This window comes from Lepeophtheirus salmonis, chromosome 3 (genome assembly GCF_016086655.4).
Source record: "Lepeophtheirus salmonis chromosome 3, UVic_Lsal_1.4, whole genome shotgun sequence".
Classification (NCBI taxonomy): Eukaryota; Metazoa; Arthropoda; class Copepoda; order Siphonostomatoida; family Caligidae; genus Lepeophtheirus; species Lepeophtheirus salmonis.
In genome coordinates this window covers 49,936,401-50,008,489 of record NC_052133.2, presented here as the reverse complement: position 1 = coordinate 50,008,489, position 72,089 = coordinate 49,936,401, and the positions used below count along the sequence as shown (strand labels likewise).

Genomic DNA, 72,089 nt, shown 5'->3' with positions numbered 1-72,089 from the left:
AGGACGTTTTCCTCCGTAGCAATTTTTTCAAGCTCACTTTGATCTCGAAGATTCTCAAAAAAGGTTTTTTTGTTCAGGTTTTAGCAAATGATGTCGATCATGTTATTTGAATTGAAACAATGAGGATTTTCCCAGATGATTCTCCGAGCGGCTGCCCATTCCTTTTATAGATAGAGAATGTGATTACTTGAAAAGTCATGACTTTTCCTTAGATCAACTACAATCAGCTGTGACAAGAGAGGAATGGAGAAAGGGGTATAAACAAGGATATTTTGGTAGAATTACTCCGAATTCGATCCCCAATTCTACTCTGAGCCCAACGAGGACTTATAATTATAACTCCATTACAAATCCTCCGGTTTACCCGGCTCTGTTTTTTATGAGCACACACCAAAGTTCAAAGAGGTTTTGAATATAATTGAATCTATTTAGGAAAGGATGTTTACTACTCAGGAATTAAATAACAATGACAACTGCTAAGGAAAAGAAAATTCCTTCTTTACACTAGCAATTACAAGTTAATGGGCCAGCTAAAAAACACACCGGATTGACATCATTACCATACATATTAGTTGCAATTTTTTACAATATATCTATGATGTCCAATATAAAAAAATGTTGGTAGAGGACGAAAAAAAAGTTTGCTCCGAAAACAGGACACTTTAAAAAGTTACAAAAGTTTTAACGAATAAAATAACGATATTATGTAGACAGTATTGTACAAAAAACAGTTTGACGCTATTTTCTGCTGTACAAGTTATTTAAAATAACTTTTCAAGCGGAGTATTTATAGATAATTTGTACACAGTCCGCTTTTAAACATGACATGGGAAACGAAACGCAGAAATTGGAAAAAGAAAAAAGTTTATGTGTGTGTTTAGTAGCCTCTATTTATGTGTAGTTCCATTGCCTTGTACATTTGTTATAAATTCATAACCGTGTAATTATGGTGTCAATGAACTAAAATAACACAAAACATGCGAATATTATATTTCCCATCTATTTTTTTCTTTTTGTTTTTTTGCATATCAAAATGGTTTGTTATTAAGCATATATGTAAAGAAGCACAATCATTTGCTGATTGTAAATGACGAGATTATCAAAATTGTCAAAAGAATCAAATATCATTTATTTAGATTGTCTTTAATAGAATTAATTACATGTCGAATTAGTCGTGCAAGAAAAATCGCCCTGGAGAAAATTGCTAATATAAAATTGTCATTGCGGAAAATTTCAAGTCATTTACTAACAAAATCAAAATACATCGCCCCAAAACTTGTTTTGTACAATGACAGAGTCACTAAGCAGCCTAAAAACCACCGCTTCACAATATATTTAGCCCCTCCAAATACATTAAAATGAACCACAAAACTTTGAGTAGATTAAGACTACGTTTGGACCACTATGCAGATTAAAAACCACTGTCGCCACTTTACAAATCATTTAGTCCGCCAAATAGTACATAATAAACTCCGGGCCTATGAGTTGATTAAGGCTACAGCAAATACAAGTTTTGTCAATGGTAATTTTCTCCAGGGTAATTTTCCTAAAACAATAATTATTATCAGTGATTATCGATATTGTATTGTTATATCAATCATATTTTATCAATGTTGTGATATTGAACAAAATGATTGAGTATTTTCTTAATATGTTTTGTAATTACTCATAGGTCAGCAGGTAAACGATCTTGAACAATCATCAAGAAAGGTAGAAATTACGGGTACACTGTATAAGGTTGCCCGTACGTCCTACTTTATCTTTTTATATCGAGATCGGAGACAACGACAGCGGAAAGTGGAAATTCAACTATCTGAACCTTTTACCAGATGCAATCCTGAAATATAAGCACTATATTATTGGCCAATTGAGAGGTTCCGGTGAGGTTTTTAAATATTTTTTTTTCGAGTTTAGTCAATCTCCTATTGTACCAAAAAAGTGTTTATATATTTATGTATTAAGAAGAGATCGTATAGCCTCGGAGAGGCTCTCTCTACGAACCTTTGTACTCCCCTTTCGCAACCTCAATACTATTAAAATAATAAAAAAACTTTATACGGAAGTTATTGCTTTTTTCAAGAAATCATCATAATAACTTATATATAGAAATATAAAGTAGCTAATTAATTAACGAATATAAATGTTAGGCATAATAAAATTTAAAGAGCTTAAAAAAATGACCTGTTTGACCTAGAAAAACTTTCAATAAAATTCAAGGTCAAATCAAATTAAATACTTCCTTAAACCTAATTTAAATCGAAATATTCGGAAAAAACTATTTAACAGATATTTACTAGTGTTGTCTGTCCATATTCGGTCCAAATCCATGTAGACGACATTCAGTCCTTAAAAAGACTGTCATACTGATTTGACCTAGATAAAAAAGTTGATCAATGAAGTTCAAATTCAAAGTCAAGGTCATGCTATAAGTTCATGGTTTTAAGACGAGCTAATATAAAGACAAGTTCGGAATAAAACTATTTCTTTACTAGTGTTGTCTCAGTCTCATTCCACTGAATCGGTATTATTGTCCTGAACCTGACTGTCAGTACTACTGATTAGACGAAGATTTGAGTGACTTTAGACTTCTTGAAATACTCAATTTGTCAAAATTGAATCATAGATTCAATTGAAAGATATTACTATTTGAAATTTGGTATACCGGATGGTCCATTGACATTTGAAAACTTACCAATTTAATAATTAATGAAGGTTGAGTGATTGAAGTCATTTCATATTTCGATATATTAAAGCAGAAACAAATAGTTACAAAAAAAACATACCTAAACTACCTAGCTTAAACATAAGTCAAGATACGACACTTAACGTGATCAAAGAATTTCCTTTCGGGCACTCCTAGTATTTGGGCGTCTCCAGGACATACACCGTTAGTAAGTCCGAAACGTTGGAGAGGAAGAAGAACTTTGTCAAAAGGCCAAAAGGGACGTGGATGAGTTAAAAAACTGTGCAGGCTGTCAGAGAGCTATCAAAAAAGTGGATAGAATCAGCCCTATCAGAGTGTAGAGGCCACTTTTGACACCAGTAAAGAAAGAACCCCATATCCTTAGTTGCAAAACTCTTTGGAATGAGCCTTTTGAACTCTTTCTTTTTGAACTCTTATAGCCCAGATGCCAAGCATGATCATTTGAACTTTAAAATTCAAAGTGTTCAGATTTTAATGGAACACTCGGTAAAGTATTGTCTTCCATGTTTAACTTTTAAAAACGGATCCCAAAAAATGTCTTTTCACTTTTAGGGATTTTTTTTTTTTTTTTTTGCCCGGAAAATCCCAATGTACCAAATATTTGGGCGTATTTTTAATATAAAAACTAATATATAAAATTACCCAAATAGAAACAGCAAATATTTGTGGAATAAAAAGCTTATTGAAATTCATTCCACACACATTTGTTGAATCAGAAAGATCTATATAAAGTTTAAAAAGGCTGTAATTTACCAAATATTAACTATATATTTATTTAGTAGCAATTGATAGCAGAATTACATATTATATTTTTGTAAAAATTGTATTTAATTCAATCTGATAAATTATGGTCATTTCTGTATTTGTTTATAGAGTTGTATAAAATATGAAAAAATAAAAGAAATCTAAATATTTTTCACTACGTATAAGCCTTTGTTACTTCCCTTCAAATCCTAATGCAAGTTTTTGTCGAGGTTTATAGGCGCCCAAATATTAAAGTAGATATTGACGAACATATAATATTATTTCCTTTAAGCTATGATACTATAAACATCAGTGAAGAAATGGATTACTTTCTTACTGTTAAACATATAATCGAGAATACTAAAGAAAGATAATACTATTAATTTTATAGACTCTAGCACTTATTTCCAACTTTTCAATTATAAAAACGATCCCAATTTTAAAATGTCTTATTTATTCGTCAAGTAACTATACACTCGGTCACTATGATGTTTGAGGTCATTTAGAAGACTCAAACATTTTTTGTAAATGTTTTTCAATATCTGAAAACTTGATTTTATTCAAAAATTTCTATATTTCTCAGTATTAATAAATAATTATCAAAAAGGCACTTCTTAAAATCGTCTTATGATAACTATACACTCGATGATGTTTGAGGTCATTTAGAAGACTCATCAACGCTCCATTTATCGTTAATAATTCTCAAGAATAACATCTCAAACTTCACTTCCGCCCAATGCCTTGGTCCTCATTGAATAATTTCTTACGATTATTACAAAAATCTACAACTAAGTGGAAAGAAATCCCAGTTGGCTGCCAAATTTGGATAAATCTAGCAGGAAATCTACTATTTTGACAATACTGGTGGAAGGAACAAACAAACCAGAAACCAAACATGTTCAATACTCAGTGCTCAGACGTTGTGTTGAGTGACTTAGTGAATTCTTACATTTAGTAATGTAAGAATTTATATAACTCTCTAAATAAGCTTTGTGTAAATTTTAGTATTATATAATATTCACATTCGTCTCAAAAACAAATTAACGACTCCTTGGCATTGGTGTCGCGACTCCATTTTGGGTTCAGGGCCACAGGATGGAAACCACTGCTTTAACAAATATATTATTTCTGAATTAATAAATAATTATCAAACAAGGCATGTCTTATACATTATAAGACAACTCCTCTTTTTCATTTATCGTTGGGGGGTTTAGTAATAAGGATGCATTAAAAACATTCTTTGAAACCTTGATAATGGATTTCAAAATTTGATAATAACTCAAATCCCTCAAAAATTGGAAACAGGATTGTAATATTTTGATACACTCAAATGATAATAGTGATATTTCATCCTCTGGGGTTGATAAACACCCACAGGGAAGTGGGTTTAATCTTCTTCTTCTGACAAAATTAATCAGTCTGGATAATAAAGTCACCCACCTGAAGTGAAGAGTGGTCTTCTTCTTCTGACAAAATTAGTGAGGTCATGTTTGAGAATAAAAAATAACTTTTTTGTTACAAGGACTTTTGGGCCTCTGATATCACTAAGAGGCAGCTTTAGATCAAAAAAACATTCTAATCCCTTTTATCTTTCTATATATCTCCAACAGAAACTTCTCCCTCTTTCCTTCTACCTTCATTCTTTGGTTATATTTCCCCGCGTCAATCTGAAACACGGTTATCCTCAGGTAGTTATTAATAAAGCAAAGATTTTCAGGTTGCAGGTTAAATTAGGGCATTTCATTGTAACTACGATATACAAGTTGAATATTCAGTGATTTGATACAATTGGACTGAATCATTTTGTAAAACAAAAAAAAATGTTCCAGTTTGTGGAAAAAAATCTTTAAAAAGTATCATTTATTCAACTTAGGAGCCATGGCTAGAAAAACTAAAATATATGTCTGTACTTGATCCCAGAAATAATAATACAATCGAGCTGTGTTCCATATTAAAAGATAAAAAATGCTAGCTGGGAATGTAAATTGTTGTAGGTCAACTCATACTATCAAACAAGTGAGGAAATACACTGAATAAAGTATAAGTAAACATTATAATATTACTTTTCCTGCATCTGACCTGGGGATCTTCTGTGAAATCCATAAACATAAAGTATATTCCTTTCTCTATGAATGACCTGGGCGCGAACGTACGCACAATGAGTTTAAGAGAAAAATATCTCCCCTAGTGCGTTGTCCATTCAGCTACGTCGATTCCATTTGACATTTAAAGATGTTACTTCGGCCTCCCTTCGAACATAATGCCAAGAAAATTTGTCGAACATATATTGATCTTCTTGACCTGCCGCAATCATGGAAAAAGGTCATAAGGGAGTCCCTCACTTTTGTCAAGGAGCAAAGGAAATTAACAGTTCAGCTCCAAATTTCGACAGACTAAATTAACTTCAACAAGGATTGTGAAAAGATTTTTAACTCAATCATCCATGCGTTTGCAGGATGCCCAGTATTATCTGGTCTTCGATACTTGTTCGATTTGTATATTGATCTCTTTAATTTGAGTGACTACCACATTCTTTGTAGAATGCCCAAAGGATACCCCAGAATGTAGGGCTGTCTGCTTTGCTTTAGTTAGTGGTAAAGCATACATCGTTAGCTACTTCACCTCTGGGTGTCCAATAAGCTTTCACTCTTTGAGGAAAATCTTCATTGCATCTGCAGCAAGAATTGCAGCCTTTTCCTAAAGGATTCTCCGCTACAAAGATAGAGAATGAAACTACGCTGCAGACAGGGTTAGGTTTTCCCACAATGATCATGTAAGTTCTACTCAACCCTTAAATGTTTAATAAGTAGATCTCTGTTATGAGAACAAAAACAGCCGTTTATTTGTCTGTTTTAATTTTATCATTTTCACATTGTATGAACCACTATTTTGTATTAGTAGACTTGAGTATATTTTATATAGTCTGTAAAAAACATATGTTGTTAATATTGAAAGGTTGGGCTTTGATCGAGGGGGTTAATTTTATAAACTATAACGTGTATTTATGATTGATTTTATGGCAATCCCTCTTGATGTATTTTATTGTGAGTTTAATCATTATAAGTTTAATAAGAGGCCATTTTTTTTTTTAAATATTGGATTTATACTTCAAATTTTATTCTTCCCCTCCCAACTGTAAAATGAACTAGTAATGATCGTCCCAGACTTAGATTATAAATAAAACAGAAATAACTAATTAATACCGGAATTAAAAGCGGACCGGGTTTGGTGGATTTGTCTGTTTGTCAACACCTAATACCTCATACAAATAGAGATTACTACCGCTAGTAAAATAATAACAAATATTCCACTTTATTGTACGATAATTTTATTTGATTTTTATTTTCAAAAAAGAACATGGTGTTTAATAACATGATAAAATAAGATATTTCCTTAATATATGTTTGCAATATAAACTCTGTCAAAAACGAACATGGATCATGAGACGTCTGAATTCTGAATGTGAAAATGTACAAGTAAAGAGTATTCTTCATATAAATGTATGTATACAAAATGACTAATAGTAGAGAATGAAGGATCATCAAAAACAACTCAATATTCAGGGGCAGGTGGCAAACCCAATGCTATAAACCAAGTGGGGATAAGACAACAACCTGGTCAATATTTGTCCAAATAGGATGGCCTAAGTAATAACTTTTTTTTCACGCTGGATTGGGACTATGGGGTGTTATTTGTCCAAAAAAAAAAAAAAAAAAAGGATATATGTGGTCAAAATTTGGAATCTTTTTTCAGAATTTGAAATTGATAATATTCATTTTTATAAATAAAAAAAAATACTTTTATAAAAAAGTCGTTTTTAAAATCATGTTTTAAAAAAAGATTTTTTTTTAATTTATCTGGTATAAAATAGATTTGTCTATTAAAATTCAAAGTTTTTTTTCAATACCTAGTAATAGACCTGAGCTAAGACGTAGAGTATACTTCAATATTACTCTATAATTAAATAACTAGCAACCTCCATGAATTCACCATTTTAATTGAATTAACAAGGGGAATTCTGCGACGAACGAAAAAAAAAGTTATAAGTGTTATGATAGTAGGGAAGTGAAAATGAGGGCGTTTGACCCCCACCCCCTTCAAATCAAGGAATTTTTGCTTTTTATTAGAAAATTTAATATTTAATATTTTTTTCCAGGAAAATGTATGTTTTTGTGAACGGCTCTGGATTTTTGATTTTTTTTCCCCCCAAAATGTAATATTTGAAATTTATTTTTTTGTTAATAGCTATGGATTTTTAAAATATTTTTCAAAAAAAAAAGTTTTTTTGTGAATAGCTGTGGTTTTTTCCCTTTTTAGACAAAATTTAATGTTTGAAATTTTTCTAATTTTTTGTGTTTTTCAAAACAAAGAACCACTTCCCCCTTACCCTAAATATTATCCTGCGGACGATGCTGTTTGGGGTATAAAATGGGGCATATATTATGCATGTAAAGTGTACACGTATATACGTGTATAACTATGGAACAGACCATTAGACAACTTTAATATAAATATTAAGAATTCTGCATATTATAATCTCCAAACCTTTTCTTACAAAATAAATAGGTTCTGTGATTTAATAGTCTGTAGGCGTGAAAATACTATGAGAATTCAAATTTTAACGGTACGAAAAGGTCATTTTCTCTACCCCAAAATCCCAAAAACTCTCTCTTCTGAAGGGTGTATACAAACGTTAGACCCAATTATTAATAAGGCATTTTCTCTATCCCAAATAAAAAACATTTTAAATCTCAAAACCTCTGTATTTTGAAGGGGTTATAATTTTTATGGTCTAAAGATGATAATATGCAAAGGTCTTATGAACACAATAGACCCCACTTCACTTCTACAATTTGCTTCTATAAGTTGTAAACTAATGACAGTAAATTATAAAGTGACGTCATGTCTTCTTGTATCATAAAAAGCCCCATCTTGTGTGGAAAAAGGATATTAAGTACAACATGGAATCTACTTAAGCCAACAAATAAGTGATGTCCCACTTTGTTTTATAGCATTAGGCCGCAAACCTTTAGAGTATTTTACAAGCAGTTTTAAAAAGTTTATTTTTGCTTCCGTTTCCGTTATGAGACGAGGATGAGATGTAGTAGTGTGAGGGTGTAAAGTGTCGTCCTCCAATGGGCTTTAACATTATAGTTCGTTCAGGTATGGACCAATAGTCTTTATTCTCGTCGTAAGCCCCTATGGACTTTGTATATTCATAGCAACCAATGCTTTTTTTTGCTCGAGGGTTTCCGTAGAATCAAAATGGGATGCGGAGATGGAAGGTTCTTTTTATTGTTGCTATTATTGTTATTGTTGCTACTCAAATTACTACCGATGGAACGACGAGAGCGAGGATCACTTGAATTGTATTTATTTAGATAATTCTCTGCCAGTCTTAGGAAAACGGTTGTTACATTAAGGTCTTCCTTGACGGAGGTTTTGTAGAGTCGGAGTTTTGTGTCTTTCACAACACGATCCACTTCATCTCTGAAATTAAAAAAATATAAATTACATATTAAGTAAACTAACACACAAACGAGTTTTTGTTCCACTCATAACCTCGCCTACCGCAAGGAAAATAGAACATTTGACATAGAGTTTTGACAGCTACTGTTGTGGCCAATCCAGTCTTAGAACAGATCCTGTCAGTCCTTGGGACCGGCACATATGATTACCGGTCCTTCGGACTGTAAGTAATAGACATCATCAAGGACAGAACTGTATAAATTTTAGGACTGAACTTGACCCATAGACGATCCGGAGATCTGCCATTAGGGACGTCGCAGCCTATTTTAAGTCCGGCAATACATATAGAGGGGGATTAAAAAAGCAAGAGTTTAATCATTCGGTATATGTGTTTGAATGAATGTGTTCAAATTAAAAAAAGAAAAACTCCGTTAAATATAGATCAGTTTTATTTTTGATAAGATCCAAAAAAAAATATTATTATATTTTAAACATTTTTCTATTAACACTGAATTATGAAAGCAACAGACATCAAGAACCAAATGCTCGCAAGCCTCATTTTGTTTTGCAAAATTGTTTTTCTCTCTCTCTCTCTTTTTCATCCCTTTTTTTCACGTTATTTTTTTCTTCTTCTTCTTTTCTTTCTTCCCCTTTCCTCTCTTTATTCCCTTTTAAAAAAGAGACCGACGCCATTTTAAGACCAAAGATAGGAACTTCACTTGAGACCCCTGGCGTCCCTTCCTGTACGTCAATGACTGGACCGGACCAAGACTGCACTGAACGTGACTTTTTTCACGTTTAGGTACTTTTATACAAGTGAAAGTCCATTAACTCTTTCTCTTGTAATACGTGGAATCCCACCCAACAAATTTTTGGGGGTCTTAAATATGCCCAAAATTGTCCATTTTTCTTTTGTTTTTGAAATTGACAATAATAGTATCTCAGCCAAATAAAAAAATGGAGGATTTCTATAACTAAAAAATCTTTCCTCAAATATTTTATTTCTTATTCATCTCTCCAAACTAATTCGATATTGAACCTAGCCCTGTTTGTATAATAACGGCTCAAAAAAGCTCAGATCAGAAAGAGTAACAAGCTTTTTCAATATATAAATACATAGATTCAGCTGCTTTAAATAATAAGAATGAGTCAATAGATGAAAATAAAGAAGATAGTATTTGTTTTCATCCCAAAAAGCGAGTCGTGATAGTAATGTTAAGACTCTGTCCAATACATAAATGTGTGTGTGTTATACAACTAGCATAGTTAGAGCTATAGAAAGTATTATTTTAGACAAGGGAGTGACTTTTTGTAGTTGGAACCAGATAAGTGTTTATTGTTTATTTTTTTGGTAAGCTGTAATCATTATTCTTTCATACTTGATGAAGGACAATCTGAAGTATAAAAGGTGGATATACTCATGAATTACTGAAAATAACACAGATCATTTGTTTGAGAGGAATAAGTGTAAGTCCTTGTTGTAATCAGAGTAGAATTGAGAATCGACAACATTGTAATTCCTACCTTAATCATTGCTAGCTACGGAGGGGTTTTGTGTTTATTCCTTCCTTTCACAGTGGCTCGCAGCTAATCTAATAGAAGTGCATCACAGCTAAGCTGCTCTACTCCCAAATATTATTCAAATTGTCTGGTTACCATGTTCATTTTTCTCCTCTTTTTTCACATACTGAAAATGGTTACCTTACCTTCGGAGAAGGCCTTTATATTTTTATTATGAAATTCTGAAAAGGTAGAGTCAGCTGCTTTAAATTAGAAAAAATAAACGGATGAAAATATGGCATTTTTGTTCATCCCAAAACGTGAGTCATCAATGGAATCTTGAGACTCGATTCGAGACATACATTTTGGTTCGGACCGGTCTTGTAAGGTTTAGCATACACGTCTTATAATTATAAAAGGCTACTAACACATTTTAAAAACTATTATACTAAAGTTGTATTGAAATCGGTTCATGCAGCTCAATTACGTCATACAAATAATGACAAAAAAACAAAAGTTGAGTCTAATCACTCTGACAAAATCAAAATCAGAAATGAACAAACACATATTAACTTTACATATTAATCCTTATGCCTTTTATAAGTTAACACTTTTGTATAATAGTTTTTGGTAAAACCAACAATTCTTGGAAAAATCCCATCCCTCTGTCCCCCTCATCCCCCCCGGTTAATTAGATATCAAATCCACCATGAGTTTTCTCATGCACTATCAGCTGACTAACTTATAATTTCGAAACTATTTTCTATTTCAAGGAGGAGGCAGGATTGAGAGAACAAATTTATTTTTCTTATTAAGAAATCATTTTTCATTGTAAGATTTGATGATATTTTAAATTCAAAAACGTCATAATATCTTTTCACTTCCTGATACTTCTCGCTCCAACATCCTCTAATGTATTTGGTATGTGACATCTTTTATAAATATATAAATATGTTTTTGTTTTTTTTTGTAAATAACCGATTTTCTAAAGACTATTATATGAATGATCTCATCCTTTTTGTTTTTAATACAAAAAAAAAACACAGTATTCTCACCATAAAAATAACCTTTCTTCAACAGTAAGTACTCACTTATCGTTATAATGTGTCAGTATGAAGAGATCTTTGAGTGAGATCCCGGGAAGCACATTTTTGAATTGCGGGATCCCATTAGTAATTTCAAGTATAATTATTTCTTTTATATCTTTTGTGTCTTACTCCATTCTCAATTTCATCATAGGTGATCAATGATCGGAGTAGATTTGTAGACTAAAGGATGAGGCCGGATATCACATCCTCAAAAAGTTGTAGTGCCTTACATAATAAGATGGAATCTCTTCGGGACTCATCTCTCATTCAACAAATCGACTCCGATTCACTCTCCTCTAACCTAAACAATATAATTTCCGTATCACATCACTTAGCAAAGTTATGTTTCCTTTTTACACCCAAAGGAGGCTCCCAGTGCTTGAGTTTTCCCCCCAGATCATGGGGTTTACATATCATCTTGGGTTCTTGTGCTTTATCTTAGAAAATGTATAAATTCTTGAGTTTTTTTGTATATATTAAGCTAATAAAGAATAATTAGTATGTTATTTTATTTACTTATTTGATTCAAGCGTAGTAGATACAGTCTTATACTTAATATTAAATACACGTTTGAAAGTGTTTTTAAAGTTCATCTTTAAACCCATTACGGTGTTTGCTAAAGAACAAATACTGCAATCAGCCAAATTGTCAGAAATCAATTGGAATAATTAATCAAAGCAACCATAAAATTATTAATGAAGTTTATCTTGGAGGAATAACCCGTTCAATGAAATTACTGATAGAACATATAAACATGATTGTTTAATGTTCCTAGTAGATACATGTAATCAAATATGAAAGATATTTAGTTTTGATAGAAATGGGATAATTTATCTGCTAAGTTTACTAGATCCTAGAGTATTCCAAAACATTTCAACAGCATTTATTATTCCATTAATTGATCCTTTCCCTTGACTTGCACCGAAATCTACAAAAATTTCTTGAATAAAGATAAGAAAATAGTATTTATATTAATATTCTTGTAGCCTCGGAGTTTTTTGTTTTTTATAATCTTGGATTTTAAATAGCTACGTCGGGGGATATGTTGACAAGTTCACTAGTAGCCCTGCCCGAAAAGGTAAAAAAGAATAATTTATTGATAGAAATGAACGATAATTCGTTGAAGAATACAAAAACACTCCATTTTGAGAAAAAACATTCTATCTTGCTTTTCTGTAGAACAGCCAACATTTAATTTTATGCATTATGTATAAAAGTTACGAGCGTTTTTCGCTAAATGTCTTTACTGAGCTATACCTTACGATCAATTCATTGTATTAAAAAAAAATTAAAATATGCTGAAGGGTTAAGCGCACACCTAAAAAAAGTTCATTTACAGTTTTGTGTTTGGTGAAGCTAGTTGCGTGTTGAAGCGTTCCAAAATGGAAGTACACAAAGAGAAAACTCCATTCATTCTACAGTATCACTACGACCAAGGTAAAAAGGCGGAGAAGGCGACCCAAAAAAAATGTGCTGTTTATGGACCCAATAAAGTATTGAATGCAACAGCAAAGCGGTGGCTCCAACTATTCCGTTTTAGTAATATGAACGTCGAATATGCCGATAAAATAAAAGGAAATCGTCGAGTTGAACCGGCATGTGAGTCCTTATTCCATTGCCCGGGAACTGAGGATTACACAGAAATCCGTTTGAAACCATCTAAATCGGATAATCCTATTTATGTTCATTTTATTGGCAAAAATAATGCGAAAAAACGCTCAGACTTTTTACTTCATCTATTATTATGAAATATTTAGATGCAAAAATATCTTGTAGATGTCTAACTCCGTGAAATCCTGAGATATCGGGAGAAGAGAAGGGTACTATATCAAAGAAGAAAATCTTATCGAAAGAATCTTTTTTTTTCTTTCAGTACAAATAAGTGTGAGTACATTACTTACATAAGAGGTTAAAAGGGCATAACAATTGTACCTATCTATCTATCTATGGGATATGATGCAAGGAATGTATACCCATAACAACTCAAAACAACCTCAATAGTGTAAATATGATTGTATGTAATATTCTACATCATAGAGTGTTAACTGTATACCATATTTTCTTCATTTGAAATGTTTTTTATGAGTGTATTCAATTGTAAAGGAAGGAACTGTTTAAGAGATATGCCCATGACTGTACTTCAAAATATGGTGAAGTTATATAGTTCACTTCTTTATTCAAGGTTAGCAATTGTATATATTCATGCCTTTATAAGCTACTAGCCGTTATGACCCGGCATTGCCCAGAGTTATTAAGCGTCGGCTAAAGGACAAATTTTGCTTTATTATATAGACGATAACTTTCAAAGAAGTCCTTAATGTTAGTCTCCACTTTTCATGAGCACACTCAACAATAACTACTCAATACTTATATCAATTCATATTTATTCTCAGTTCAAGAATGACAGAATAATATTAAGATTTTATTATAAAAGTTGTTAAGAGAACTTTAGTCTTTAGAGTCCTCACTAACAAAACACAATGCCCAATCCTCATCTAAATCATTGGACTGTCAAGAAAAGATGTTACATTTATGTATTATTTCATTTTATTACCGCACTCTACAAAACCCCTCCCTTATCTATGGCTAAATTTACACAACTGTTTAAATGGCCCCAACTAGTGTTGTGTGAGTACAGTCCAGTCTTAGGACCAGTCCTATCGGTCCTTAGGACCGTCAGTCTTTGGGCCAGATAAGATATATGAAATATGTATTTAGATTATTGTATGTTTCCTTATAATACGAACTTTAATATTTAACCTTAATTATATAATCGATTTTATTATATAAAGGAATAATTAAAAGGAGGAAAAACAACCATATTGACGTCACGAGGGATCGATTTTACCTTCTTTAAGAACCAAAAAGTGGGACTGGACTGCGGTCCTCGGTCCTAAATAAGGACCGATACAGCACTAGTCTCAACAGTTTAAAAGTCAATTATGCGCCTTGAAATATACTAATTTATACATTATGATATACATAGAGATGAGATTTGCGTAAGAGCGCGAGGAGAAGGCGGGAGCGAGACATATGGTATTACTGAATTAAGACCATTGCTAACATACAGCTGCTTATTATATGATTTTGGTTGGAGAAAATGCTATGAAGAAGAGATTCTTTTACATTTAAAATAGCAATTGTGGATTTTTAAATCAATTTACACCAATGATAGCGATAATTCTTCTTTTAGAGGCAGATGTTAACATGCCCACGACTGATGAAATAATGAACAAAAAAGAAGAACGAGCAAACCCTCAACCGTTATTCCTTTCCTAATCGCTATACTTAGTTTTTCTTTACACACTTTCCTTATTTAAGTATGAGTTATTTTGATTTTTAATGGCCTACATGGAGTTATCAAGATTTACAAAGAGTGTTCATTATATTTACAATTACTTAGTCTTTCATTTTGAATTAAATAAAAATGTTTTTAGAATTAATTGCAAAAAATCGGCAAATTTACATGGACCAGGTTAATAAGAACGTAGTAAGTGTTTCTTAGCCAACTTTCAGGCTGATAACTTATCCTGAAGAATCAAACAGTGATACATAAAGGCATTTACCCATATTTTCATTTAACAGTCGAGGCTTCCTCGCTCCAGATTTGAAGTTATCACAGCATATTAAGTATGTAAATTAAGTACATTACTTACGCAGATATCCTTGCCTCGTGTAGAAGATCAATTTTGTTTTGAACGAGAACTGTGGGAATGTATCCACATTCTTCCTCAATCTTTTTCTTCCATTTTTTAACTGAGGAGAGGGATGCTTTATCAGTGGTTGAGAAAACGATGACACAGGCCTGTGCTCCCCGATAGTAGGACTTGGTAATGGCATCAAATTCCTCTTGACCAGCTGTATCCCAAAGCATTAATCTCACATTATCACCGTTTATTCTAAAAAATAAAATGAACTTTAAACATACATATTCAAAGATTTCTCAATCATAGACAAATAAGTACATAACTTGAGTAGTAAAAAATATGATCTACTGATATACTCAAAATTAACTTGTTGCTCCTGAAAGTTTGAAAAATACATATTACACGTCCTTAACTTTGTTGAATTTCTTTTCTTTTTTCAAAAAAAAAAAAAACATAAAAAAAGCCTAAAATCAGTTGGTAATTAGCCAATTCTACCCAACTATGGGATTACTATTTAACTATAATTGATGGAAATTGTTCATTGCTTACCCTCAACATATTCTCATTCAGCCAATCAACTTTTAAGAACACTAATTAGTAGAAAAGAAACAAAAACATTGGCAACTGATAACAAAATACAATGTAAATTTGTATTTTAGCAGGGTCGTCCACAAGGGTCGAAGGGGCTGTAGCCCCCAAATTAAGGAATTTTTGCTTTTTATTAGAAAATTTAATTTTTGATTTATTTTTTTTCAAAAAATTAGTATTTGTCATTTCCTTTAATTTTTCAAATTGTTTTCCAAAAAATTTAATTTTCTGTTAAAACATATGAATTTTTGAAGTTTTTCTCCAAAAAGTATAATATTTGAAATTTTTATTCAAAACATTTTATGATTGAAATTTAATTTTTGAAATTTTTAATGAATAGCTGGGAATTTTAGCAATTTTTATGGAAAAAATTAATTTTTTTATTTTTTCAAACAAATTAAATTTTCTAATTTGCTTTCCTAAGAATTTAATTTTCTGTTAAAACATATGAATTTTTGAAGTTTTTCTCCAAAAAATTTAATATTTGAAATTTTTATTCAAAAAATTTTATGATTGAAATTTAATTTTTGAAATTTTTAATGAATAGCTGGAAATTTTAGCAATTTTTTTTTTTTTTTTTTTTTTTTTTTTTTTTTCAAACAAATTTAATTTTCTAATTTTTTTTCCTAAGAATTTAATTTTTCGATTTTTTTTTCCAAAAAAATTTCATTTATGGACTTTTTTCAATCCAATAACCAAGTCCGCCCCCCAAAAAAAAAAATATATATATATATAATCCTGTGGACCTCCCCTGGTTAGTGAGATAACACTATGGGGAAGAAAACAGCTTAGCTGTCATGACATTTTATTAGATTAGCAGCAAACAGCTCCGAAAAGAATGAAATAAATGAACATAGACAGAAATGAATACGATGATGTTGATTAGAAATGTGAAAATGTGAAAAATATCCTCTTGAGTGTAAATCAAAAAGAAAAGTATATGGTGGCAACTATGATAGACAACAGATCTGCTGAAAATGAAGAGTATAAACCTATTGTCCTCCTTCTTGCTCGCTAATACGTTTGAATTTTTAAAATAGAGAATCATTAATAAAAACAGAATTGTATTGACAATACCTTTGGAAAATAAAATAAAACTTGTGAGATTACAAATAAAAAAATCGAGCCCTCTTTTCAAATCATATTTTTTTACAAATCTATATATAATATTTCATAAATAACGCAACAAGATTTTCACACCTTTATCTTGGGCCCACCTGCTGTGTTTTTAATTATTATCGATCATAACTTTGAATGTAATAATATAGACTTCAGAACTTAATTTGCACTCATCAGTTGTTACGTACTAACTCATTTGGCCTTTGATTCCCATTGTTTTTAGAGATTGTTTTTATTATAATAATAAAAACTACATGATTGTGGGGCATTTAGAACACAATTAATTGATTTGGTACGGATACAAAAGACCTGAGGATATATGTTATATTTTTAAGCGGAGTTGGGTTTCCTTAAAAGTTTTAAAAATTTGCAAAAGTAGGGTTAAATTGTAAACAAAGAACATAATATGTGCATTAGTGTTGGGTTTAGAAATCCTAGACTGGACTTAGACCAGTATCATTTTTGTTTTGTCGAACTAATTGGGAGATTTAAGATGTTAGATCTGAAAATGTATTATAAAAAAATTAAATTCAGCGACGTAATATCGTTTGAAATGAATAAACATGTCATAAAAGTCGGAGTGCCTTTTTCTAATTGGTAATCTGAACAATATTTTTTTTTTATATTTCGAAAGCTCTTGTCATTATTATTTAATTCTTGAGAAGGGAGGATCCAAGTATTAAGTAATAACTAGTGCAAGTGCTCATGAAAGGCAAAGAGTAAGAATGAGTTTTTGCTCGGGAGATACATATATGTAAGTGTGAGGTGTTGTTTTTACCCGACTCGAAGTAATTTAATGAAATGTCATGAGAGCTAAGCTCCTCTCCTCTCAAACCAAAATCTTTTTCAAACAAAGGATTGCCCAGAGCTGTAAAATATATGGTTATACTTACTCTATGTGATAGCATTTAAGTAGAACTTGTGCTTATGATCGGATTGAAAATATACTTGATTTAATTATAAGTGGATCGTAAATCATATATTTGAACTCATATGTCAGATCTGACGTCATAAAAAAAATCCCTACAAGTATACTGGAACTTTTTATGTCGTAATAGCAATAACGATTGCATTCTTTGAGTAACGAAACACTTTGAGTTTGTCTCTATGAGTATACAAATCCAAAATTACAAGGAAATGAAGATGAGGGTTAAGACAACAACTTGTCAATTGTAGGTTTAGAAGTCCACAAAAATATTTTTTTTCATAGGATTTTTTGCCTGACGATAGAGAAAATCAAGAAAAGGAAATAGTCCAAATTTATCATTTTCCTACATTTATACATAAAGGCCAATATTTTATAAACATAATTGAGTCAAATATATACCCTGTATTCAAGTTTATGGGATGATTTAAGATAGGGTATAATTTTATCTATGGCTTAAAACCTTTATTTGATTTAAGAAACGCCGAAATGGCCCCTATTAAATACTTAAAATCAATCAATTTGTTATTTATAATTTGTCAAAGCATATAAATGTAATCCAGACTCAAGTTGATTTTATGTTGACGGGCTAATATGAAGGAACATAAATAGTTATTAAATATCATGTTATGGCTTAAAAAATGTGGAAGTGGACGAAACTATTTGAAATTTTTCATTATTTTTGGTTTTTGAGCCTAAAAATGAAAATATAAAGATTTCCCAAAACATCAATAATTCCAATGTATTTATTTGTCAACTGTTGCCCTTTGGCTGATGAATTAAACTTGAATTAGCTTTTTTGATCTTCTGTTAAAAAAATTTCATCATTGAATAGCTAATAATTGGTGAACATTTTTTTAAGGAAAATTGAAGAAATACAATCAATTAATATTACATCTTGGTTTAGGTTGCATACAAAATTGCTATAAAAAGTTATTGAACTCAAAATATGTAGGTATTTGATTCTTTTTTATATTTATGTAGCCCAAGAAATGATAATCATATCAGGAAATACTTTATGAGTCATTAGTCAGGAATTATCAAAAATGTCTCAAATATTTGCATTCATAAAGAAATTAAGGTAAATCTTGTAAATGAATGTGAGTCTGTTGGTTTGTGTTGACTTCTTTTTTGCATTAAATATCAGGTAAATGACATGATTAATATTTTTACTCATTTATTTCGACTTCATCTCTAATAAGGCTTTGTTTCAATATGTAGAGTTTTTAAAAATATTAGCTACAGGTATGCAAAAACAAAAAATTAACATGGTAACCCTGATTATTAGAAGAATGATTAAGAGGTAACATTGGATCAGTCCTAGGACTGATTTCCTAATCAGTATTTCCTCCCACCCTTATATTAATACGTTCTAGTCACACACTTGCTACTTTTAACTTTATGTATCTTGTCTCTTTGAAAGAGGTTAGGCATTATGATGAACCTTTAGCGACTAAAATAACATAGTTACTAATAAGTAGTACCAAAGTCATGCCAGCTTTTTTAGTTTAACTGTTATGACACTTAACTAGATTAGTTGTAAAAAGCTATGAGAGGGCGAGAAAGGAAATAAACACAGTCCCACTCTCCATATAACAAAGAATTTTCGAATATTATTTCTCAATTCTACTCAGACTCGAACGAGGACTTAGACTTTATATTACTCTCAGTTATCCATTAGGCTGACACTTATTCCATTGCCCAGGAGTTCAAGATTAGCATGAAAGACATTTGGAACATTCTAATCCATTCTATACTAATTTTATTGTCAAAATAAAGCAAAAAAACCTCATCACTTTTTACTTTGCTTAGTAAGTATATGTGACCACAAGAAAACATTGTGCAATTTCGTCATCCGGAAATCTGAAGCGCGGGAATTCTTTGTGTGTAAATTTGTGTACCCCAAAGAAATGACATAAATATATCTAACCACAGAATGATGTGATATAATCCTTATTGTGCGGATGACATTTCATTGTTTTGCAAATGCTACATATGTTTGAGAATGCAAAACACTGGTACATGGAAAAAGAAAGAAAGGAAATTGCATTAGCAATTTCTATTACATATATTCGTATGTTTTTATTTGCATTTTTTTTTTTTTTTTTGGAGCAAAATGAGATATACGTTCTTTCACAATAGCACTAAATATAATGACTTTAATTTTCTCTCCTTTATTGGTTGCATGTTTTCACTCTTTAAACCCCATTTTTAATGTCAGTTTTTGTCATTTATATATGCCGAAGTACACATAAATATATTATTTTCTAATAGTTTCCTTTTCAAGGATTTGTAAAGTCCTTTAAAAATACTCATATTCACTGCACAAGGGGTGTTCACTGCGTATTACCAGTGAAAGAGGCGTTCGCAGGAGATGGCTTTGAGGGGCTGTAAGGAATTTTTGCTTTTTCTCAAAAATTTGATTTTTGATATACATTTTTTGAAATTTTTTTCGAAAAATTTAATTTTTTATGAAGAACTATAGATTTTTTTTTGAAAAATTAAATTTTTGGAAAACAGCTATGGATTTTGGAATTAAAAAAAAAAAATATTTGAGATTTATTTTTCGAAATTTTTTTCCTATTAATTTATTTTTTTGTGAATAACTATAGATAATTGAAATTTTTTTACTACAATTTCATTTTTGTGAATAGCTGGATTTTGCAATTTTTCTCAAAAAATTTATAATTTGAAATTTAATTTTTCAATTTGTTTCCCAAAAAATTTAATTTTTTATAGATAGCAATGGATTTTTGAATTTTTTTCTTAAAACTTTAATTTTTGGACTTAAAAAAATCAAAAAACCAAGCTATATATGAATCCTCAAGACGCCCCTGAGTGAAACTAAAAATATGACTCGTGTGTAAAAAAAAAAAAAACATGAATCAATGGGGGTTCTTCAGACAATTTGAAGAATGTTTGAGGCGGAGAAGCTTAGCTCTCATGACGTTTAATTAGATCAGCTGCAAGCAGCCGTGAGAGTGATTAAATGATCACAAATCCCACTCCATATACAGCAGGAACATATAGACAGGAATTACTCGAATGTAAATCTCGAATTCCACTCCAAGTCCAACAAGAACTTAAACTTATAACTTCCGAGCACGCCTTCATTACTACTCTACGTCTTTCATGACCACAAGTATTGGTTATTGATTTATACTTAAATGTTCCCTTCTTCAGAACTAAAAAAATTATTGAACCTTTTAGAAAATAAAAACCCTGTAAAAGATGCCAAGAAGATTCTTTACCTCCATCAAAATCAGTTTTCTTTTATGTTGAAGAAAAATAAACAAAAATTATTGATTTTTTTTTTTTTTTTAAATAATCTGCATTATATTATACAATAGGTATATAAATTTTGTGGCTTAGCCTATTTAGATGTCCCCACCACACCCTACATATAATAGTTGTAGTAAAAAGAAGTCCAATAGATGGCTTTAGTAATATGTATATCGCGTTTTATAAGATCAATTGTTAAACGCATGATGGTGTCAAAATAAATTTCGCTCTAAAAAAAACTTTTAGACAGTTTTGTGATTATTTGACTCAGTATGATTTAAGCGGTCGTCAAAGATGGACACCAGCAAAGAAAATATACGCTATATTTTACAGGTTTTTTTTTGTTTGTTTTTTTAACAAGGTGGAAACGGATGTCAGACGGCTGAAAATGTGAATAGTGTTTATGGTTCTGATACTGTAGCTGCCAATCACACAATGTTTTGGTTTCGTGGATTCCGTTCTGATAATTTTGATGTCACAGATGCACCAGTCTTTTGAAGGCCAATTGTCGAAAATAGGAATGAAATCATGGAAATCTTCGAGTACAACCGTCAAATAAGCAATGTTTTCATTGCAAATGTGATAAACATTATTGGAAAAAAAACTTTTAAAAATAATGAATACGTCTGACATATTATTTTTTTTTACATCTCCAATTTGTATCATTTGACCTATAACAATAGTGCGTGAAACGAACCCTCTCTACCTAACTACTAAATATATATTTGTATATCCACCAGGAATAGCAATTATATCTTCTTTATAAGGATGATCAAGTAAAATGGGGTTAGACATATTATTTAAAAGGTGTTGGATCTTTAAATGTATATAAGTAGTATGTAGATGATATATGTTCCTACTTAAAGTAGCAAACGAGGCACACAAAATACCTACTCGGGGTTTCATTTTGTTCTCTTTAAAGAATAATTATTACTACTTATCTGAGCATTTAACAAATGAGTATCTTTTTATAGAAAAATTGGGAGTACTGATACTCCTTCAACCAATCAACGTTAAGATAAAGGAGGACATGAATATATCACGCAATCTTTCCTCCAAAAAGAAACAGGGGGAAGGACCAAAATCCGTTGGTAACTTGGATTAAATTGGATTTTTATAAAAAAAATAACTAGTTCAGTTCAGTCGTAGGACCGATCCTTGAGACTGTCAGTACAAGAACTGATTAATAAAAGAAGAAATAGATTTGAGTGACGTCATCAAAGACCGTACTTTATTAGTTGTGAGACTGATATGCAGGACTGAACTATACTGGACCAAAACTTTACTGGAGAGGACTGAAGTTTTCAATCCTAAATAAGGACTTACGCAACACTAAATTATGGGATAATAAACCTGTGTCACAAGTCAAAAGGAACTTAATTTGCAGGTGTTGGGACCACCTATCCGTTTGGACGGGATATAACCTGTATTAACTTGTCTGCCAGTTAAGCTATGAATAACTCCATAGTCCAGAAGAATAAGTTAACTACAGGCTAATTTTACGTCATTTTTCCGCTTATTTGTGGAGGAAAGGTTGCCAAATACATTATTGTAGGTAAATTGTTCACTGCATAGCTACACTAACTCGTGTACAACCAATCAAAGATGAGAATACTAGTTGTAGGTAGTATAAATAGATTTAGTTTATTACAATTTCTAGGCCTCATAACGTCTATTTAATTACATCATCAGTCATTTTTATTACCAACTTCTAATTTATACTATCTTTTCACTTTGATCTATTAAAATTATTTATTTATTACGTATTTACGAGCAATATAATTGTGAGTATTTGTGCCACATACCCCACTTATTAATGACTTATTTTCAAAGTATGGCACCATGAACATATCAACCCTCTATATAAAGAACATTCGATTTATTGCATTATCATATTCACAAGTATCCCTTAAATTCCTCATTTAAAAATATTCTTTCCAACTTGTACAATTTGGGTTACACTAGTTGAAACATGGACACGATATAGTGTAACTATTAACACACTTGATTCAAATACAAATAACTTACACAGAAATGTGCTTTCTCTGAATGCATTCGAGTACTAACTTGTTCGATAATTGAGACTTACAAAATGGCGTACATCTTATAAGTAGATATAGATAATATCTAATGATCCATAAAACATGTCCTGTTGGTATGTAAAAATAAAAGAAACCGAAAATGAACGGGCCAATCCTGACAATTTAAAGAATGTTTAGGAGGAAAGCAGCTTAGACGTTTTAATAGATCAGCTGCAAGCAGCTGTTAAGGGGTGGAAATAAACACAAAACCAGGAATTAATCCCATATCAATCCTCAAGGACTTACAAGTATAACTCCCTAGCAGACCATCATTGTTACTCGCAGACATTCATGAGCCGCGTTCTAGTAATTACTTTTTACTTAGATATGCCCTTCTCAAGAATTAAATAATAATGGTAGCAGCTTTGAAAAATACCTGTTCAGAATGCCAAAAAGACATACTAGAACATATTTTATAGACCTCTGATAATATCCAATTATATTATAGAGTTACTTTATAACATTATTATGATTTCATGTCAACTGTTGTAGGGGAAACTTTAGGAAATAGAAATACATAATTAAACAAAAAATGTGGTGTATAACTGACATGATATCATGTGTAACTTTATATATTATCTATGGCATGAAACTAACTCAATTCTTTATAGAAACTCGGTCTGGATTGGTAGATCCATTCGGTTTTAATCAATCATATTTAAAATTCGGGATGAATTCTTGATGACCTCATGAAATGTGTTTTCAAATTGGGAACAACAAACCAATGATGTCATATACAAATCATATACATATATGGATTGGACGAAAATCACTTCATAGAAGGAGATAGATCCACGATTAAATTTAAATCAACGGTCTGACACCGTGAACGACATCACTTTTATTGTATCACACAACATTACCTTCGAAAAGAAACTGAAAAAACGACCCAAAATCAGTTGGTAGTTAGCCAATTCTTCCCAACTACGGAATTATTATCCAAAAGTTGTTGAGGATTGTTCACCACTTAACAAAGGCTAACTTGTATTGAAGCAATCAAAGTTCAGAATTCTGACATGAAGAAAATAAGCAGAAACATTGGCAACTGACGACAAAAAATTACAGTGTAGATGATTGCGTTAGTAGAATAACGTCATCTGCAGTCTCCATCGAAATAGGTATAAGTTCAAATCGGTCTAGAATTTTTATTTTCATAATTTCGAACCGGGTAAGAACATTATTTTAATCAACAGTAAGTGCATTCGAAAATGACTTCTTCTTTTTTAAAGACATATTAGATGAAGAAACAATTATGTGTGTAAATAGTTTTTGAAATTGAAGGAAAACCATAGCAAATTACCTCACATCCATCACAGAAAGGATATGGATTCTTATTTAATTCTAATGATGGATTAATAATTATTAAGCGATATTATGATGGGAGTGATTGCCTTGCATTACTTTCAATACAGGTTACTTACGGCATATGTATCTAACTAACTCAAAGAAAGTTAAAATAAACATTAAATGCAAAAATAGGTTAGTGTATTTTGCATAAAAATTAGTTGCAGTTGATTGGATTTGATGTATCAAAACTTGATCCGAGAACGAGTATTATTTATGTACGGTCTTTATTTATTATAGTGTTCTATCGAACTGTATTTATTGAGTCTAGTTCAGTGTAGTCTTAGGACTGTTTCTTAAGACTTCAGTCTTTAGGGCTTTCAGTATTTGAACTGATTAAACAAAAAATAAATACAGATGAGTGGGTCATCATGGACCAAACTTTAAAAGTTTTTAGGACTGAAATGGACCGGACCAAGACTCAACTAGAAGGGGTTGCAGTCTTAAGTCCTAAATAAGGACAGATACAGCACTAGTGAGTGGTACCGGAGTACTGATGCATTAAAACGGACTAACTAAGAACGGACACAACACTATTTTTTTCTATACCGAATGGGACATGAACTTTGTTTACTTATTAGAACTTTGACTGGGACATATGGATTAACTATATTTAGTATTGGATTGAATGATAAAATTGATGATGACAAGGCTAAAGAGTAAACACAGAATATAGCCTTCCATTTCATTTCCCTAATGGGTTGGAGTGAAATCAGACAGTCTTCTTAGTTCCTTGCTGCAGTCCACTATGGGAGAGTGATCCTTTTGAGAAACTGAGGCTAAGCTTCCCATGTTTCACTACGACGTGGAAGATCCGCAATGGTTTTGAACGTTTTAATAGAATGAAGACCTTGTCAAATTGTAGAACGAACAAAGAATGTATGTAGATTGTTGGGACAGATCCTGAAGAAAGGAACTCAGGACTCCAATTCTTTGAAATAAAGGAGGATTGTTAGAGTTGTTAGATGAGAGCCTACTCCAGGGGACGAATTTCCTTCACTTTATGAGTGGAAATATGGATTCCTAATGTCCCAAAACATGGAGTAGACGAGGAAGTATGTATTAAATGTATGACTGAAGTAGACATCGGCAAGACTCCAATAAAAAATGGAAAAATACTTCAATCTTAACAGCAATTTGTGATATTATTTTAATTATGTTAAGTGTATGTTTCACTTATTATTCAATTTCTATATATTTATAACAATAGTATGTTCATTAACTTATTAGATTGTTTTGAAATATAACTTTTTAGTTTAATGAAATCGTATTTCAATTATACCAATAAATACCATCATTTTCTATTGTTATTTATCAAAAATCAATTCTGACTCAACATCAAAATTGGTATTTCTGCTAAAGTTCAATTAACCATGCCATGGAATGAATGCCAAAAGTTACATATTGTTTTGATCTTTGTACCAAATAAATTTGGTTTACACAGAATTTGTTTTTTGTGACCAAATTTTTCAATGTGATGGTTTCAAACCGAACTTCCCTATATGACTTCTTACTAACGTTCTCAGAGCAGTATAGGATTTTGGAACAAAAGTTCAACACCGTTATTTAGGGATTTGTTTCCCAAATCTGTTTATCTTTTAATTTAAGTTATTACTTATCATAAGGGGAGAAAAAGTGATCATATGAAGAGTAATTTCTTGAATCATATTTCCATTGACCACAAATATTTATTTTTCAAATATGTGGCTCGTTAATACAAAAGCAAGCTAGAAGGATTTTTCTCAAAATTGAGTGTAAATTATATTTTATTGTCAATTTCTATCAACAAATCATATTTATTAACCCTCAAAGTGTTTCAAAAATTGTACTTAAAGTAGCCAAAATTGATTTGTCAAAATATAAGAATGATAAATTAATACATATTATGTATGGAAAGTGGTCATATCGAAGCCAATATAAGTCTCTTAAATTAAATAAAGGCTCGAAACTATAGCTAAAGTTCTTGGGTATCTTAACTCATTGAATACAGAGAATATATTATTAGTAAGTTAATAATAACACAAGTGTTTTGTTCAAGACTACAACTTTCAGGGATTTAAATCAAGATAGAAAATGGATCTTATTTTTATTTTCTGAAAATATGACCAAGGTTTTAAAGAGTCGAGATTAGAGATGTTAATTGGATAAAAAATATTCGAAGACTGGTCTTTTTTTTTTTTAACCTATTCACTATGATCCGCTTATATGAAATTAAATATTTCAAATATTTGGGATTATTTCATTTTAAAGAAAAGGTTGCGTGAAAACAAAAAACAATGCTTTCATAGCAATGTCCTGCCGATACACGTCAGAACATTATTTGAAGTCAATTTTGTGTCGGCAGATCATCCCTATGAACAATATTTATTAATTAAACGTTCTGCTGTTAAGCAGATTAATCTTCTATAAGTATTATAGTCTATAGATATTTCCTCCTTGATAGTTGTAGATATCAGTAAGAGATGGATCAATGGGAGGAATTACAATGAGCCATGAGGCCGGATGTTTGTCACTATTTTCTTTAGTACAAAGGCTTAAAAGTTGGTCAGACTTCAAATTGGTGAATGATCATTTTCTAATTTTGTAAAGTTATTTGAGGTAGACTGATAATTCGATTATCCTTTGACAAAACTTATAAGTTGACGATATTCGAGCGTTTCATTTTTTTTCTTATAATTTAACACCTTTAGTGGAGACCAACACTCTTTGAGGGGTTAATATTGAGACAAGATCAGTACTTTTAGGGATCGAGACCAATGAAATACATTAATCTTGTTTTTGTTTTTTTAAACATAATATTTTCAAGATTTGATACCAACTCCTTGAGGGGTCAATATTTAGACATAAACAAAGTTATATAGGCATCGATATCATACTAAACAAATGGATTTAGTTACTTTTAGAAAATGAACATTTGGATATAGTTGCTTTGGTCTGCGAAATCAAAATCAAGACATTGAAGAGACAAAACCAAGAAATTTGAGAGTGATAGATTTTTTTCCTTTTAAAAAAAGACATTTCTGTCTATACCATTTCCAATTCAAAATGAAAATAGTTAAATACAAAATGGAATAGTTAAACTCAAAAATGGAAATTATCAAATGCAAAAGCATAATAGATAAATTGAACATAAAATAGATAATTTTAAAACGAAATAGTCATTCAAAATGGAAATTTATCCATTCAAGATAATTGGCTAAGAGTTGGAGTTGCTTGCCAAAAATGTGATACAAAAAATTACAAAATCGAGGGTTGACGGACAAATTATTTCTTTAACTAAAAAATTACAAATATTAGTGTTAATGCAAATATGTCATCCAAGAAGTCTAATATTTAATGTTAATATTTAAAAACAGAGAAACTGAGACTTTTTAAATGAATTTATCATATCCATTCTATTGTCAAAATTTGAAAACACCTTTCTTCATATTGAAAGAATGAAGTTCACAAACTTAATCCATTAAAGTAAACATTCAAATTACAACATTTGTATCCCATACCACGAAATGTAGTTGCCATAATAGTCTTGAGACCAAGATCAATACTTCCCAGAGCCGAGACTAAGACTCTACATAGTCAAAAATCAAAAAAAAAAAACCAAGATATTCTAATATTATTCTCGTGAATATTTCCAAAACTATTTATTCAAACTTAATTTTTGAAAGAATGATTTTTTTTATCTAAATTGTCATTCGGTATATTTAGGGGAAAAATGACTTTGCATTACCTTAATTGTTTTTCAAGAAAGTCAACTCCAATGGTTTTCTTATAATTTTGAGTATAAAGGCCTTTACAGTATCTCTGAATCATGGAGGATTTCCCAACGGCTCCATTCCCAACAATCACTACTTTAATTGAAATTTCAGAGTCCTCATTGTCTTCACAATAGTCAGTTAAATACATTTTAACTCTTTATGAGGTTTTCAATAACCAAAAACCAAGCAAAAAAGCCTTCAATTTGTCACAATAAATAATGAGGATTTTATTTACAAATCACTTTATTTCAAGAAAAAAAAACCAAATAACTCTTTGACTATCTATTCAAACGACTGTCATTTTGACACTGACGCAAATTAGCATCAGTGTTTCGGATGTTCTTTTTCTCGTATTCTTCATAATAGTTATTTAAGGCATGCCTGCAAACCATACGTGTTGGTTGCTTGCTTACTTGCATGGATGAGCGTACAACTTTGATTTTCCCGGCTTCTTTTGAATTTCCTTACACTCATGTATGTATATATTATCACAAAACACTCTCAAATTTGAAGCTTTGTTTAAAAAAATACGATACATTAACATGAATCATTTATTTTTTTTGTAATTTGTTAAGCTCTTTACAATAGATAACCAATAATAAAAATGATTAAAAATCCCCAATTTATTTTTTTATCTGATAAATTTTAAAAATTCCTTATAGATATTTGTGATGGATTTAGATATCCAGAAAATTTAGTTATAGTCTAGAGTAAAGCTTTAAACCATGTAGCAAAACGAGGACCCACGAGATCAATACGTGAGAAAGATTCTTTTTTGTCCCCTAGAGGTACTGTTTAGTTATTATTTGGAAATATAATTTGAAGTTACGATTTTATCTAATATATTTTACTTTCTAGAAGATGTTCATTCGAGGCCCAGAAGATGGACTTAGCTACGGAGTCCAAGAAAAGTCTGGAGTCCAAGTTCCTACTTCTGACAATAATTGATCATTGTATCTTAAATGATACTATTAATTATTATACTAACAATTAATAAATCATAAATATATAATTGAAAACTCCTCTTCTCTTTGGTGGGATATTCAAAAAATTAAAAATCAATGCATAAATTAATTCATTCTTTCCCCACAGCAATTTTAGAGTGTAAGCTAGGCGTGCCTCATCAAGCATCACTCTTTGTTATATCCCAGTTTACGTCATTGAGAAAAATAACAGAGTGAAGAGCGACATCTTGCGAAAAAATGTTAAAACACTGCACCATTGTATTTCTTCAAGCTAACGATCGCTTTTCGTTACTTCATTTTAATTCTCTAGTTTAAAACGGTGTCAAGAAAGCTCGTTTTCCAAAAATTTGCCATGTGAGACTCCGCCTGGCCAAAAGAGAAAAATAAGGGTGACTACATTAGGAACATATTCTTCCCTGTGCCTTAGATTGAATTGTTTATTTCCCCCTTGACCGCTCTTTGCCTAGAGTCCTTTCAAGGACATCTTTTTCCTTGGAATCCTTTAAGTACAAGAAGATCATATTTTCCTTCTCGTTTCTGATTGGCTTATTTTTATTTAGTACTTTGTCCCCTTAATTTAATTATTTGCTATAAATACCCAATAATTACGTATATTTTCCTAATGGTAATGCCAAATGTATATTGTAAGAACAAATTCTACGTGTTTCTCGTCCATTAAGTGTTTACTTTTCCAAAGCACATAAATAGAAGGAAGTTATTGATCATTAATGGCATCAAACGTGCTAATTGGACTTTTGAATGATATACTTTTGACTCATCAATGCAACTATTGTTATTTTCTTTATAGAATGTCAATATTTAATACACAAATGATGATATCCAGATAGTCCTTTTAAATTAATTTTTGTATATTGAAATCCATTTCAATTTATTTATTTAGTCTATATTTTTTTACCCAAGTTAGAATTGTAATCATTTATTTTAAAATCCATGGGTTGAGATTAATTTAAAATTAGTTCATTTAAACTTATTCGATCACTTGTTTGAATATTAGGAAAAATTATAGAGAGTGATCTCTTCGAAATATCTTTAATTTCCACAGTATACATCAGGGATGGGCCAAATACAATGGTACTTGTACTTAAATCCAATAATTAAGTACTTATACTTAAATATTTATCAAACATTAGTAGTGATTCTTTGTTTAAAAGTAGTACTCATAATAATAATTACGTAATCGCCATAAAACCATTTCGTATAAGTTTATGAGGAAACGGGGCCCCCGGGGGTCCCGTTTTGGTACCCAACAATAACCGAAAACACCCCCAACATTCGGGGTACAATTGGGGGATAGTGGGGGGCTCTTAGTAGTTTCTTCAAGAATCGGTGGTGGGTTGCATCCCGTTTTGGGATACAGCAGTACCCGAAAACACCCCCAACATTAGGAGTACAATAGGGGGATGCAAGGGGTTCTTAGTAGTTACTTAAGTATCGCCGGTATTCGAAAACACCCTCAACATTCGGTGTATACAATGACAATTCAAACTGTCTATGCCCCGTTTCCTCATAAATTTATATGAAATGGTTTTATGCGAAATTGTTTTTATTCGAAATGTCCCTATACGAAAATATTTTATACGAATTGTCCTTATACAAATATGTTTTATACGAAGTTACCGTACACCGATTATCCATCTTAAGAGATTTTCGAATTTGGATTCCGAATTCCACGAGGTATAACAGGAAGATAATTTATCCGATGAAAACTACCAAACCTCATAAGGTAGTAGAGTGGACTCCTTCCTCGGGAAGGATATACCAGGATCGAAACAATAAAGGGATCCATTCACGTTGAGTAGATAATTTTAATATTTCAAAATGGGATCACTTAAAAAATTCAAAATGGAACATAAATCCTTGGGGATGCATATTTTTTAAATATACCCTTTTTTTTTATTCAACATTGAATATTTTTCTATAATATAAGGTAGTAGGAGTCCTCGTAGAAATGAAGATCGACGTCGGAGTACTTCTTGGCAATGTCCTTGTGTATTTTTTTCCCCTCTCATCCCTTGTCACAGCTGATTGTAGCTGATATAATGGAATGTCATGACAGCTAGGCTGCCTCCTCCATAACATTCTTCAAATTGTCAGGGGTACCATGTTAATTTCGGTTTCTTTTTTAACATCCCCAAAATACACACGATTTTCATCGCTAAGTATGAGATTTGTTTTACTTATTTGTTTGTTTATTTGACTCCAAATCACTACGCCATCTTGCGGCTTTGAATTGTTTGTTAGTATGATCATGCCTTATAATAAGTAGGCACTTTACCTGTTCATTTGCTTAACTGTATTTTCAAGGATTAAATTAAGTATAAGCTATTCAATACTTACATATTTAAATATGTAAATACTCAAACTCGATACTAAAAAAGTTCTTAGAAATCCTCAAAACTAACGGGATTTCAACAAAGAAATCAAAAATATGTTACTACAAAACGTAGTTTAATTGTCAAGTAACTCATACTAAACCATTAGTTATAAATAATGTTATGATAGTATTTTGTTGAAATCAATGAGGTGTGACTAAATGGATTTAAATATGTTTACATACCTATTAGAGGTATTGTATATCAATGTTTTTCTATAAGCCTCAAAGAATGATTTTACCTAGATAGCAATTTTACGTATATTTAAACTTGATTTTTTTTTTTTCATTCATCCCTCATCATGTAACACTATTTAAGCAAATACCACTTTATTTTGTTTCGAACTTGTTAAAGCATGAAAGCAATGAATGTTGTAGACATTAAAATATTCATTCTGACAGAATACTTCAAATATTTTCCTTCTCTGAAAAAGGTGTTAGGATCAAGAGAGTCGCTGATCCTCACAACCTTCCCATTGCACCCCGAAGGTTGGTGGGGTTTTTGGGTTCTTATTGGCTTAAAATTATAATCTGGTATATATTCCTCTAATATAATCGGGGTACGATTCGGGGGCTGTGAGGGGATCTTAGTATTTTCTTCAAGTATCGGCGGTGGGTTGTATCCCGTTTTGGGACCCAGCGGTACCTGAAAATACCCCCAACATTCGGGGTACGATTACGTGGCTGTTAGGGACTCTTAGTAGTTTCTTCAAGTATTAATTGGGGATTCCATCCCGTTTTGGGACCCAGTGGTACCAGAAATCCCCCACCCCCACATTCGGCGTACAATTGGGAGGTTGTAAGGGGCTCTTAGTAGTTACTTAAGTATCATTGGTACCCGAAAATAACACCAAAATTAGGGCTATAAAATGACAATTAATAAAGTCTATGCTCCGTTTCCTCATAAATTTATACCAAATTGTTTTTATACAAATTTGTTTTTATACGAAATGTCCTTATACGAAAATGTTTTATACGAATTGTCCTTATACGAATATGTTTTATAGGAAGTTGCCTAGTACCCAAAAAAAACATCCTGCTCGACAACTATTATCAATTCGGGAGAATATAACTTATTTTAATGGTCTACTCGTATACGATGACAGAATTATTATCCCTAAGAAATATAAAAAATTATATGCTGGATATACAGCTGTTAGTCGCACAAGAAAACTTGCCAGTCAACTGTACTTTTGGTCAGGTATGTCTAATGAGATGGTGGAAAACTGCAATGAATGTCAACAACTTCGGCCTTCAAAATCAACCACGAATGAAGAAATGCATTGTTTTCTATCCTATGTGTATCTATGGACTTTTTTAATTATTGAGGATAACTTAGTAATGGCTGAAAGATTTTCCAGGTTTCTTTTCGTCGAAAAATTACGTTCAACAACTTCATGTGACATCATCAAAATTATCAACGAATGGTTAATGGACTTTGGATGTATATTCGTTCAGATAAAGGGACCCAATTTCGTAAGGAATTCACTTACTTATGTAAATATAATCCAATAGTATATGATAGCTCTCCGCCATATCAGCCCGAAAGCAACAGTCATGCCGAAGATACAGTTAAAAATGCGAAATATTTACTCGAGAAATATCAAGGAATGAAGGACATTGCGAAATGTACCTAAAGAAAAGGATACTTCACCTTCAGAGCTAATGTTCGGAAGACGTACGAGTGGTAGCTTACCGATGATACATGGATCCAAATCTACGAAATTCAATGATGGAGATCACATGCTCATTCAAAATACACGAACCAAGCGATGGGATTGGGAAGGAGTCATAACTTCTATAACTCCTAGTCGGCACTTCTACGAAATCATTATTAATGGAAAACTTACATAAGACATGATAAATTTCTTTAATTAAAAACTACTGCAAACCCCAAGACATAATGTATACTATTTTCGCAATTATTGTGGTTTATATGTATATAAATGTTATTAATATATCTTGAGGGGTGTGTTACTATATTTACTTACATATAACTATTGTATATCTTTCTTTTTTATGTACCTTCTCATATTAAAATATAATCAGTTACCCTTACACTATTCAACACTTACAACAACATCTTCTATTTAATTGGGATAACAACGTCCCAAGTGAGAAAAATGTAGACATTTGATCGTGTATGAGTTAAATATATGTAAATCAGTCTTTGGAAGAATTTCAAAAGGCTTATGTTTTTATAATAAAAACATACGTATATAGGTGCCCTTCTCTGTATTTATGTATGTACATAACCTATGTATATTTAATAAAAATACATACTTTCTAAGAAATGATGTAACATGTTTTTCTTGACTTAATAAACTTGTATAACAAGGAGCACTACCTAGTAAGTAAATAAATATAACACATGAAGAAAAAATAACGAAGAGTCTCAGGATTTTCTCTGTTATTTTATTCATAATACATGGAAAGTCTAATTAATGATCTTATTGTATTTGATACCTTGGAGACATTAGTTAAAATATTAATTAAATATTATTATGTGCACATATAATTATAATTAATCCAAGTGAATACAACATCAAACCATAGGAAAAGTAGTTTATTCATAACGTCATATATTCTATCTTGCAACTTATTTCAGTTATAGAAGGTCCGAAAACGGTCCATCCCAAGAACTGTCTAGTTACATCCTTCCTATTAGTTCGTAAAAAACGCCCCAAAGTGTAAAGTGCAAGCCACATGGTATTATTTTCAATTATATATTATGATAAAGTGAAATACCTCAATTTACCAATGGGTAAAACTGAGCCAAAAGTGTGTATAAATAACTGTTTTGAGATTATAAAAGAAAAAACGGTTGTTCCGTGTGCTATTTTTTTTTTTTTTTTTTTTTTATTTTTCTTCATTCTTTCCCAAATCATTGTTGAGTGAATATATCTAGTGACGTAAATCGTTTGTATTTTTATGTTGCCCCACTTTTTTGGAATTGATCATCTGAAGAATTCCTCAGCTGTTGTCAATATTATTGACTCTGAACTTCTTTTCACACTAGCTTCAATTATATTTATAACCTGATTGAACATTTGTGTGTGCTCATAAAAGACAGAGAGTAACTTTGAGGATTTGTTGCGTAATTACAAATGTAACTTTTAAGTCCTTGTTGGACTCAGTGTAGAATTGAAGATCAACATTGGATTAATTTTTGATTATTTTCTTCCCGCCCTCCTCCATTGTCACAGCTGATTGTAGCTGATCTAATTAAAGGTCTTGACAGCTAAGCTGCTCTTCTTCAAAACATTCTTCAAATTATTAGGGTTACCATACTGATTTTCGCTTTCTTTTTGATATGCCTAAAATACACACTATTTTCCTCACTAAACATCTCCCTTTAATAAAAATATATGATTTAACACATCCATCCCTTGCCTCACACGGACGAACTGTTCGGAGACCTTGTCGGGTCAAAGTGATTTACTAAGTTAGATTTTCTCCACTGCTTTGGACAATTTAAACTCGAGAATCGTTCTAAGGACCTACTCACCATAAAAAAAAACCTTGGGCCTCAAAATGAATGCCTGAACGCCTCTGCACTCTTCGGTTGGTTTACGAATAATCAGTGACGCTGGAGCACGTCTCAAGAAAAGTAAGTGTGCCTTCGCAAGCGATGGGCTTACTTACCTCGGATTCAGAGTGTCTGCGGGAGGCAAATCGATTGAACCAGAACTAGTACGACCTGTCGTCAAGTTCCCAAGCCCGACGACCTCCTCCCAGGTCAAATACTTCCTCAGACTCGTACAGTTTTACAGCCAATTCATCAAAGATCACTCATTGACAGCCGCTCCTCTACATGAACTTACAAGGCAAAGTGTGGACTTTACGTAGAGGGATGAGGCTGAGGTGAGTTTTAGTAAAATCGAAAAATATTAACAAATGCACCTATCCTTGCACACTATGATCCTGCTTCGCCCTTGTTCCTCTCAACAGACGCATTGCCTATTGGACTTGGAGCCGTCTTGTCCCATTTGGCGAATGGAGAGGACCGTCCTGTTGTCTGTGCATCCCGGAAGCTGAATAGCACCGAGAAGAACTACTCACAAATCGATAGAGAAGCCACTGGAATCATATTCGGCCTAGGACACTTTCAGCTCTACCTCCCTGGCCAAACTTTCTCAATAAAAACAGACCACATGCCTCTCCAGTTTATTCTTAGCCCTCAGAAAGACCTTCCTACTGTGGGCACGGCCCGTCTCTCCCGTTACGTCCTTCGCCTTGCTATATTTGATTATAACATCATTCAAGTCAAAAGGATTCACAACCGCTCTTTCCCGGATCCTCTAGTCGATCCAGAATCAATCATAACTCCTGACGCTACTGATGAGTAAAGGTGCCTGGCCATTTCTTCTGCTAGTTCAAGCGACAATGACCTCCTAGCAGCTGTGAAAGAGGATGCATCTCTTCACCTTACCATTGAAGCAGCAAGAACAAGTGACTGGTCCAAGGTAACAGAAGATTCATACAAAAAGAAACGTCATGCCTTCTCATTGAAAAATGAAATGCTATTTTGAGGAAATCGTCTAACCATGCCATACTTCTCTCCTAGGCAAGTTCCTCGACGAACTTCGGTTATCGCATCGAAGAATCGTGAAGATAAAATCTGTTGCGCGATGTAAGCTATGGTGGCCTAAGATAGATAATTACATTAATGACTTCGTAGCTGCCTGTAAAACATGTCAAAGTAACAAACCATCTCCGCTTTCTAAATTTACCTCCTTTCCAACTTCAAATCCTTGGGAACGCCTTCATATTGACTATATGAATGCCGGGGAAAAGGGCATTCTCATTCTTATGGACGCAGGCTCAAAGTGGGTTGAGGCCGCCCCGATGTCCTGCACCTCAACCAAAAGCACCCATGCCCAACTTTTTCACTGGTTTACTAGATGGTGATTTCCCCTACAAATACATTCCGACAATGGTCCCCAATTCTCAAGCTCACTCTTCTGGGAAAAGTTTTCGAAATGGGGGGGTGAAGGTGTCCTTCTCTCCTCTCCTCCCTAACATCCCAAATCTAACAGGCAGGCCAAAAGAGGGTTGAGGATCGTCAAAGATTTTATGTAGAAGAATCCTGGAACATCACTGGATGAACTCCTCTCCACATACCGTTCTACTCCTCTATCGTGCGGCAAATCACCTGCAGAATTCCCGTTTTCAAAGCCAATACGCGCCCGTCTGGATGGATACCTCACTAAGGAGCAATCATATGTATGTTGCAAGAACCATAACTCTCGTATGACTAAGTGGGTCCCTGGAACTACGATCGAGAAAATGGGGGATGTTATGTATTTTATGTCATAGTGTTATGCATCTTACGCCATGATTCCTTATAACAGCATGTAATTCTTTTTCCTACACACTTACAGGTTGTAGTGTGACTTTGTTCACTAAACACTTATTCCTTTTCTATAACGAGTATGAATTCCTAATCCTTGTATAATATCCTATTAAGTATTCTTGGTATAAATACCACACTACCTACCTTTGTACAATAGAAATAATATTAATTAGTGAAATACCTAAGAAATTAAACTATTTTTATAATAACTCTCCTCTCGTGTTATTTGAAATATATAATATTCTCATTTCTAGAGCAGAAATACGTCATATTCTGTCCTCCAAATCATAACATTATAGCCAGGCATCTGATTTTTAATAGTAAACTTTTATCAAGAGTACCATATGTCTCGCTCTAGTCCTCTCCTCGCTCTCACATATAAGTCTAGTCATACCAATGGGACATGAACGTTGTTTACTTATTAGCAGTCCTTTTACATACCCAAGGATAGTGGCTCTAAAGGACTCTAGGTAAAAAGTGGACACTCAAGGCAAGGATGGTAGGATTTAGTAGTTATCAATTCTGATTAGCTTAAAATTAGAAGCAGCCTGTTTGAACAAGCCGTCTCCCTCTAGTGAAAAGAGAAGAATAAGAGCGGCTACGTCACAATAATAACACGATATCATAGGTTAGGTGTTTTTAGATTTAATTGTTTATTTTTCCCTTACCCGCTCTTTCCCTAGAGTTCTTTCATTGGCGCAATCTTGTATATATTATTGTTTATTAGCAGTTGATAACTTGTTTTTTATTGCAAAACTTTGTACATCTCGACCTTCTTGCAGATATTTAAGGTTTTCTATAATTCACCAATTCCCTATTCAGTTAGTTTAGTAAAACTTTTAGTATCTTTCATGAATGAAAAATTTTTTACCATTATTCTTAAATATGTATTTTTCCTACAAACAATAAATTCTTGATGGTTAAGATGACCTAATTTAGCAAAGTCAATTTTTATTGGACGCTTTTGCATCTAATTTGGAAGCGTGTTTAAGATTTAAGATGGAACGGAAGGTCAACATTTTGAGACCCGGACATCCCTACTAAATATAGGCTCAAAAAAAGGCCCAAAATCAGTGCGTAGTTAACCAATTCTTCCCAATGATGGAGTAATTATTATTTAATAATAATTAATTATTGGGAATGGTTCACAACACCTAAATAAGAGATAATTGGAATTCAATCAATCAATATTCTGAACACTGATAAAAGTGGAAAGAAGTAGAAAAATCAAGAGCTGACAACAAAATAAACTGTAATTTTTGTGTAATTAAGGTAACACGTCGTGGTCTCTAGTGAAATATCTATTCAAATTCCTTAATTGAATACTTGGATATAATGATCTTTTTTATTTGGTTCCAATCCTGTCCCTACAGAGGATAACATTTCTTAAAGTTGATTCCTGTTAAATATTTTGTATTTTCACAACATATGATTTACGTTATCCATTGCTCCAGGTCTAAAATTTGGAATTAATCCTTAACCATTCGGACTGCAATGTTTACAACTTGATAAAAATTCAAAAATTGTATGATACAAAAAACATCATGAAAAGATTCCGTGGTTTCATAATAAAATGTTCCGAAAATTAATTGATAATTTATAGTCCCAGCTTTAGGATACGATATTTATTGTAATACTAATATGTTAACTAAAAATGGGGTTTAAAAGTTATTTACTAGATTTTTTGTTTATTAGACTCAAGGATCTCTGCGCCACCTTTTAGTTGTGAATTTTTGTCAGCTTTTTCATGTTCTATTCACATTTTTTTGCCTTATTTTCTATATATATATTTGATTGGTTACTCTGCACATTACGATTATAATCCAAATCTTAATGCAAGAAAGTTATTTTTCAAAATTATTAAATCTAAATTCAAAAATTTTTATATTTAGAAATTGAATTATCCTATTCTTTACAAAAAAAAATTAAATTTCTAAAATGTAATTTACGTAACTTTTTATCGAGTACAGTACTTGAATATCTATATTGAGTCAAGTTCGAGTTTTCTTTTGAGTTCATTTCATTAAACTAACTTTGGAGTCCAAGTCGAGTGACGAGTCTTAACAGTCGATTCCAAGTGAAGTCGTGAGTCTTTGACTGTGAGACCAAGTCGAGTTGAAAGACTTAAAAATAAGGTCTTAAATCGAGTTGCATGTCTTGAGTCAATGTTTCCACCTCTAGTGATTTCCAATCCATGCCACATTGAAACCCACCTAAAAAATCCAAATGCCCTCAGGTATATTATTCATAAATACATCATAACCATGTAATTTGAAATATCAAAATAAAATGATAGTATTAACTAATAGTTGGTGATTAGAATGACCAAATGAAAAAATTTCAACTAGTACACAACAAATATATTATTTATAAATTATAGGAAATTTTACTAGAATGAATATCGTTTTTTTTTATTGCATAGTTTTTGTGCAAGTAAATAACAACTAGTGAGCTGAAATTCTACAGCACTTCAGTGTACAAATAGAAAATCATTTAATGAAGACATATTTTCACAGGTACATTTTGTCTTACATACAGCTAGGACCTTATCTTTTCATCATACATATTGTTTGTGCATTAATAGTCGTTTCTCTATTAAGTGGATCACATTAGGTATATTTAAATAAGGTAGACTAAACTGAATTCTTCATATTTCTTAAATGTATATTTTAAGGTGTAGCTAAAATGGAGGATATCGTGAAAAAAGCCATTGCAAACGAATTGGCACTCACAAATTCAGAGAAGATTGACATTTGTCAAATAAAAAGCTCAGCAGGTTCCACAAGCTTAGACAACTTTTTGAGCCAATTGGACGCAGTTGAAGTGAAGGTCAGGATCCCTGGTGAATCAAGGGAATCCTTTCATTATGTGGTCAAAGGTATGTCTAAAGAAAATGAGGAATTTATCAAGAAACTCCTTGTCTTTGAAAAAGAAGTGAATATCTACAAAACATTTCTTCCCCTACTTCAAAAAATGGGGGACAAAGTGGGGCTCCGAGCTCCGAAATGTTATTATTCTTCAAAATCAGTTCCTGTAAGAAATGAGAGACTTGAGCCTTGATTTTGAATAAAATATGTCCTACCTATAATATAATAATATATCAACAGGTTGTTGTGATGGAAGACTTAAAAATGAAAGGATATTCCATGATGAGTCCAAAATTTGGAATGAAAGAGACTCATATTAAATGGGCTCTAGACCAATTCGGACGTCTTCACGCCTACTCCCACGCACTCATGACAAACAACTCGGATAAAGAGCAAGAATTGACTGAGATCCTCAGAATGAAAGAAGATTTGGATTTATCCGCTGTCTTGGCCTTACACGAAAGTATCTACAAAGGACAGGTCAAGGCCCTTGAACATGGAGGAAGGAAAGATCTAGCAGAACGTTTCGAGGCTGTGATCCCGCAGGCTGAATATGTTATCAGATCAGCTTTTAAGAACTTTGATAGTAATTTTTGCGTTATAAATCATGGTGATGGATGGACAAATAACTTTATGTTCAAGCATGATAAAGAGGGCAATTTGGAGGATGGAGTCATCTTGGATTGGCAATTTCCTTTCTACAGTAGTCCTGTCAAGGATTTGGCTATATTTTTTGGATTCAGTATTTCTCCTAAAGAAAGAAAAGAACACACTAAGTCATATCTTAGGTTCTACTATGACCGCCTTTCGTTTCATATGGATGTTCTGGGACTAGACGTATCTCAATTGTATCCCTTCGAATCCATGATTCAGGAGTACGAAGATAAATATCCCATTTTGTATTTCCTGACTGCACAAATGTTGCCGGTAAAACTACAATAATTAAATTTTTAATCGCATAGAATATGTAATCAGTTCATTTCTCGATTTTTGCCGTAGATATTTTATATGAAATCCTCTATTCCTGAAGACGACAAAGTCCCCATTGATATTTCTTCTGAGCAGTGTACCTCTATGTGGGAAGAGTTGATTCTAAAAATTGCGAAAAAGGATCCATATTTTTTTAATGTCCTTATTGAATTTCATGAGGAAGCTGCTACAAAAGGATTTATATAATTACATCCAGTTCTAATTGTTCAATACATAATTATATATACAATTGAATGATTGTAATGTGTCAAATATTGACATTCGAATTTAATTTTTAAAATAAGAAAACAATAAATTCCAGCTAGATAAACAAAATTATTCAAGTTGTCATGTGAGAGAGCCTTCAGAAACTTATATTCTTGTTTACTTATGGGCAGTTGATGAATGATGTAGTTATGAGTTTATGACTTATAATAAGTTTAACATAAAATTAACTTCAACTCGTAAAAAATAAGAAATTTTTACTTTTTACTAGAAAATTTAATAGTATAATTTTTTTCTCAAAATGATTATCTTTGAAATTTCATGTTTGAAATTTTTTTCCAAAAAATTTTTTTTTCTAAGATTGGCTATGGATTTTCGAAAAAAAAATCCAAAAAATTTCATATTTTAAATTTTTTTTTCACAAAACTTAATTTTCTGTGAATAGCTATGGATGTTGGAAATATTTTTTTAAAAATGGCTATGGATTTTTGAAATTTTTTGTGAACAGCTGTGGATTTTTGACATTTTTTTCAAAAAAATTTAATATTTGAATTTGTTTTTCAATAAATTTAATATTTGAATTTGTTTTTCAATAAATTTAATATTTGAAATAAAAAAATAAAAAATTTGAAAAAAAATTTATTTCAAAAAGTTTAATATTTGCAATAAAAATTTCATTTTTTTCAGAAAGTTTAATATTTTAAATAAAACTTTTCCCAAAAACCAAAGATTTAATGCTGCGGATGCTCCTCTACATATATTACTTGCTTTTTTATTTCAACTATATTTCATGAAATGGTTTTTCTAATTTATAAAACTTTATTTTATACTAATATTGATTAATGAAACAAGTCAACATAATCTTACTTTGTTGACAAAAATCTATTCAATTCCAGTAGTATGTGACGCGCAGTTCTGTAATTAGTTTATTCGCATAAAATTTGGGTTTCGATAATTGTTTATTTGAAGTTTGAGCATCTTATTCCCTTTTGATCCCACTTTTGAATATGAAAGAAATTTTTAAAAAAACCATAAATGATAGTTTATTCTTCGCAAAAAAATTATTTTAACTTCATACATCTAAATTATATTTTATATGCAATCATCCAATCCTGATAATATGCAACTTAAATGATATAAAATAACCATATTTATGGGTTTGGTTTAAAAATGAATTTTCAACTGTTTTTACGCCAAATGGATTTATTTGAAGCGAAAATATTTACAACTTAATTTAATAAAGAGTATTATGGTTTTAAGAGATTTAGAATTCGGCAGCAATATTGATTTGGATTTAATTTTATGGAAAAAAATAATAAGAGGTTGATAAAATAATATCTAAAACTCCGTTGAACATAATTGAATTTAATCATTAGGAGTGATGATGGGAAAATGAGCAAATTCTGTGTAATAGTACACTCATCTTCTTAACTTGCACAAAAAAAACTGTATAAATAGTATCTCAGCACACTTAAAAATGTGTGCATTTTTACTTCTTTTGTATAATTATGCAAATAAATGTCACTATGTTTCAGGGACAAACGAGGTTTCTGGTCGAATAAGGGCTGAAAATTTATTTTTGAAGAGGTTTGGTGATTTGAGAATACAACTACTACAAAATAAAATAAATAAACACTACGTGTTTTGATTTTCATTTACTCACGTGGATGAATTAAAAATTAATGTATTAAATAAAATACCATTAAGTTAACTAAGTGACCGTGATGGGAAAGGTAAAGTCAGAAAAGAGGAGCAGTCGGACTCAGTCAAAGTCCTCGGAAGCTGCCGGAGGACGCCAAGGCCTTGTATTCAACACTACTCTCGGTCAGCACATCCTTAAAAATCCAGCTGTGGTTGATTCAATAGTCGAAAAGTCAGGCCTTCGATCCACAGACACCGTTTTGGAAATCGGTCCTGGAACTGGTAATTTAACTGCCAAACTCTTGGAGAAAGTAAAGCGAGTCATCGTCTGTGAAGTGGATCCTCGGATGGTGGCAGAACTACAAAAGCGCTTTCAACATAGTTCATATAAATCCAAATTGGATATCATTGTCGGAGACGCAATTAAAACGGATCTTCCCTTCTTTGACGTCTGTGTTGCCAATGTTCCATATCAAATCTCAAGTCCCCTCGTCTTCAAACTCCTTCTTCACCGCCCATTCTTCCGTGTTGCCGTTCTCATGTTCCAAAGGGAATTTGCACAAAGACTCATTGCTCCCCCCGGTGATAAACTCTATTGCCGCCTCTCCATCAATACACAACTACTCTCCACGGTGCATCACTTGCTCAAAGTGGGGAAAAACAACTTTAGACCTCCTCCTAAGGTAGAGTCCTCAGTCGTACGCATTGAGCCCAAGAATCCCCCTCCTCCCATTAATTTCAAAGAATGGGATGGACTCACCCGTATTTGTTTCGTGAGGAAAAATAAAACTCTTGGTGCCGCATTCTCTCAAACTCCCGTCCTTCTGACTCTTGACAAAAACTACAGGACGCATATGTCTCTAAAGGAAGAAATGTTGCCGGAGGAGTTCTCTATTAAGGAATTGATAGTTGATGTACTCGAGAGTATTGACTTTTCGGAAAAAAGACCTCGAACAATGGATATTGATGATTTTATGAAGTTGATGCATGCCTTCAATTCCGTGGGTGTACACTTTGTTTGATATATTCATCCTATAGGAATCTGGTTGCTTCAAATATTAAACGCATATTGCTAATAACAAATTAGGAGATATAACTTATTATAAAAAATTGAGTATTTTGTATGATTAACAATTATGTATTAAATATGTTTATTTAATTAATTGATCATCTATATAAGCCCCCTTATTATACTCTGTGTCAAATAAAATTTAATTACCTATCTAGTATGAAGTTCATTGTTAAATTAACATAATTCCATTTATTATAATTTATCTTACGAGCATTTTCAAAAAAAAAAAAATGAATGAATTCCCCCACGCTACATTTTTTTTTATTTATAATATAATAAAACTCTAGAGAAAAGGAACCTGCGGCCTCTGATTGACAAAGTGAACCCTTTCGAAAGAATTTATTATTATATTAAAATAGTTTGTAAGATTTAAGATAATTAATTAATGGAATAGAGCCTGGACATAAATTAACGTGGAAAAGTATATTCAATGTCACCTCTGTAAGAACCTGTGAGTTACATATATTGTGGCCAGAGCTAGGGACTCGAGTTATACATCATAAGTATTGCTTTAATCATATTGGTACAACTTTTTCCTAGACATGGAATCGAAGCTAAAAGGTTCCCTGTTCTGATCAACAAAGATTCTAAGTATACTGTATTAAAAAAAGCAAGATTTTTTTTACTAAGTACTTGACATCTCTTGGAAATTTTTCCATTCATTAAGGCCAAATTTAGCCTTAAATCCGTCAAAACATGCGAAACAGAAAATATATTACAAGGAATAGTTTTCTGATTGAATATGGAACCATTTTTTGAAAATTATTGTTTCCAAGATTTCAAAATGTTATTCTTGACAAAATTTTCCGTTAATATATTAATATTTAGAGATAACACATTAACGCTGCCGTTTCTATAACTGATTCTATTGCAAAGTTGGCCTTCCTCAGTTGAAATACCCTAAGTTAAAAATATCAATACCACTATTCTACTGACTAGACCACTCACTAGAAATAACGCATGGGAAATTATAAGTGGTGTCTTTAGATCCTGTGTATAGCCCCCATTTTCAAAATAATTTTAAAATCGAACTCGACTTTAACCCGAAGACAAAACTCCAATGAAAAATACAATCACACAATGTTGATTTTTGAATACTTAAACATTTATCGACCTGGTAACAAAGTGTTTGGTTCAAATTTGCAAATAACTTAAGCAATCAATCATATCGTGACTATGTATTCTACCAAAATTATCAATTACAAAAAACTCTGAAGATGACGGACATGACTCAGCAAACACAATAAAAGGAAGATGATTAGATGGTCATTAAAATTTAATCGATTTCGTCTCCATTGGACACCTCTTCAGAAAGAATAATATCACAAAAATCTTAAGTTCCCAAGCTTTTTCATAAAAATAAATAATCTTTTCATAGAAAAACTCATCTACTTCTCATCATCTTTTTACATGAATTCTGCCTTTGGTTTGAGCTCTATTGTCAATGATTTGCTGGAACACACGGTATAATATTAAGATCAAATAATGACTAATTATTACATATCGGTCGATGAGAGGATCCCTCTTTGTTGCATCACTTGTATTCAAATTATGTTGGCCAAGGAGTGTACACGTGATGGATTAGGAGTCCTAATTTTCGATCAGGATACTTTCAATTCTTTTAAAAGAATTATACGAGTAACTAGCATAATTTTTCAGTTCACTTTTCCATAACCGAACATTATAGATTTTTCGGTTCTTTCATAGGTTCCTCTTTCAATTTGACTCGTGTCAAAGATCAACAAATTGACAGGGACTAGACTTGAAGTCGTCATGTAACGAACGATTTCGCGCAGTAATTTTAGTTCTGAGTATTTTCGGTTCTTAATTTTTAAATAGTTTTATTAATTTCCATAATTTTTCGGTTCTCACACCCAGAACCGGAGGGAAAAATAACCTTTTTATTACTATTCCAAGTTATATTCTTATTCTCTTTTGAAATTGAAAAGGACTAGAGCTGAGGTTTTATTTTATGACTTACGACTCCCCTTGGAAACTTCCCACTGACTTAAGAATTGATACAGTTTTATTTATAAATACAGCTCTTGCCACTTTGGCTACGGATCCGAATATATCGTGTACTTTAGACAAAAACTGGTCTTTTAACGGTTAATTCCAATTATATAGGACCCGAACCGTGTTTTTGCTTCTACTATAAAGGGCATCCGCAGGATTATATTTGGGGGCGGGGACTTATAGTTTTGGAATTCATGTTAGAAAAAAATTTGAAAAATTAAATTTCAAAAAATACCATTTTTATAAAAAAAAATTAAACATCCACAGCTGTTCACAAAAAAATTTTAAAACTCCATAGTTATTCTCAAATAATGAATTTTTTCGGGAAAAAATTCAAAAATCCACAGCTATTCACAGAAAATTAATTTTTTTTTGGAAATAAATTTGAAAATTAAATTTTATTTCAAATATTACATTTTCGAGTAATAAGCAAAAATTCCTTTGTAGGGGCGGGGTTTGGAGCCTCTCCAGCACGCACCCTGCGGACGCCCTGCCTATATACCTGAGATCCATCACGAGAGCGTACCTAACCTCCTGATGAATTAATTAGGTTTTTGAAGGAGGGCCAACGACTTTATTAACTATTTTATTGATCATTAACACCGGTGAAAGGTTAATAAAATAAAGAGTAGTGAAAATACGAAATGTTTTGAAGGTGAAAGTAAAAGCAGAATAATATGGAGGTAAATGCATAAATAGATAAAATGTAAAATCATCATGAGATCTCATCAATCAATCATATTATTAGGGATTAGAATTAGTATAAAAAGCATGTTTTGTTGTTGTTGTTTGGATGTGGGCAAGGTATTAAAGTAGAGTCGTGGTGAGGAAGAAGGAAGAAATATACGTTTGTTAATCAGGTACACATTTTTTTTTTTCTTTTTGTCATATACCAAACAGATATGTAAAAAATAACAAATTTTATTATGCGAATTTTTTAATATCCCTCTAATACGATATCAATAAAACTTAATAATGTCGTTAACAATCACTGGTAGAATTTAATGAGTCTGGATTGTTGTTTCCAGCTGGAATTTTCTTCTGAGTTCTTGTAAGTCTTTCTAATTCAGCCGCAGCATCCGAGCGAACCGCTGATTTATCAAACATAACTGCAAAAAATCAAAATAATTATATACTTTTGGGAGAGCTAGATCTATAAACCATCTGGCGAAACTAAGACCACGTGATCCATATTTGTACATAAATGTTAGCTATGCAATCTCTTTTCTGTCACGTAGGGGTGTCAATTATCTCTGCAACCTCCATGAATTCACCCTTTTAACTAAATTAGCCCATTAATGCCGAGTGCCAAGATGTCTTGCCACACATTAAAAACTCTTATTTGTAATCGAAAGGAGGGTTACTAAGGTAAAACAGTGTTTTTATAAGTGTATTAATTTAATTGTAAACGTAACGCATCGTGCAATGCTTTTTATACCCATAGTCCAACGTGTTGTTGGAAAGGTTAAACGTTGGATAAAACTTTTAAATCAAAACTATAAGTTTTCCTTATCTTAATTAGTTGTGTTGTGATTGCGAAAAAAAAAAAAATTGTTTTAAATTGGGCTCTATGATTAATATAAAACCCTAACTTCAATCCCGGAGTGCAAAAAATCCTGCCGGTCTATATTTCCAATACTTTTGTAGAAAAAATCTGTTTATTTATTTCAAAATAGAGAATGTTAAATTGTTCAAGGATCAAAATTACTGCCAGGGAATTGTCGGCATTAATGGGTTAATTAGGTGAATTCTACATAACAAGGCAAAAATTATCAATTGACATAAAAAGCGACACCTTGCGTGGGAACAAAAAATATCGATAATAAATAATTTCCCCATGCAAGATCCCTTCACTAGATATCAGTAAGTCAAGGGAATCTACTTAATCTGACAAGAGTGTTTCGCTACTTTGTTTTTAAAGCTTTATCAATTATAATCTTACTATCTTCAGCAGGTTTAATAGGATTTCCGGCTGGTCCTGATGCTCCAAGACCCGTTTTTTTCGTGAGCAATGAGTTAAAAAAGTTAGCTAGAACGCCTTCGTGTGTTTGTGCCCCAGAAACGCCGGTTTTCCCTGGTTCCATCTGAAATTATATTTAAAGAAGAGTGTTTTAATTAAATCATAGAACATACAAATACATCATTCCTTTCTATAATTAACTATATTTTATTGTATTAAGAGCATGACTAACTCAAAAGTCAAACGACGACAATTACATCATAAATGTATTTTATTTAATAGTTTAGGTATAAAATAGGTCGGCTTGCATACAAGAGTTATTGAACATCACTAAGTTCAAATGATTATAAAATATAGATTATAGAGAAGCATAGAGTATCTAAGAACAGACATTATATTTTTCAGTCAAATGTAAATATTTCGAAATTATCAAATACGATTTAAATTATATTTGCGAATTCTTGATCCAATATTTAACATTATACAAGATTATCTTATATAAAAAGTATAAAATTACTATAATATCAGAGGATATCAACAGATATCCCTTGGGCCAAATTCGGTACGAGGATGAATTTCTTACCGCAATAAAAAAAATGTTTAATAGAATGAACGAAAGTACATTTTTTCTTTAAATCGAATGCAATATCTTTGAATGTCAAACGTTATTACCCATAATTATAAAGTAGAGGCCCATTTTAGCTAAAAAGGGTTGAGAAATGGATCAATTGTTTCAATACAGTTAAGTATTTAATATAAATTTGGCGTAATAGACCGCTATAATGAATAATTATTCAGTACGTGAGCTTGTTAGACAGAATATAAAATGAGCAATATCATTGTACACATTTTTTGTAACTTGAATGCAGAAAAGATGAATACTGCCCCCCCTTAATAGGCACGTGGATGGCAAAAGTCAGAAGCCCTGAAGTACTACAAATATCAATTTGACGAGAATACAATGTTCAACTACAAATATACAACCTTTGAGGCCTCCAAATGCAAATGTAGTTGTTGTGTATTTGCAGATAAATACAAATAAGTATCCTGCTGTGTAAAGTTGTTCAAGCTCTAAAACGTAAATACGAAATGCTTTTGTGAATAAAATTTGGCTGAATGAATATGAAGAGTTATTATATAAAAAATTATGTACTTTATATATATAAATATTAACAGTAGGGTTAATATAATTAAGCAAACTTTAGTTGACATTATTTTCTCTTAGGCAAGTAAATTAATATAGCAAGACGTATTATTAATGTACAGAAAATTAGTGATTAATTTAAAGGATAAATTTGTTAAAGTCTTTGATCATAGCTATTAACTTTAAAGCAACATGAAGAAATAAATAAAAAGACACTGATACTGTAAACATTAATAAAGTTTCACTTAATTATACTGTTATTATAAATAAATGCCATGTTGATTTGATCTTTATAGAAATTGAAATATGATGTCAGCATGGTTGATGTTGACCATCTTGAGGGCCTATATACAACAACCAAGTTTTATAACAATAAAACTATTTTTCAATTTTAAAAAAAATATTGAGGAAAATTGTAAACTACTGCCTGCCGTGTGTATAAGATGTCAAAATGAGGCCAACAAATAAAAGGACTTAAAGCTTCACTGCCTATCAAAAATTAGAAAGAAAAATGTCGCTAATATGTATTAAATGTATATTTTATCAGTAGTATTGTGTCGATCCTTATTTATTTGGGCTATTTCAATCAAGTCTTAGGATCGATCCTATTGGTCTTTGGGACCGTTTCTTCGGATTGTCAGTACTAGAACTGATGAAACAAAGAAGAAATAAAGTTGAGTTACGTTATCAAGAACCGAACTCTAAAAGTTTTTAGGATTTATATGTTGGACTGGACCGAGACTGAACTAGAAGGGACTGGAGTTATAATAACTACTAAATAAGGAAAGACACAACCCTAGTTATTACATCATTAGTCATTCTTATTGACGTAGTTTAGGCAATAAATTATCTATTATATTTGCAAGGATAAGATATTCGTTCCAAGTCGATCCAACACAAAATCAGCCAGTTTTATAGGGGCTTTCAATACATTTTAACTAGATGTAATCCGAATATTACTATTTTTCATTGACATCAAGTAGAGGGTTGAGAGCTAAATTGTCGTAAGTCAAAAATTATAAAGTCTGATGTTATGGCCTATATGTCATCCTAAAAAGTCGTAACATTCCACCTTAATTCTTAAAAACAGCGAAGGTCAGACTGCTGAAAGTTATTTCTCAGATCCATTTTATTGTTATATTTGGAAAACACCATTACTCACAATGAATGAATGAAGTTTCATAGCTTAATTCTCTAAAGTAAATCTTTAAGTTACGACAATTTAGCTCTCACTCCACGAAGTAGTATTGAATACAGATGTAGTATTACATATGTACATGTGTAGTATTTAATATTAGGCTAAGTAAAAAGTTATGAGCGTTTTTCGCTTAATGTCGTTAGTGAGCTATACCTCACGAATAATACAGTGCATCAAAAAAGCTTAATGTATGCTTAAAAAAGTTAATTTACATTTTTGTGCTTGGTGAAGCCAGTTGTGAATTACAACGTCCAAAAATGGAAGTAAAAAAAAGAAAATTCGATACATTCTTCAGTATCACTACAACCAAGATGAAAAGGTGGTGCAGGCCGCCAAAAAAATGTGTACTGTTTATGAACCCAATACAGTATCGAATGCAATAGCAAAGCGGTGATTCCAACGTTTCCATTCTGATAATATGGAAGTCGAAAACGTCAATAAAATCATAGAAATCGACGAGTTGGACCGGCATGTGAGCCCTAATTCCATTCCTTATGAACTGAAGATTAGCTAGAAAACCGTTTGGGGCCATCTAAATCGGATAAACTTAACTATGTTCATTTATTGACAAAATAGAGCGAAAAAACCCTCTGAAATTTTTACTCATTACATGTGACAGTAGTCAGATGTAGTAGTTTTTATTTTATTTTTAAACCTATTTGATGAAGTTATATCAAGATTTAGGGGAAATGTATTCATTTCATGTACAACAAATACTAACCATAAGCCCCCAAGATGGAGTCGCCTTCAATTATGATGTAACTTGTTACGTTAGTAAAAAGCTCAATAGGCTTATAAATGTATTTATAAAGTTTTGGGTTTTTTTTTTTTTTTTTTGTAAAAAGCATGCAGGACCCAATGAACCCCGGTTTTATTTAAGTTATATTGGACAAGCATTAAATATATATTAGAAAAAAGAAAACGCAGACATTTGTACGAGAATAACATGACGACTTACTCCTGGTCTCCACTAATAAATTGCAGAATGAGAGGATAAAAATGGGAAAGAAAGAAAAGAGATGTTCAAATAATATAATATATAACAATTCATTAAATTGGATATTCATAATAGGTATACATATATAATTAAAAAAAGCAAGGCGGCTGAGAAAACAAGTCGTTTTGTATTAGATTGGCAAAAGAAAAACTGAACCAATTTGAGCTATTCTTAATTATTATATATAATATATTGTGTTCAAGTTGCAATTTTGTATAAGTTGTAACTTGTACTATCAAATTGTCCAATAGGCCGGAGTTTTTTCTCAAATATTTTTGAATTTCGATTACGGCTAGTTTTGAAAAAATGATATTTGGTAAGGAAACTAAGGACCTATGCTTACGATGCCCTCTTTAGGTAGCACATCTCGTTCAAAGTTTGAAAGGAGGCAATAGTTCTTTACTTCATCAATAAAGATTAAAATACAGCACATTAATCCAAATTTTACATTAATTAATTATGGCAGATATTATTCTAACCTATAGAACACATTTATAATGTTTCATGCTAAAGCTACCCTATGGGCAAAAAGAAAGAATAACATAAGAAAATTTGACATTTCCTTTCAGAAAATGTAAAAAAAGGATGTGCACTATACGTGGAATATCAAATCTTCCAAACTTTTTTTCTCAATAAGCCAATTTTAGAAAAGAAAACATTTAGGTTAGAAAAATGTCTACCAAAACTATTTTATGCAAAATAACTAAAAATGCCTTTTTAGTATCTATATTAACTAAGTAAAGAGTTTTTGCATTTTTTTATAATTTGATCGAGATCTGCGACCTAAAGATGACCTCGTAGGACAATACAATTTAGCATAAGTCATTTTCATACCATATGACAACTTTTCCGAACTTCGATAGAAGTTGAAAATCAAACCGGTCTATTGTACAAGTTGCAACCAAAAAATGGGATGAAGAATTTACAGTATTCGGGATGAAGATAATGCAATAATTGAATATTTCATGGAGAATCGATATATTAATGCTAAAATTTTGCACTATTTTAATAACAATGACTAAAATATAAGTCATCTGTAGCACATTAACAAGAGTTATCACTTAAAAACTCAGTGAGTTATATTAATCACAAATACATAATAACCATTTGATTTGAATAGATCAAAATGAAATAATACTATCAATGTATAGTTAGTAATTAGAATGACCACTGTTGTAATTAAATAATGCATTTTAAGACGAAGTAATTGCAACATGTAAAATTTGCTTATACTAGTTGCAACTTATACAGACATTACAACTTGTACACAACATATATGATATAACTAAAGGCCGGTTTTGGGAGGGAGCACTTGCATCAGGCCCAATATTGAGTAGGGGACTCATGGTTGATTTTGTAAAGATTTGTTCATTATATGAACAATGAGAAAATAATTTTATTTAATAAAAAATTGACACAATTTACTCAAAAAGGCTTGGCCTTATATAAAAAAGGTCAGTCTAAAAATAAAATGAAAACCATCATATTCATAAAGATAAATAATGGAAATATTACCAAAAAAAAATTATTTTGCCCAAAGCCTCTACTCACTCCAAAAACCGCCCTTGATATAACTTCTAGGGTATCTTATTTCCCGGAAAGACAACTAGTATAAATAGGAAATATTACTTTATTACTTAAAATATGTAAAGTACTATATTTTAAGCTAATATTCGTCAAAGAACCAAAATTAATGTATATTCCCTATACTAAAAGGTAAAGTGATATTAATTAAACATTCATTTGTTAGTTTTTAATTTATAAGTGACTCGCTTACATCATATTTTGTCAATGCACTGAAGCATAAACTATTAAAACTTTATCTCAAATGGATCTTCAAAATATGCATTCATTCAACTTCTCATATATTACGTTAAATAAAAGTAGATTTTTTTTATGAAAACATTAAACACGAGATTTCATAGGAAATATTTTTTTTCCTTCGGGAATTTTTTGTAAGAGTAAAACTCCGTTAAATCCCGGGGGAGCAACCCTAATTGTCATTTTAATTCATTCGTTAAAATGTCACACAAATGTCCTCAAATTGTATTGAATCTATGTATATAATACCTAAATCATATAAAAAACAATGTCAATTCCGAAAATACAGATCGGCAAAAAAAGCTTTTAATAACATACTTGTTTTTGATAAACCAGCCTCACTTCAATTAATCATGATTTTTTTTTTAACGAGCAGGGATGAAACAATTTCTCTTACCTTTTTCGGGGATCCTTGCACACCAGGAGATCCAACATTTTTTCGATCTGGAGTTTTTTGAACAGAAGGTATTCCACTAGCTGGAAGAGCTCCACCTTGTTGAAGGTATTGTTGTTGCCTTGACAAGAATGATTGTTCATCTTCTGCAGTAATTTCGACTTCTCGAGTGGTACCTGTCTATAAGAAAATAAAACACAAATAGAAAATTAGATGGGAACACGCATAGAATGTAATGTAAGTACAGGCGGCTCCGCGCAGTGTTTTTGAAAGTGGGGGCCAATAACTGTTAATATGTTTTATCATTTTTTGACCCTATTTTAAATGTGGTGGGGTCATTTCTCCTTTGCTAACCCTGTTGCGCAAACACCGAAATATCTATAAATATATATATTAGGGTTATGGTAATACCTTACGGACAACGACGGGTCGCGCGATAACATCGGTGTAATATTGTTCGGGATTTAAACTATGCATATTTTCATACAAAATGGCAATTTTCTTTTCATTATCCCAACCCGCTGGGCTGAAATTAAAAAATTTAATGAAAATTACGAACAAAAAAGGTTTAATAGCATACATGAAGACGGCGTCTTTCTCCACAACAAGAGCTGGTGTTTTAAATGGAAAATTATAAATTCGGTGGACTAGATATTTATATAATAGATCACAATTCTTGTCTTCTTTCACAGAAGTATAAAATAAAGCTGCACCGTACTGGAGGCAAAATTTACGAACAGATTGTTGAATAAAGTCAAAATGTTCATCCTTATAGTCATAATCTCTTTCCAATTCACTCATATAATCAGTCTGAAAAAGAAGGGGAAGTTTTTATATTAAGAAGATCCTTCATCATTTCTTCTCTCATAGAAAACTTACTTTCGATACAACTACAATCAGATCTAGACCTAAATTCCTGGTTAAAGTATTATCTGGGAGAGGAAGTATTTCTTCATCTGTTTCAATAAGTTCCAAATTACGAGATATTCTTTTTGTAGGGGAAGAACCACTTTCTAATTCGTCACCAGGTTCCGTGTAACCCTGCCATCGTCGTATATCTGCATAAAAAAGTGTATACCATTAATTCCCTTACATATTAATTTTATAAAACGAAACAACTTACTTTCGCTCTGAAGGGTTTTAGTGCGCTCCGCAGACAAGTCAAGTTTATCAATATGATCTTGTAAGATGGATGCCCAGTTATGAAGTTGATCGATAATATTCCACGGTGTAGTCATGGCGACACAAAGTAATACGGTTGTGTCTGTAAAATTTGATTCTTTTAATGCAAATCGCAAAAGATATGAATGCTGAGGATCCCCATCTAAAATCCAGTGTCCGAGTCGAGTATGATCTTTAAAAATATATATATAAAAAAATCATTTCCAATACTCATAAATTATAGAAAACAAAAAATGAAGGAAAATGACACAGACCATCACGATATTCATCTCGTACATCTATATAGGCATACTCCAACCCTGCACCTTTTTTGGGGTCCTCATTACCCTGTATTTTGGCAACCAATGTTGTTTTTCCAGACTCCTTATCACCTAAAATTATATTTTATTTACAAACATGTCATAAATTGACTTCCTATAAATAAAGCAATTACCTAAAACGAGTAGATTTTTGGAAGATGGTAATTGAGAACTTCGACTTGTTTGAACTTCAGAGAGAACGGAGGCCCTGTAATGACAGATAATATGAATATATATAAATATATAGAGAGAGGGAGTCAGAATAGAATGAAAAAGTTACAAGTCAATGAAGGGATCATCATTAGACATAATATTGTAATCAATAGTTGTTTCTTCTTTCTCTAACAGGTGTGAATCATTTACTTACAAACAAAAAACATTTTTAAGGAGAGGTACTTGATACATCCAATACAATAAAAAAAAAAAGGAAAATCAAAAAAAACTAAACATTTCATTTATGTAATTACTAGTCATAAATTAAATTGTTTAAAGAAACTGAAAGAAGTAGCGAGTGGATTTGCATTAGTTTCTTATGCTATTATGTAACGAATCAAAACTATTTGGTGCGATGATTGAGTTGAAACATTATAACGTGCATAGAAATATATTTGGGATCGTCCCGCCTTAGTGCGAATTTGCAGAAAAGAAGTAAGTGAATCAACATATTTAGTAGTACGTAGAATGGGCGTATCAATAAGGACTCAATATGAGGAGTAATCGGGCAGAGTCCACTCATGGACATATAAGTAAGGCAACAAGCCTATGTAATTGGCACACATTGTACGGATAAAAAAAAAAAAAAGTGATCCGGGATGGGGTTCCGGGGTGAATTAACAGAACAGATGGGAGGGAATTTAAAATCAAATAAACTTCTTCGCACCAAAGATTCGTTTTTTCGCCATTCTTCTCTTTTTTTGCTAATAATTCTTTAGTTCCAGCCATGTTCGACTCAATTAATTACACGGAAATTCTAGACATAGGAGATTCGTAACTCGGCAAAACGATGAAAAGGTCTTAGAAGAAATAGCAGCATAAAAAAGGGAGTGAGTAAGTGATGGTGCTCTTACTGGTTCTTGATTCAATAAACTCTCTTTCACTTTCTCTTTTTCTTTCTATCCCTCTCTGTCTCCCTCTCCTTATTACTTTTCTCTCTTTCTCTCTCTCTCTCTCTCTTTTTCCTTCAGCTAGCTCTAGCTCTTTCTCCCTTTTATATTTTCCTTCTCCAACAAATGACGTCATTCTCTAAAAGAAAGACCCCGGTTCTTCCTCTACCACCTAGTACAGCTGTAAATTTTAAACATTCCCCAAATATCATCATAAGTTATCATTCATCGTCATCGAAAGGACTTTTCCTTTGCCATCTCCATACATAGATTTGTCTTCTTTTTGATGAGTCATTCATAGGTTGAGTGACTTTACTCAATCCATTATTTCTTATTGAATGCTTTTTGTGTCATGCGGGGAAAATTATATATAGTTCAATATTTACCTAATTAATTATTAAGGATTCCGATTCGGCTTTTATAATATTTATGAGTCGATAACTACTCATTTTTGAAAGGGGTTAATATATATACACATATTAATATATATATTATTTTCTAAATGTCAATTTGTACCCCTATTTGACCTTTGATTAGACAAATAAAATATATAGGTAGCTATTACTGTAGAGATATGGTTTTATTTTAGTACTGAATAATACAATGTTGAATGTCCAAGTTGATTTGGCTTCACATTACATTTAGGGCGATTCTAAATCCCATCAATAAGGTTTTTAAGATCAAATTTAAATAAATCTATAATTATCTTATGACAACTGTTGAAATATATAATAATATCAGTTATAATCATTTTATAATAGGAGTAATACCCAATTTTTTTATAGGTTGTTATAATTTATCCCAAAGGAGACGTGAAAATGGTGTGGCTATTCGGATATGGGTCTCTGATATGGAAAACTAATTTTAATTACGTGAAAATGGTAAAAGGTTATGTCAAAGGATACAAACGAAGGTGACACTTATATTAATTAATAATTATGTTCAATAATAAATGTTTATGGTTAATAACATAGGTTTTGGTGGTGGAGTTTAGATCATCGTGGAGTTCCTGGAGCACCGGGTAGAGTAGTCAATTTGATTCCATCTGAAAATGAAGATGAAGAAGTCTGGGGAGTTGCCTATGAAATACCAGATGATGACTGGATAAAGACAGTAGGCCCTGCATTAGACCATAGAGAAAAAGGTGGATACTCTCGAAGGGAATCGCCATTTTACTATGTTTCGGAGGATAATGGCTCACCAATAAAAAGTTTGGATGTGATATTTTACATTGGATCATTGAGTGACGATCAATATGCTGGTCCAGATTCTCTTGAAGTCATGGCAAAAACTATTTATAGTTCTGTCGGACCGTCTGGGCCCAATAAAGAGTATCTCTTTAATTTGTCAGAATCATTAAAGACTATATGTGGCGTTGAAGATCCTCATGTTACAGAGCTTGAGAAGGCCGTCCAAGAAATTGTTCAAAAGAATTGTCCGTCTAATCCTTTCATTTGATTATAACTTCCAGTTTGGTTATAATTCATCTATGATTCATAATTGATGGATAGTTTACTAACAAATGTGCAGGTAACAGAATTCATAGTCAATGGATAAAAAATGTATTTTAACTTTTAAACATAATCATATGGATGAAATAACAAGACAAAAATTTATAAAAATCAAAAAGTATACAAAATAAATAAATACAAAAACTTTTATTTTCTTTAAAATGTTCAGATAATTTTCTCAGGAACCAATTTCTTAAAGAGCTTTGATAGCACTAACAAAGATCCTTCTAATCCAGATAGAACATGAGAAGAAGCCCAAACATTTTTATATGAATCAATTAGACATAATAACCTATTAAAAAAGTATATAATTATGATTATTCCATTTCATTTTGAAAATAACTCACCGATTGGCAATATCCGTTTTAAAGGTAGGTTGCAGATTATCAAATAAAATCATATTGTCTGATGTTTTCGAAGCTAGTAGAGCACGGCCAACCCGTGCACTAATCAAGAGTAATTCAGAAGATAAATACACTTCTCTACTCCATAAATTACGAATGCGATCACTAGAGCTGTCGAATTTTGTTTCATTCTCTGAATTCTCTTCTGTGTCAAAAATTCCTATAATGGTTCTATTTGGACTTTTCACCTTTAATAATTTCATTTGAATGCGACGAATATTTTGCACGATTTCCTATCAAAAGCATGCTCATTAATACATGTAAATATGAATATTAGTGCGAAATGTGGTCAATACCCCAAAGTCCTCAACAGTATAATTACTCAGAAATTTATTGTCTTCATTAACGCAGGTAAAAAGTTTTAGCAATACACTGACAATATCATCTGACATCAGAGACTCCTCTATCTTTCCAAGCTCAATTAAAGCCCTTGCGTCGTCCTTATTTTCAACAATATAGTATCCCAGTATATCCTCCAAAAACGTAGGAACGTTAGTCTATTAAAGTAAATTAAGCGAATATTAGTTTTGCATCGAAACACTATCCTTGCTATACCTACGTACCTCATCCAATTTTTTGGCATTCCATCCTAGCCCGCTTGAAATAATATACCCTGGCCACGCAAAAACTAAATGATTAAATGATGGATCACTTGCCCAATGAGCGTTGATTGATCCTATTCCACTTAAATTCTGACAAACTTTTTTAACATCAAGGAGGTTTTCCACCATTTTATCAGGAGAACCAGTAATACTGCTCCATGCATTAGTTCCGGAACAAAATGCAAAATTATAACCCTGGCTATATAGATTTTGCACGTTGGATTGAAAGCCATGAAGGCACTTCTGGAAAGGACAAGGGAAATTAAAGTAAAAGATGGCACATTGCTATATATAAAGAACATTGAATATTCACCTCAAAACTATAGTATAACAAGATTGCATCACTTGGAATAGTAAGGCAACTATTGGAAATGCTATTCGAACAAAGCATAAGAGTAAATTTCTTTTTCATAATAGGACTAATGAATGTATCAAAATATTGGAAGGAATTAGATATCATTGACGTTAATTTAGGACCCAAATGAATGAACTCTGTAGAGTCAAAGCAAGATACAACGTCTCTAAAAATATGCACCATTTCTTTGGCATCCTCGATACTGTTGACATCCCCTCCTATATCAATGGCAGGAACAAAATGTATTCCTCGTTGTCGACAATAACGATCAAGGGAGAGAATATTGCTGTAGATAAACAAGACGATATGATTTAATATATATATATATAATATAAATTCCTGATCTTACATTTTGCTATAGGGTAATTGCCATTTTTTAACTCTAGACAAACGAATAAAAACGTGAAAGTGATTGATTTTCATAAACGTCCATATATCAATCATGGACATTAGTATTTTCTGAAAAGATTTGAAGGCAGATTGTAATTTAATTGTCAATTATCATTCATTCAATAAAATTCAGAAAAAATAATCACTTACAAAATGAGGAACTCGCCCATAAGAATTTAGATCAAGTAAAACACCTCTGATGGAAGTATCTGGATAATCGTTGATAATAAGAGGTTTTAAATAGACTTCATTATTGTGATCTGGTATCAGGAATAGCCTCATTAATTGAATAAACGTTGTTATACCATAGTGTATCCCTTCCTTATCTCGAACAACAATTTTTACGCCTTTGTTAGATATCACCAATTTGTAAGCACCTTTGATGTGAAATAGCTGCGGATTAATGACTATTTGAATCCCTTGATTTGTATGAGAATGTATTTGAGATAAAGGACCTCCTTCACTACTCAATATAACGGATCTCTTCGTTTGATCATACATTAATTCTTTATAAAAATCCATTATGTCTAAAACTTCATGGACAGACACCTCACCAGGACTGATTGTTAAAGGTATTTTAAATTCAATCTTGAGCGATTGACCTTCAACTTCTATGATACTTTGAGGTGGAGGCCATAATAGTTTTAGTCGATCATCAGATATAACATTTGAAGTCAGAATAGACTCTGATGCAATTCGAGGAATAACCTACAAGAGCGACAAATCCTTAATTCCATGAATAAATAATAAAATAAAAAACAATTCGATTTCTACCGATGTAACTTCCTCCTCGGAAAGGACTGATTCAACTTCCTCCGATTGTAATGAATCCCCATTCACAAGAGAGAGTTGTTCTTTCGGCAGTGTTTCAGGAATATATTCCTTCATATCGTCCTTTAATAGGTCCCTTGCAGTTTTTCCAGACCATTTACCTTCTTTGATACGGATATTTGGATCAGCACCTGCTTTTAACATCACAGTAATTATATCAGAGCTTCCTCGTAACGCTGCTTCATGGAGTGGAGTCATCCCTTCTAGATTTGTGTTATTGACACCCTCAGGGTTGCTTTCTACGAGAAACTCCACTATCTCTTTACAACCAAAAGATGCCGCCCAATGTAATGCATTGTTTTGCGCTTTAGGATCGTCATATGTATCAGCATATGAGAGACCAGCATCAAGGAAACGTTTAATGACCTAAATTATAATAATGAAAATTAACTATTATATACATAGCTAGGATTTTTTTGTTTTTTTTTTTCATTTCAAAAACGAATTTTACTTGAAGATTTGGATTGCTTTGTGCTACAGCCTGGAGAAATTCACACCCAAAGGCATCTTTTATCCTTTTAGATTGCACCTTTTGGAGTATAGATAGATCAGAGTCATCTCTAATGGACGGATCCGCGCCTTCTCTCAGTAAAGTTCGAAAAATATCGATTTTTTCGTTCTCTACAGCGATCTGGAATTTAAAAAAATCAAATAGTCATCATATTTCATCAAATTGAGGGAACATGAAAATAAATGCAATTTGATTTATTTAATTTATTATTCGGTAAATTGATTAATACACAACAATAGTATACAATATTAATCACTTTAAAAGACTGGGGAAACAAACCTCCAATAAAGTTTTTTTATTGGTTAGAACTTGATTCAAAAATACGTCTAAATTGTTTAGCGATTTGACCTTATCCAACAAAGCCTTGACAATGTCAGTCCGACCATGCTCTATGGCTTCCAAAGCAGCCTCAACGGCTTCTGGGAGTATTACTTCCATAATTAATTAAACAAATGTAATTAACGGCAGAGTGTGTCGGCAATCATAATATAGAGTTAATTATTCAAGGTATATTAATATTATCAAATTCATAAATAAACCGAACAGGTATGAGTTGATTATTTACTTTCCAACGTGACGTAGACAACTCCAACACACATCAGAAATATTTTCTCTTCATTTAATAATATTTTATCATCAAGTGTCATTTGCTGCGGGCTCTTAATCAGCTAGCTACTCCATAGCCATTGACGTCAGCAGCTGTAGTACTCCCGTTCACCAGTACAATTTAAAATGAAATTACTCGAAAGCTAAATCATATCATATTACTAATAGTATTATAAACTAAAGCCCCTTAATTAGTTAATATTTTTAATAGAACGCACTATTAAAATAGAAACAAGCGTAGATAACATGTCAGAGGCAAATATTATTTAGTCAATAATAATAAATTAAATATCATGTTATCCTTGAAGTTGTGAATACGTAATAATTAATATGGATATAGTATTAATATTTATGAGGCCTATCAGCACAAGAAATTAGTTTGAATCGGATTTTTTGTATCCTTCTACTAACAAATCATCTTCCATTTCTATTTATTAACTCTGATATTCTGATAAACTCCTTCATCTGAGGCGATACTTACTTAAAGCCTAAAGGTCACCCAGTCATAAGAGAAAGGATATGATACATTCAATGGAAGTCTTTAAAAGGCCATGTCGAAGTCAAATAAAGCTCCATAAATCAAATTAAGGTTTTTACACTAGGGTTTGTCCAACATGAGGCTTGGGAGTCCTTAGCTTCTGTAGCAAAACTATGGGTTTGTTTATTTTAATTTCTTATTTAAAATGAAGGACATTTGCATTCTTCTACTAACTGTCATCAATTTTTAGCAAAAAGTAATTCTTATTAATCCTTTCAACGAGCTGCAAATTGCAGTTTAAGTTGCTAAAATTGATTGCCCCAATAAAAGAATGATAAATTGACGGATTTTATTTGAAAGGCCATATCGGGGCCAATCAATATAAGTCTCTTAAATCAATTGAAGATTATAAACTATAGATTACATATTAGAGTATTTTAGCTCATTTCACAAATTTAAATACAAATCCATTAATTGCCTCAGATATTTCTATGAAGTATTAGGCTGAATATATATATGAAATACAAAAATTAATTGGGATTTTCTCAATTTCTTGATTTTTGTTCAAGATTGTTTCTATTTTGACGCACCACATATGTTATATGTATTTTATAAATATTCCATTGAGATCATTTATTTATGAGATCTTAAATATTGAATTTCAGTATTTGTAGACATTAATGTCTATTTTAAAGATAAATTACTGTCATGTCGTGTACTATGCAAAATAAACTTATCGGTCAATGTTTTTTTATTGTAGTATTTTCGTAATAGTTCATTTATTAATAAAAAAATGAAATAATTCTAGACGCTTTGTATAATCATATGTAAAAGAATAAATTAAGGTCATGAACTTAAATCTATGACAATTATACATGCATTAATGGTGATATAAATTTATCATGGTTCATAATATTAAATGTATACACAGATCCCTACCTCCAAATAATATCTAAGATTGTATTTACATATGTAGCAGTGATGGATCTGGACTATATTATAGAATCGAAAACTCAATTCCGGTTCTAAATAATTGAAAATAACCGTAAAAAGACCAAAACTACGATTTCGACCCAAAAAGCCCAATATATTCAGATGCACACACGGAAAATAGTAAAAAAATGTATTTTAAAAAAAAACCGTATCGAGTCGTGAGTCTGTGTAAAGTTTATAACGGGATGCAATATTTTATATTGATAATTGAAGAAGCTACTAAGAGTCCCTTACAACCGCCCTAATCGTAGAGCGAGGGCTTGTTTGGGAGTCCCTCAAAGTGTTTACCCTTTTCGAAAGAACTTCGAACTTGAGTAAGACATAACTCCATTTAAAATAGACCCATTTAATTTTTTTTGTATTGAAATACTTTTAAGAGTACGAGCTTCAAATCATATTTTATAAAAAAATGATAGGTATGTGCAAAAAAATAATATGAAAACATTAATGAAAATTATAAAATGTCGCCCCAGTCAAGCTTCAAAATCGATTTCGTCATTTTTTTGTAAGAACTTTAACCTACTCATATTATATATGTGAGCAAAAAATTTCTCAAAAGACGACTTCAATTTTCTAATTTGTCAAATTTATTGTAACGTATGCCCGTATTTGACTGGTTTTTCCTTGTTTTATCCTGATTTATCATGATCTTGTTGGATGTATAGCGTGAATTTTATAATTTATTGGAACGATTGGGTTGAAAATAATTGAGATACTTGTATTTTCTTCTTGATATGTCATTTGCATTTTTGGTTGATGACATAATATTACAGAATCACTCGTCTATGTAAAATGAAACTTAGTCATTAAGTACAGTATACTAGAGATTAGTATAAACTATTGAATAATTTGTTGAAATATAATCTTATTAAATTGAATAATTTGTTGAAATATAATCTTGTTAAATTGAATTATTTGTTAATTTATATTTGCAATGTTGTGCCCTTAGCAATTTTGCGGTTCTTGAACCACCAGAACCGGAACCGACAAAGTCGAACTGAGACCGCAATATATTGCTTCTTTCATTCGTATATAGAATATATAAAGAAAATTAAATATATATTATAAAAAATAAATTAGCTTAAATCAATGTCAGTTTTCTTTTGTGCAATTGCAGCTTTTACCAATGACTTTTTATCTCGCCAGGGGGACACAGTTGTATCTGAGTTCCAATTAGCTTAGGATCGTTATGGATCTGTAAAAGTGGTTTTAGGTTATAAAAAAGGGACTATAGACTTGATTCCTAGCCCTAGTGTGATAAATACCCCAAGTACTCCATTATGCCAGGAAAATTGGATGCCTCAAGTGATTGAAGGACTTAAGGGGAAATACTAGCATTCAACTAATACCGAACAGGCTCAGATACTGACGGTATTCACTGCAACAATGAGTGTTACAGTAATAATGTTATATTTTAGCTAGTCACAACGAATAAGATTGCTGAACGAGAGATATATGTTTGCCAAGGTTGTGCCCTTATCGGCCTGGCGGTTCCGGTTCTTGAACTGCTACAACCGGAACCGACAAAGTCAAGCCGAGACCGCAATATATTGCTTATCGGTCTTGGTTCGTGTGCTTTTGTTCCTATATAGAATATATAAAGAAAATACATATATTATAAAAAATAAATTAGCTTTAATAAACAAGTCAATTTTATGAGTTTTTTGTGTGCAATTTCAACGTTTTCAAATGATTTTTTTACGTCGCCAGTGTGATACAGTTGTATCTGAGTTCCACAATACCAAGGGCTTCTTATAGATCTAGAAAAGTGGTTTTAGGCACCAGACGCTGTAAATAAAAGAGGAATGGGGTTAGGTAGATTATGGATCCAGGTCCGCTACTAACCCTATAATATAATAACTATTATATTTCTTAAGCAAGGGGTTCCCAAACTTTACTATGCCAAGGCCCCCCTACATTAATACATTTTCAGCTCAGACCCCTTTATAGGAAACATGTGTACTATGTATGTGTGGACTGACAGAATCCTCAATTTTCCATCTTCCTCCCCCCCAGCCTCCCCTCATGGCCTTTACTTTGAAAACTATTGTATTAAGCAACTTTCGGTGGCCCTGCAGGAAATTTGGGGCAGTAAGCACTCTACGTATAAGTTAGCTCCGGCCCTGTTTTGTATCTTATATCATTTCCTGTGTCCAATTATCTAAGGACACCTCTTGTTTTAAGTGCTTGTTACCAAACTGAGCGGGGGAAAAAGAAAGAAGCGGTACCGAAGACCGGAACCGAGACCGTTGAAATAAAACAACCAGGACCGATATAGCCGTTGAACCTGAACCGGGCACAACCTTGATGTTGGTATCTCCTAACCCAAAGCAGGAAAAGGAAATGCCAATTAATGTAATGAATAAAGGAGATTAGTTTTAACTTTCCGATTAATCAAGCAGGATAATATTACCCTATCAAAAGACTGTGTCGTTGTACGGAAACATACTGGTAAAGTTACATTACAGAAACAGTTATTTTGATCAACTATTTCGGAATTTTAAGGATAGTAACCCCGATTAATGTATAGTTTTTTCGAAATTCGCTTCTCTCAGACCATTAGAATGCGTTCTTGCTGGTACAAGTGGGACACACGGTGTATGTATTTGTACTATTCACCAAAATGTAAAGCTTATGCTCATGGGATCGAGAATGCCGGAGATAACGCAATATCACTCCTACCGTCACACTATAGCGTCTTTAGTTTGTAATCCTGCATTGCCCTGTTGTTTCTTTCGTACATGTGAATATTGTAGAACAACTGACTTGCTCAAGGATAAATTGCTTGACAAAAATATTATTGATGAAGTACAATTTCAGCATTGGATATCGACTGACAGGTTAGGGCTTACTAGTATAGTACCCCCAATCCAAAGAAAATTCGAAATATTTTAAGACAAATTAGAAAAGCTGACAAAGCACGACTTCATTACTAATGCACCAAGTAATTTTTTGTATAAAAAAATATTCGAAATTATGGAAGGTGAATTTGTTGAAATTGGAGACTTTCCTGAAAATTAAACCTTTGTAATACAGGATGTTGCTCAATAGTGTTTTTGGAATTCCTCAAAGGCAACGATACACCCCTGGGTCTTTTATTGCAAAAAAAAATGTGAATCTTTGCCATGACTCATTTACAATTACTTCCGACTACAACCGCCTTGATATAGTTACAGTTGTTCCAGCGCCAATTGATAAGATATTTGAGAGCCACTTTCGGATTTATAAAAAAAAATGAATTACTTTTCCGATGGCTGTGCATGTCAATATAAAAACTGTAAAACATTTTTAAACCTGATATGCCACGAAGTGGATTTTGATATCGCTGTTGAGTCCCATTTGTTCGCATCTAGTCATGGCAAGGGACCTTGGAGTCGGAGGGACAATGAAAAGAGAAACCACAAGAGAGAGCCTTCACCGCCTATACGAGAATGAAATCATATCGGATATGTGTAGGTTATATTTAGTTCTTACAAAAAATTAGCGAAATCAATTTTGAAGTTTGTCTTAGGTGCCATCTTTATATTTTGCAGTAATGTTTTTACTTCATTTTTTTGCACATGTCATTTTTTTTATGGAATATGGGTTGAAGCTCGTACTCTTAAAAGTATTTTTAATACAAAAAAAGAAATAGGTCTATTCTAAATGGAGTTATGGCTTACTCGAGTTCGAAGGTCTTTCGAAGGGGGCCAAACTTTGAGGGACTCCCAAACAGGCCCTCTCGCTTCGACAAGTCTAAAGTATACCTGTACTTTCTTGTTTGGGATAAACCTCCTGACTAAAAATTATCAAAATCCCTGATGATGATGACGTAAATTTCCAAAAAGTGTGTACACTTGGCATGGAAGGCTCCAATAATTTAATTTTTGAAAGTGTGAGATTATAGGTCGATTTTTGGTGGAACATTAGGCAAAGTAGAACTATGCTTTATTGCCCTATGGGATCTTCCCTACTGTCTGTATCGTTGATCGTGGGTTCTGTGGAGTATGATTTAATAGTTATATTTGACATCTTTACCCGATACTCCACTAAAAATAGACCTAAAGACTCATCTACTAACGATACGCACAATTGGGAAGGTTCCATAGGGCAATGAAGCATAGTTATAATTTCCCTGCTGCTCCACCAAAAATCCACATAATGTCTTCGAGAACATACAAGCAGGGCTTGACAGACATGGTAGCCCGTGGTTAGTTAAAACCAGCTGGTTGTATTAAATGGGTGCATCTTTAAAATAGCCTGTACATACAAACCAATATTTCAATGACATTTTTCGGCCAATTATATACATTGTATTCAAATTTCAGGGAAAAGTTGAAATATCCAAGGATAGTTTAACTATAGTTATGAGCCTTCATTTGATGTATGGGACTTAATTTAGGTCCTATATGGACTCTTTCAAATATATAAAATCCCTCAATTTCTAATTATTGACAATACATCTTTTCTAATAAAAGTGCAATTTGCGGGTCGCCTCCTAATGATTAATTGGAGTAACTTGTTTTCGTCCAAGAACACAAAAGTATATATAATGCAAATACTATTTTAAGAACAATCTTTCTAGTTTGCTTTAATGTTGACAGGCCACATATTTATTCATAAATTATAATATTATGATGTTAATTTCTCTTTTCAAATCACAGGATTTATAAATGTCAAGAACGAAATATTCTTTATAACATCATTTCCTTTGCTGAATTATTATATTATGAATTATGTATCATCAATTATAATGAATGCTTGTTTTTATTTTACTTGTGGGCTGTAATATTGGGCTCTAAAAATTAACTAAAGAATCTTGTCTTTGTTTTATTGAAAAGTGATTTCCTTTTTGACTACTTTTAGTATACATGTATGGATTGCCTGGAAAAAACAATCTCTGATATACGTACATACATATACAACAGTTAGGAAGCCACAAAATCGACTTTTTTGGATTGTGTCCTGCTCACAACTTAAGTCTCAACAAATAATCATTAGATTGTTTATCGATTTAACATGTGAAAAAAAAAAAAAATCAATCCTCATACCTAGTATCTATACAAAAGTTTGAATAATTGATTATTATACGAACTGTCTGATTTTGGATATTCGGAATTTTAGGGGCTCAGAAAAAACTTAATGTTCTTTTTTGCAAGCCCTAAATGGTGGACTTGATTAATAAAAAGGCCCTAAAATAACAGTCATACACTTTAAAAACTGCTCCAAGTGCAGAATATAATCAAAATTTAATGACTTCTAAATAGGGCGACCAAATATTTACTTTTCTACAAGAAATGCCCTCTTATGATATCCAGTCCGGCACTTTTTAATAAATTAAAAAGTGCCCGGTTTTTGAGGAAAAAATAGTTGAAAATCGACTTATTTAACAGAAATCCAAAATAAGCGTCAAATTTTGTTAATAATTTATTCCCGAATATCCATTACTCGAGGATGATCCATGACACATTTACAAAATATGTTTTATTTTTACAATAAAGTACTGTCATTACCAGATTCCAACAAAAAATGTATACTGGTTTGCAATACAGAGTCTAAAAATGAGAAGAAACCGTATTATAACAACAGAACCCCGCAATAAAGGAGGTATATTTTTGCAACGGTAGACATAGAGGGACATACTGACATAGCATAGGTACTCCAATTTATTTACTACTACAGTAGGCTCACTGGAGCCCCATTCATATAGATAAAATGCAGTATTTTTCATCTCTATGGCCTCATCGCATAATATATTGCGTGATTTATTAATAATATTATTTTTGAAGGGTAAATTAAGCTGTTACTGCTTAGCTGCTGCAAAGGGTGGGATGAAAGGGCCATGCTTAAAGTAATAAAAGTATTTTAAAAAAAAGGGAGGAGGAAAAAAATGAGGGCGGGTTCCATCGTACGTACGTAGATATTATTTTATTTGTAAGTATTGTATGTTAATGTATAGACAGTGTAATGTAATGTGCCTAGCTAGCTAACACTTAGCTCCTAACAGCTCCAGAGCAGACTTCTTCTTTCCCCCCTTTTTTTCTTTTCTTTTCTAGCTGTACGTAGATTGCTAGAAAAGCTGCTAGCTGCTCCTATGGACTGACTCTCGTTTTTCTTCTTTTTTCCTTTTCTTATAACTTTTTACCTTTTTTTTTCTTCAATATATTCAACTATATTTTATAACCCTCGAAACCGGAGGAATTCTTCAATAGGAAAGACATTTTCGATCCGTTTCCCTCTTTCGCTTCGCTCTAGCTCTCTCATTCCACCAGTGATTCAAACTTTTGGGTAAGATCAAGGATTCATTATATTTAATACTAGTGAGAGCATGAAGTTCATTTCCGCCAATAATTTGAATATATATTAATAATGATCGAGGAGGATTGTGGGCGTCTCCGCTTCTAAGAAGGGCTCTCTAACTTTCTAGTGAATAACCGTTTCCATGAGACTGACGTGATCGTCTCCCTGGATCCCATAGCGACACTTTCTTTGGAAGAGCCCGTCTGTCAGTCCCTCTAGAGGACATTGGGAACTTTTTACACATGTGCTTCGTCTATTACTTATTCGCATTACATGGATCAAGTTCTCTTAAGTCGTCTCCATTGTAGGAATTGGGAAGAGAAGGGTTGTAACATGATACGGGCATTGCATATTTACTTCCATTCCAAACTCTCTCCCTCTTCAAAAGACAAAAACACAAAGTATATATTCATGAGTAATCCATAAATTTCCCCCCTAATTTCCTTGACAAGGAAATTAAAGGCTTCATCGACATCAAGTATGTTCCTATTTGTGGATATATATGTACACACAACGCCTACATCTTATATTGTAAAAGGGTTTGATCCTATCATATAAATAAGTAGTGTGTGGGGGCGTTTTTTCTTCTTTTCTTCAGTTTTCAAATCAACTTTTTGCCATTTCAATTTGTATTTGACCAAATTGTCCTTTTTATTAATTCCATTTTACCCCATCTATGATGTCAAATAATTATGCCGTTAAACAAGTCACGCTATATTGTAAATGAAAGTCATAGTTATCAATAGAGATACACCGATTAATCTATTTAATTTAGCTTAATTGTAAATGTACAAATGGTTATGAACAATATTATTGTCAGAATAATATCTAGGGCTTGCGATTTGCTATTATTAAGAACAATTTAAACCATTAGTCTATGAAATCCCACATTTCTACAGTACAATATGGTTGTATATAGATCATGTAAATAATATTTTCGGATCAACTATCATTCATATCCTATAACTATAGGTAAGGCCGCCTGTGCAGTGACATGTATGTATCCCCCTCTTACGACAGATAGAAAGTAACTAAGTGAGATTTTACTATGTCACAGGCATTTACTGGAAAGTTAATAAATAATTGGTCCTTTAACAACTGTTAATTAATCGGTAATCTGCCAAACTGTTTATTGGTGCGTCCCTAGATGATAACTTATTGATAATTTATCATCAAAAAAATATATGAGAATTTTTTGATGGCTCAATGTAGTCGTCCACAGTGTATTAATTATTTTTAATCCCCAAATCTTGATTCATTTCACATATTATTTAAATCATTCACCCCGTATAAACAGCATTGAACAAATATTACTAATTAGGATTTATGGGAATTTGTATTATTCATCCTTCCCATTCTTCGTCATCATCATTTGCACTAATTTATTCGTCGTTTGTGACTATTATGCATTGTGTACATTCTTCTGGAGAAAATGATTATAATATGTGCGATTATGCTTATTTAATATTGACATAATATTTATGTAGGAATACATCTTATAAATATACTCCATGAATTTTAATTGCTCCTTCATTCAAAATACGAAATTTGGTGGGGTTTTTGCTTTTATAAAGTAAGGATGTCAACCTAGTATTACTATGAATGTAAATAAATACGATGTTTGTATATTTTTAAATAACCCTTTAAAGGAAGTAGAGCATAATTGGCCTCTTAAATTCAGGCGAATGTTGTTACATACCAATATATTCATTCCATTTCCGGTACCAAAATTAGTATCGGTATTTTGATACAAATGACGCTAATATAAACCAAAAATGTCGTTCAGATCCACTCACATGCATTTACTAGGGTCCTTAATAATTTTTTCGGTATTAAAGTGGGTTCGCTGATGTGCTTACTTACGCACGGATTCTTATGCAGCAACTTTAAAGTGCAATAATAATAACAAAAGGAGATAAAAATGGGTGCAGAGTGTTTTCATTTATGTCCTAATTGAGGAATACCCCATCTTGGGGACTCAAAGTTAATATTTTTACACCAAAAAGTAAACAAATATCCAATCAATCTTAATTAAATTCCATCAAATGGCATTAATAAATTAAAAAAAAGACTTGATACATGTTTTGAATACTACTTGATGTCGATGATAAACACTGATATTTGAATTTAATCCAAGAAATAAATACTGAAAATCTCTAAAAATGGCTAGATTTGTAGAATTGATCATTTTTTATCGGATATATTCGGGACAAAGCGTAGAATGATGTATTTTCTTTCCATTGTTGTAGTTCACTTATTCTCTGCAATATGGAAATAAGATTGTATAACGATGTAATAACATATTTTTAATACATTTTAGAGCAAGATATATAATAAAACTAGGTAATATAGCGATGAAATTTTCATAGACATAAAGGTTCAAGTCTTTTTATTTGTTGGTCCCATTTTGACATTCAATAGATTATGTTCCTTAATATGGATGCAAAAAGGGTTTTCATTGCTATAAAACTTTGTTGTTTAGGACCCCTAAATGGCCGATATCAACAATACTGACGTTACATGAAAATGCTCCATCAGTATTATCCACATAAAGTATTTATCGGCTCTAATTAATGGGGATTCGTCATCAATAGTTACTCTTAATCAACCCTTCACTCCAGTAACAAAACTTTGATTACAACCACACTACCTACAGGGGCCTCTGAAGGATTTTTGATTCGGTTTATGGGGGGGGATTGTTGGTTAACAGAAAAAATGTCCCAGATTGAAATAGGATAAACTTAATAGAATTTGATCCCTTAATTCCAAATATGGCCTGAGTTTTTCTTAATCAGCCTCTGATTTTTCAGAAAAGTCCATGAAGTTTTTGCTATTTTTAATATTCAAAACTCTTTTAATCCCGTTGTATTCAAGATATAGATCAACAGTATAAATATATTTAAAAACCTAATATTAAAAGATTTCAAACCCATTTTTATAAAGTCTTGTTATCATGTTTAAATATCGAGGTATGGTTATTAAAATCAGAAAGTTGATGTTCATAACTTCAAGAAAGTGTACAAATATCTCATTTGATTGCTGAAAATCTGAATTTATTATTTATTAGCGGTAGTACCCGGATTCATAAGGAGTAGAGACGAACAGTTTAGTATTTGGTACTGTTTTAAATCTGTCGGTCCAATTATAATACCGGTATACCAAACAAAACTATTCTTAATGAAATATGGCATTAATAAAATGAGTGTCCACTAATTTCCATGTCGGATCATATCTGTCCATGCTTCTATATATGTATATTTAGTTAGTTTGAAGGTTGGATTA

General features: G+C 32.0%; 7 protein-coding genes across 12 annotated transcripts in view; 4 read left to right on the top strand and 3 right to left on the bottom strand.

Annotated features, from left to right (window-relative positions):
• Window positions 1-6,759: 6,759 nt before the first annotated feature.
• On the bottom strand, window positions 6,760-28,556 carry LOC121115321 (ras-related protein Rab-23). Its single transcript, XM_040709552.2, has 3 exons — window positions 28,219-28,556; window positions 15,162-15,404; window positions 6,760-8,938 (listed from the first exon to the last, which is right to left on the bottom strand). The coding sequence occupies exons 1-3, from the start codon at window positions 28,392-28,394 to the stop codon at window positions 8,665-8,667; spliced, it is 693 nt and encodes a 230-aa protein (XP_040565486.1). The 5' UTR covers window positions 28,395-28,556; the 3' UTR covers window positions 6,760-8,664.
• A 10,863-nt stretch (window positions 28,557-39,419) lies between these two features.
• Window positions 39,420-41,131, top strand: LOC121115320 (uncharacterized). The gene is made up of 4 exons (XM_040709551.2): window positions 39,420-39,572; window positions 39,634-39,992; window positions 40,067-40,753; window positions 40,826-41,131. The coding sequence occupies exons 2-4, from the start codon at window positions 39,645-39,647 to the stop codon at window positions 41,000-41,002; spliced, it is 1,212 nt and encodes a 403-aa protein (XP_040565485.1). The 5' UTR covers window positions 39,420-39,572; window positions 39,634-39,644; the 3' UTR covers window positions 41,003-41,131.
• A 1,521-nt stretch (window positions 41,132-42,652) lies between these two features.
• LOC121115319 (dimethyladenosine transferase) lies at window positions 42,653-43,887 on the top strand. The gene has a single exon (XM_040709550.2). The coding sequence runs from the start codon at window positions 42,745-42,747 to the stop codon at window positions 43,681-43,683; it is 939 nt and encodes a 312-aa protein (XP_040565484.1). The 5' UTR covers window positions 42,653-42,744; the 3' UTR covers window positions 43,684-43,887.
• Window positions 43,888-46,654: 2,767 nt separating this feature from the next.
• Dlic (dynein light intermediate chain) lies at window positions 46,655-55,926 on the bottom strand. Its single transcript, XM_040709543.2, has 10 exons — window positions 55,625-55,926; window positions 54,879-54,952; window positions 54,700-54,816; window positions 54,387-54,617; window positions 54,143-54,321; window positions 53,844-54,073; window positions 53,675-53,789; window positions 53,267-53,443; window positions 47,692-47,833; window positions 46,655-46,858 (listed from the first exon to the last, which is right to left on the bottom strand). Exons 1-10 carry the CDS (start codon window positions 55,684-55,686, stop codon window positions 46,731-46,733), a joined length of 1,455 nt encoding a protein of 484 aa, XP_040565477.1. The 5' UTR covers window positions 55,687-55,926; the 3' UTR covers window positions 46,655-46,730.
• LOC121115318 (putative glutathione-specific gamma-glutamylcyclotransferase 2) lies at window positions 55,134-57,508 on the top strand. 5 transcript variants are annotated; one of them, XM_040709547.2, is made up of 3 exons: window positions 55,134-55,392; window positions 56,633-56,760; window positions 56,822-57,508. In XM_040709547.2, the coding sequence occupies exons 2-3, from the start codon at window positions 56,666-56,668 to the stop codon at window positions 57,303-57,305; spliced, it is 579 nt and encodes a 192-aa protein (XP_040565481.1). In that variant the 5' UTR covers window positions 55,134-55,392; window positions 56,633-56,665; the 3' UTR covers window positions 57,306-57,508. The 5 variants fall into 5 exon arrangements, with proteins under 5 accessions (XP_040565481.1, XP_040565483.1, XP_040565482.1 ...); XM_040709549.2 differs by lacking the exon at window positions 55,134-55,392 and adding an exon at window positions 56,030-56,148; XM_040709548.2 differs by lacking the exon at window positions 55,134-55,392 and adding an exon at window positions 56,178-56,307.
• Window positions 57,387-61,139, bottom strand: LOC121115315 (uncharacterized). The gene is made up of 10 exons (XM_040709541.2): window positions 60,731-61,139; window positions 60,392-60,571; window positions 59,884-60,306; window positions 59,260-59,817; window positions 59,069-59,178; window positions 58,678-59,005; window positions 58,326-58,607; window positions 58,059-58,259; window positions 57,706-57,995; window positions 57,387-57,650 (listed from the first exon to the last, which is right to left on the bottom strand). The coding sequence occupies exons 1-10, from the start codon at window positions 60,887-60,889 to the stop codon at window positions 57,524-57,526; spliced, it is 2,658 nt and encodes an 885-aa protein (XP_040565475.1). The 5' UTR covers window positions 60,890-61,139; the 3' UTR covers window positions 57,387-57,523.
• Window positions 61,140-68,441: 7,302 nt separating this feature from the next.
• The window catches only part of Eb1 (microtubule-associated protein RP/EB family member 1), a 10,255-nt gene continuing 6,607 nt past the window's right edge, over window positions 68,442-72,089 (top strand). The window contains exon 1 of one of the 2 annotated variants that reach the window (XM_040709540.2): window positions 68,442-68,795. The gene's annotated coding sequence lies outside the window, so the exon portion shown is untranslated. The remainder of the gene's footprint in view (window positions 68,796-72,089) is intronic. The other variant, XM_071887468.1, reaches the window with a different exon arrangement.

Excerpts from the sequence above, each read along its gene's own strand:
- LOC121115321 (XM_040709552.2), bottom strand. The coding sequence starts at position 28,394 with ATGTATTTAACTGACTATTGTGAAGACAATGAGGACTCTGAAATTTCA. Across the intron at positions 15,405-28,218 it reads TTTCTTGAAAAACAATTAAG|AATAAACGGTGATAATGTGA; the intron begins GTAATGCAAAGT and ends TTTATTTTTTAG. Across the intron at positions 8,939-15,161 it reads CACGAGGCAAGGATATCTGC|AGATGAAGTGGATCGTGTTG; the intron begins GTAAGTAATGTA and ends TTTTAATTTCAG.
- LOC121115320 (XM_040709551.2), top strand. The coding sequence starts at position 39,645 with ATGGAGGATATCGTGAAAAAAGCCATTGCAAACGAATTGGCACTCACA. Across the intron at positions 39,993-40,066 it reads ATTCTTCAAAATCAGTTCCT|GTTGTTGTGATGGAAGACTT; the intron begins GTAAGAAATGAG and ends ATATATCAACAG. Across the intron at positions 40,754-40,825 it reads TGACTGCACAAATGTTGCCG|ATATTTTATATGAAATCCTC; the intron begins GTAAAACTACAA and ends TTTTTGCCGTAG.
- LOC121115319 (XM_040709550.2), top strand. The coding sequence starts at position 42,745 with ATGGGAAAGGTAAAGTCAGAAAAGAGGAGCAGTCGGACTCAGTCAAAG.
- Dlic (XM_040709543.2), bottom strand. The coding sequence starts at position 55,686 with ATGGCTGGAACTAAAGAATTATTAGCAAAAAAAGAGAAGAATGGCGAA. Across the intron at positions 54,074-54,142 it reads TGATTGTAGTTGTATCGAAA|ACTGATTATATGAGTGAATT; the intron begins GTAAGTTTTCTA and ends CTTCTTTTTCAG. Across the intron at positions 47,834-53,266 it reads TGCAAGGATCCCCGAAAAAG|ATGGAACCAGGGAAAACCGG; the intron begins GTAAGAGAAATT and ends ATATAATTTCAG.
- LOC121115318 (XM_040709544.2), top strand. The coding sequence starts at position 56,458 with ATGTCCAAGTTGATTTGGCTTCACATTACATTTAGGGCGATTCTAAAT. Across the intron at positions 56,518-56,632 it reads TTCTAAATCCCATCAATAAG|GTTGTTATAATTTATCCCAA; the intron begins GTTTTTAAGATC and ends ATTTTTTTATAG. Across the intron at positions 56,761-56,821 it reads GTCAAAGGATACAAACGAAG|GTTTTGGTGGTGGAGTTTAG; the intron begins GTGACACTTATA and ends TTAATAACATAG.
- LOC121115315 (XM_040709541.2), bottom strand. The coding sequence starts at position 60,889 with ATGGAAGTAATACTCCCAGAAGCCGTTGAGGCTGCTTTGGAAGCCATA. Across the intron at positions 59,179-59,259 it reads ATGGGCGAGTTCCTCATTTT|AAAATACTAATGTCCATGAT; the intron begins GTAAGTGATTAT and ends AAATCTTTTCAG. Across the intron at positions 57,996-58,058 it reads ATACTGTTGAGGACTTTGGG|GAAATCGTGCAAAATATTCG; the intron begins GTATTGACCACA and ends TGCTTTTGATAG.